General features: G+C 40.1%; 4 protein-coding genes across 5 annotated transcripts; 3 read left to right on the forward strand and 1 right to left on the reverse strand.

Moving 5' to 3' along the window:
- Positions 1–15,909: 15,909 nt before the first annotated feature.
- LOC133111829 (galanin receptor type 1-like) lies at positions 15,910–29,726 on the reverse strand. 2 transcript variants are annotated; one of them, XM_061222442.1, is made up of 3 exons: positions 29,019–29,726; positions 27,204–27,269; positions 15,910–17,142 (listed from the first exon to the last, which is right to left on the reverse strand). In XM_061222442.1, exons 1-3 carry the CDS (start codon positions 29,499–29,501, stop codon positions 16,825–16,827), a joined length of 867 nt encoding a protein of 288 aa, XP_061078426.1. In that variant the 5' UTR covers positions 29,502–29,726; the 3' UTR covers positions 15,910–16,824. The 2 variants fall into 2 exon arrangements, with proteins under 2 accessions (XP_061078426.1, XP_061078425.1); XM_061222441.1 differs by having other exon boundaries at positions 28,815–29,726.
- Positions 29,727–40,989: 11,263 nt separating this feature from the next.
- LOC133111150 (chymotrypsin A-like) lies at positions 40,990–42,920 on the forward strand. The gene is made up of 7 exons (XM_061221298.1): positions 40,990–41,041; positions 41,290–41,393; positions 41,489–41,568; positions 41,694–41,772; positions 41,884–42,064; positions 42,190–42,323; positions 42,759–42,920. The coding sequence occupies exons 1-7, from the start codon at positions 40,990–40,992 to the stop codon at positions 42,918–42,920; spliced, it is 792 nt and encodes a 263-aa protein (XP_061077282.1).
- Positions 42,921–46,183: 3,263 nt separating this feature from the next.
- On the forward strand, positions 46,184–49,196 carry LOC133111149 (chymotrypsin A-like). The gene is made up of 7 exons (XM_061221297.1): positions 46,184–46,244; positions 47,095–47,198; positions 47,294–47,373; positions 48,026–48,104; positions 48,227–48,407; positions 48,533–48,666; positions 48,984–49,196. The coding sequence occupies exons 1-7, from the start codon at positions 46,193–46,195 to the stop codon at positions 49,143–49,145; spliced, it is 792 nt and encodes a 263-aa protein (XP_061077281.1). The 5' UTR covers positions 46,184–46,192; the 3' UTR covers positions 49,146–49,196.
- Positions 49,197–57,601: 8,405 nt separating this feature from the next.
- On the forward strand, positions 57,602–62,195 carry LOC133111564 (V-type proton ATPase subunit d 1). The gene is made up of 8 exons (XM_061222028.1): positions 57,602–57,865; positions 58,729–58,900; positions 59,189–59,367; positions 59,520–59,599; positions 59,728–59,805; positions 59,944–60,120; positions 60,400–60,477; positions 60,840–62,195. The coding sequence occupies exons 1-8, from the start codon at positions 57,736–57,738 to the stop codon at positions 60,999–61,001; spliced, it is 1,056 nt and encodes a 351-aa protein (XP_061078012.1). The 5' UTR covers positions 57,602–57,735; the 3' UTR covers positions 61,002–62,195.
- The last annotated feature ends 9,894 nt before the right edge of the window (positions 62,196–72,089 follow it).

Consider the following 72,089-nt stretch of genomic DNA (forward strand, 5'->3'; position numbering starts at 1 on the left):
TAGTGAATGATATATTTCATACAACATTAAAACTGTAGTATTCTTCTTAACTTGGCCTGCACTTTTATAACATTCACTATTAAATAAGAACTTGCATCTTGCATGTAAATCAACCGATGAAGTGTGAGGTTCAGAGTTTGAAAGCGAATGCTGACCTTTTTACCTCTTCAGGACCCCCTTGTTGATGCTCTTCCTTTTAGATTAGAATTCAAACACAAAAATTATGACCTGAGCAGCCTGTGGCATTCAGCAAATGCCAGCCATTTCCAAGTTTCTTAAGCTTGATTTAATTGTCAACGACGAAGATGGGAATAAATAAATACAAAATATTAAATCTAATAAAACCTCTATTTACAATTTCCCACAGTCCTCAAATATCCCAAATGCGACAACTTTACCCCTCAGCCATTAAATACCATGCAAAACTGCTGAAGCTCTTTATGCAAAAAGGCAATAAAATATTGACTCTTGAAAGAAATCTGTTGCTCTGCATCTGTTCAACTATGAAAACTAGCAGCTCACGGTTCAGTTATTGATTCATTCTAGTATGTGCTGCCCTCTTCTGGCCTCTTCTGTTTTCTCTTGAAACAGCGTCAAGTGACTTTAACAAATTGCACAAACAAAAAATGGAATCAAAGCCACAAAAAGGTATGCTATTAAAAGTAACACGTCAAAATAAATTTTACATTTGTGAAAGAATGTATATCCTGCAGAAGGGTGATGATAATCATCAATGCAACTAATGTTTTGATGTCAATGAAATATCCCAGCATTGTATGTTTTTTTTAACAGTTCCGTTGGCCAATTCTCTATATTTTTTTCCAATATGCAAACTACTAATACAAATATGCAATGTCAAATAATTTATAACAACTTACTTAACATGACATGTTATCAGTACACGTTAAGTTCACAAGCAAAGTTTTGCTTACAGATTATAAAATGAAATACTTAATAAATTGATAGTGATAATGTGATGTGACATTTCTGCAACATGCAGTATTGTTAGATGGAATTAATACAATTTAATGGCATTGTGTTTTTTTTCGGCTTTCTATTTTCTATCATGTTTTTAATATTTAAAAAATACTTCAAATCCAGAGCAAGTTATTGAGGAGAAGAGCTTGTATCTCCCAAGCACAATAGCAGAGACTGCTTCAAGGAACACTAGTGACAGGCCATAATTGACATTGGAAATTAGGAGGGAAAGGGTGGAAAATATTACAAAGATGAGAATGTCTTGCGATGATCAGATTGACATGTTAGGAGTTATTCGTGTAAATATATCAGAGGAAACCTTCAGACAGTGCAGCGTGTACAAACACAGAGGGGGACCCGGATGACAGTGCCAAAGAATTGCATTCTGTCTTCGCCACAACCGCAAGCAGTATACCATACTTACCTCAAGAGGGCAGTCACATGCCTGAAGAGATTGCAACATCAACGAAAAGTACCCCCCCCCCGTAGAAACGTTTGACTCACATTTGCACAGAGAAGTAGTCAAATTGTTCTGATTTGTCCTTGTACATTCTGTACATGTACAGTATATTTCCTTGTCGGGTTTTAGACACCTTTCTAAAAATAAGTTTTCAAAAATCAGAAAAAAATACAAGAAATGTTGTTGTATTAATGTGTGTATTAATGAGTCATTTATTTTCTCAGAACATCAATCAAAGTTTAGATCCACTGAACATGCAACAGCTGTATCATTTAAACTGCAGGACAGCATTGCCTAGCTCAGAGAAGTGATGCATTATTTTAACACCAAAGGGTGGTCACAGAAAATATTGATTTGATTCAGTTTTGAACTATTCTGCCAAAATTACTCAAATGTAATGTAAAATGTATAGTATGTTTATTTAGGACCTTTCATTAAATTATTTTTGAAAGAATCTTATCTATACAGAATGTTATACAGGTGCCTAAGAGTTTTGCACAGTAATGTATATAAGCAAATTCTGTTTAGCACACTGTACCCAACTCTGAGATTCAATGATAACATTGCAAAATATACATTTTTATACTGTTTATCAATACACAATCAATGCCCTCAGGTATATTGTTGTTACATTTGCACTTGCATTGACTATTAGAGCATTTGCAATGGCAAGAATGATTGGGCATGCACCATTTACTATTTGACAAAAGTCCACAGACTTGCCTGAGAGTCATTATTTTAGAAAGGAATTAATTTCACTGAAAATAAATCAGCCATAATAACATAATTATAATTCAAGTGGAAAATTGAATAAAGCTTTTATTTAGCAAGATAGGACTACACAAATACAATTCTGTGAAAGGCATAGTGTCTAGGGTAAGCATCATGGGCATTCTCCTAATACAGATATCAGTTGGCTTATGTATTATAAGACATCCAAGGTATGAATACTTGCCAGACTGCCAGCTGTATGACTGAATCCAGGCACAGCTATGGTAGAACATGTAGTTTGTTGTTTTGCTGCATGTTTTCCTGCGTGGGTTACATATGGAATAGATTGAGACAAGGACACGCAGTGTGGAGGATCAACAGAGCTGTTCTGTCTTTCATGTTGTGACGAGGTCAGTATGGGAGTGAGGTAGAGTCGTTCTCTTTTACCCTTTCATCTGCAGTTCAGAAGCTTCTTGAAAAGCAATTCAGAGGTGAACAATGAAAGGTGTATTAATGGTTGAAGCTCTGGAGGGATACAGAGTATAAATGTCAAGAATACTCAAGTGAACTGCAGTATGCATAAAATATTTGCGGTTCCCTACTGGGACACATTTCTTGGCCATTTCTCTCTCTCTGTACCTCTCTACTTCACTATTTCGGGAAAACCCATAGTTTTTTTTTGTTATATGACTACTCTGGTCTCAGCCCCCGTTTTCAGCCCTGCCAAACTTGCATTACGATTCTAATCTCTCCCCAGCTCTACAGCTGACAGGACACCTGGTGTGCAGTCTGAAACAGACGGATCCTTGACTGGGTCTGCCGCCTCAGCTTTCATCACAGACTGCTGTTGCATAGCTGACAGCCCAAAAGCTGTTTCATGCTGTATTTTAACAAGTTCCATTTTCATGTAATACCAAAAGTCATTCTAAAGAATAGAGGTTATAACATCTCAAGGAGATTCCAATGACATCTTGACTTAATGATATGGACAAAAATGTACAGTTGGTCTACCTCTCAGCACAGCTGTAGAGACTCAGCAGGACTCTTGACAGTACCCACACAATCTCTGGAGAAAAATAAATAGACCATGACTGAAGAAAAGATTCTTCAAAAGACAAACTGAACGGGCTAAACAGTCACCACTGTCCTGTGTGGTAGAAGTAGGCAGGTCCCAATGGGGAGGAAGTTGGAGCTGGATCAGTCACACACTCCCAGTGCCCCAGGCAGACCTTGGTGGCTGAGCTCTGGCCTGGAACTCCTGAGGGAAAAGCAGGAGCCCCTGGCAGCATGAGCCTGAGGTGCAGGCAGGGAAGACTGGTTCCACATGGACGAGGAGGAGGACTGCCCAAGCGAGGACTGAATGCGATAGAGGGCAGTGTTCAATGGCCTGTGTGAGTATGTGTTTACTGACCAAAAATGAAATGGTGGACAGGTTGGTGCTTTGGGTTTTCTTGCTGAGACTGGAAGTGTCATTTGAAATACATGCATTTTTATTTAGTTTTGTTGATACCAAAAACAAAAAAAACCCTATAAATTACAGCAACTGGAGAGTCACTGAAGTTTAAAGTTATAAAATACAACCAAACTTCATCAACTTAAAAAGCAAGTAAAATTCTATGCCATTAATTTAAGGACAAGCTGGTGTTGCCTGTTAAATAGTCTACTGTTTCTGATAAATACTATTGCATGTAATTTATCTCAAATAGCATTGCTTTAATAATTAATAATCATTCGTCACAAATGGGTAGAAAGGGTTTTGATTTATCTGCCTAATATATTATTAAAATAATGAAAAATGATATATTTAAAAAAACAAATCTTGAAAAAAATTAATTACTTTGTGAATGTAGAGCTTGATAATTGATGGTTTCAAAACATACTACGCTCATCTGTGGTAGGATGTGAGAGACAATACAGTATATCCCTGCTATTGACCTGCTATTGGCTATTGACCCAACTGTTACTGATAGTTGCAATGTGCACATGTCACTGTGACTCCACTTTGGAGTTTCCAGAGTTTTCTAGCCAGCACAGAGTAACCGTCAAGGAACATGACTGAGACCTGCAAGGTTGATGTTCGATTGCCAGTGTAGCGATAAGATCCGCACAGCTTTTGGGCCCTTGAACAAGACCCTTAACCCGACATTGCTCCGGGGGGGATTGTGTCCTGCTTAGTCGAATCAACTATTAGTCACTTTGGATAAAAACGTCAGCTAAATGACATGTAATTATAATGTAATGAGATGCTACGAACAAGAAGAAATCAAGCTCCCCACTCAGCGTAATAAGACAGGACACAAAGCTGTCTTGACTAGGACTTTAACCTTTGCTTTAAAACTAGACTAGACTTGACTAGAAGGAGGCCCATCTCGGATTCTAGTTGATTGTGGTTCATTTGTGCGGAAAGGTACATAAGACAGAGAACTAACAAGATACTCTCGCAGCATCGCTGACATTATTCACACTCTGCGCATCTATATTGCCATGTATCCAGCTTTATTTTAATTTCCAAAGAGAAAGTAGATGAACTATTCTCTTTATAATGCACTCCTCCCACATGGAAGTTGAATGTTATGACTCCCAAAATAGCAGCTATATCTGAAAGTTTGTTGAAACAGGAATAATAGATAAAAAACATTCAGAAAGTGGCTTTCAAATTTAATGTATCTGTTGACACAAAAACTGAGAATAGTAATGCAACCATTTCCAGCTTGTTTGCACTGACCATTTGTTGTACAATCCACATTCTCTGATGTTGTACGCTGTTTTAGCTGTGGCCTCTCCAACTGAAAAGACAGACTGTATTGATTGACTCTTAATGACCAATCGCGGAATGTTCTGTGAAAAGGGGCTGTTGCACTCAACCATTAAAAATAAATCTTTGATTGGGCCGCGATGGCGCAACAGGCTAAGACACAGCGGACATGCAGTTCACTGTAGCTGCACACCGGGGACCGGGGCTCGATTCCCGGTCCTGCCAAAAGCCAAGCTTGGCCGACACAAGTGGAGCAGCATAATTGGCTTGCTGCTCCAGAGGGAGGGACTTGGCAGGGTTAGTAGATCGCCGCACAACAAAAAGCACCTCGGGCGCCTTGGAATCACGGAAGACGAGCATGAGATGAGACGGCTTGAAGAAGGGACGGAGTGTGAGCGGTGCATCTAATACTAGCTCTAATTGAATCAGACAGGGTACAATTGGCTACCAAAAAGGAAAAACATTCGGAAAAAATATATATATCTTTGTTTCTGTCAGATAATTCATCATAACAGTCATACTGTACAGAAAATGTATTGGACATTTTATAAATACGTACATTCGAGTCTAACATTCGTCAATTTTCTGTGAAAACAAATGGCCTAGGTTGTACACATATTACAGATGTAGATTTACAAATATAATAGAATCACTGTGACAAATGTTTTGTGCATAATAGGAAACAAATGTGTTTGCCGTTAGTACTCATTTCTAAAATGTAAGTAGTTACTTAGTAGCGGATGCACCAGTAATGCAAGCAATGTTAATACAGGAGTTTGCACACACACACACACACACACACACACACACACACACACACACACACACACACTAATACAGTATGTATGAAAAAGCAGAGCCAGACGAATTGGTTCCAAAGGCAGCAAAATGACACCGCTAATGTATTCCTTGAAAGAGCTATTGATTTTGACAAAAATATGGATGTGATTTACCAACATAAATTGTCTGAGTAAGGAGTTGGGCCACCAGAGCAATCTTGGCATAGATTTGAGTCTCTGCAACTATACTGCAGGGATGAAACACCATTCTTCCCTCTGTTGGTGTGCTGCTAATGGAGGAGGAGAGCGCTATCTTACACGTCAGTTCACTGGACCTCCTCAGTGGAGGGGACCTCCTCACATCCAGGCCTGTACCTTTCCCTTGGTGTACACCACACATCCAATCTGCCATCGTTATGTTTCTCCACTCATTCATTCAGCTTTTCCTCAAATCCGTCACCCGTCTGTATGTGCCAAGATCATCATTGCTATGATACGGATGCCAGATTTACAGATTACAGTGGCATTAGAATCTTTTCAATTCCATTTCCATGCTTAATCATGTCAGGGCACTCTCACATGCCTCTCTTTTAGGATGAAAAGAATCATCAATAATAATATTACCAATTTAGGCATTGGGGATTGTTAATGGCAGGCTTACAAGACAGTACAGTCTTGTCTGTGAGTACCATAAACTAGCATCATGCGCTCCTTCCATGCTTGCAGAAGCCTCATCTGCAGGCTCCTTTGAGCAGGGCTTGACAAATTGCGTAATTGCATATTGAAACATATCATTCAGCTGCATCGATGTAAGTACAACGCTGAGCCTTTCAAAGTAAAGCTTACTGCATGGTATACAAATCATCGCATGTGTATGGGAGTTAGATGTGGAAATGTGACATAATTGTATATATATTAAATTACACTTAAACAAGCAATGCATCAAGATGTGAAATCATACTTAATTTTTTCAGCAATTTGCAAGATCTTCACAAAATAAAGAAAGGAAAATCCATACAAAAGCTGAAAAACTGAGTAAAAGCTTCAGTATTTCGCCTTTCATTGCTCATTTTGGTCTTTTTTCACAAGGAATCACAGGCTCATATAAGACTGATTATGGTAATATTCTTTTGAATGACACTAAAGAGCTGGACTCTAAAAATGTTAATGAGACCCTGATCTCTTGTTCCCTTCCACCGGTTCTGTAAACAAACTTGAATGAGCGACCAACAGGGCCTCCATAAGATTTAATGCAGAATTTAAACAGTGATTTAGAGATACTTTTGTTAAGTGTCAAAATAGCAAGTCTCAGTTGCAGCTACATGATTTAATTTGCTTGAAAAAACACATTACACGCACATCTATCCCAGCGTTTTGCATAACATGTATTGCAGCAGAATTTATCATGTGAATACAAACATGAAACGATTTATAATTTAGAGCTGAGATATTGAGATTTTACTATGTAAAAAAAGAATATCAATTAAGAATGGGAATTAAAAGTTGAACACCTCGACAAATTCTGTTCTTGGCTCACAGTCTTGCCTGTAGACATGATTACAAAGATGTTTCACTTCTGCGCAAATCAGAGCAACATGGTTGTCTGTTCTCCGACAAATGGAGATTTCTCCCTTACACATCCTGGGGTTTAGGACTACGGTGAAATGCCAGAAGGGAAATGACACGCTGTATAATGAAATAGCCTCCATTAACAGGCCAGGTCATTATTTGATTTAAATGACAGAGATATGTTATGATGATTTTGCATATCCGCATGAAAAATAAAAAGATGTAGAACTGGCACGTTTGTGGAGAACAGCGGGTAGGCCTCAGCGACTCACACTGCAGGTTGCTGAATGTTTTACATTCCTGCTCTGTTAAGTTTGATCCTTCCTCCTTTTTTAATAATGCATTAAAAAGAAAATGCATACCCCATATTTTTCCCACTGCATACAAAAATCTATTTCATGTCATTATTTATGAGGGAAGGTATTTTTTATTTATTATTTTTTTTATTTCATTTTTTTAATATCCCTCCACACACTTCAGGGGAACAGCTTTTTACATAAATACTGATTTATACAAACATTTCACATACATTAAACAATATTTGTTTGGAAAAGAAAGTCAGAGGCATACAAGCAATTTGAACGAAAGTGAACAGAAAATAATGCCAAAAAATAATAATAACAAAATAACAATAATGATATCATTAAGAATACTAGGCTTTCCAACAATATTCACATTTTTTAGTGCTTTTTTAATGCAATTAATGAGGGAAGATATTTGTGCTGATATCTGAAAGCATCATTTTGGAGATGTTTTATGATAGACAGAGAATGGTGCTGTGAATGCTTCCTCATATCATAAGTGAATGCTATCCCACATAAAAAGGGATTATATATGAGGAGCTCTCCAACATCAGTGGAATTCCAATGATATCCAGCCACAAACTCCATAGCGTAGCAATTTGTTACAGTGCTCTTATACCACAGCACTGGAAAATAACCAACCACTTAGAGAAAGTACGGCATTCTGATTGGCCAAGACGTGTCATGGGGGAGTGAATTATTTTTGTAAAACCTTGCTAACGATAACAGATTGAACAGGTGGATGCAGTACATCATATGTAGAATATATAAATATTAATAGAAAAAGAGCACATCAAACAGAATGTGAATATTGCTTTAATCTGATCACAGATATGTTCTTTGTATAAATGTTTGTTTTCAATGCTGTATAAATAAGGATGAAACAAGCTAATAGAAACAGTGAAGGAAAACGGAGAAAGCTGAAGAGAAACAGAGGAGGAAGTGAATTACCATTTAGATAGTTGCCATCTCATACTATCTTCAACCGTTTGTCTACTTTCGGCCTTAAAGAAGCACTAATCTCAGAGCTTCTAGATACTGAATGTACTGTAAATAACATCGAACACATCTACAGTACTTGAAAAGCATGAGCCATCAGCCTGGGACCAGTAGACCAGTAGACATAGTCCTACCATTGCATGCTGGATAACAGACCTGTAGATACATTTCAACTGCAAAAAGTTTTCCTAAAACATGCCAAAGGGCACTGTTAATCATGAATACATTTGGCAAGCCAATCTTGTTTGTAATTTCAGGTGGCCACGAAAGCCTTACTTTGTTAATTTATCCCTCAACATAAGGCAGCCCTGCCAAAACACATGCACAAAAGAATAATCCATGTCAAACTTGTTGTACCACTGCAAGAGGCATTACTGTGTGCCTGCATATTGAATCCATCCATCATCCCTAGCCTGTTTTCCAGTCATGTGGTTGTTTTGAAGTCTTCTGTTTCTGTTTCTTCTGACATAAACAGGTCAGTTGTCCATCAGCCAGAGGTAGCTAGTGACACGCTTTCCTGACAGAAGTCGCATCTAATGGCATTGAACTGTTCATTATTCGATAAGACGACAGCTGCTATGTTAAAAAGGTAACAAGGGATAGCGAAAAGGGACTCAAATGGCATTTAACTGAACAAGAGCAGCGTTGGTATACAGAGGACAACTCAAAGTAAGCTTCAGAAAAGTTGGAAGAGTGAGATAAAGTGAAACAGACCATCTGGAAGCATGGCAGCTCCCAACAGTTCAAGTAGCCAGACTTACCCAAATTGCACTCCTGATGTTAAAATACATGCTGCATAGGAATGAGTCTTAATCCATGTTTTCCAAAGGCACTTAAAGTAATGAGTAATGGGATCTCCAGCACCTGGCTCAGGGCTTACGTAGCGGAGTGTAGACAGGAAAACCTGGAAGACATCAAACAATAACATCCTCCCACAGTACGCTGTCACACTGTGTTGACAAGTGCGAGAACATTTTTCTAATAAAACGGTTATATATTAGAGTGTAAAACCTGAGAGGACCTGGGAGGAGAAGGACCACACAGGCGGAAACTACGGTGGTGAGAAGGATGTCTCTGTCATGCTGTCACCTGTACCGAGAGCCTGGCTTTACCTGGTTCTGTCATGATCCACACCCAGTGAAGTTATGACCTTGGTGCCTTGGTCCCTTTCCCAATCTTTTGATCTCAGTCTGGCACATTGTATGGTATTATTTAAAATCTGGGAAAATCTGGGAATGGCAGATTTCACGTATATTCTTTCACGTATATTACAGGTCGTGTTGATATCAATCAATTTCAGGCATCGTTACCTTCCACCATGTGTGGGCTCCTCTTCTGTCCTCCCCTCTTGCCACTTTTGGGGGCATATTTCCCCACTGGGGGACATGTTTTTAACCTCATGTGCTTGCTGCTATTTGGGAGTTTTGGCCTGGTTATTGCCCTCTTTTGTCCTTCTGTTTGTGGCAGTTTTCTGTGAAAAACTACAAATAAACTTGACTGGAGTTAACCATACTTCAATATTTTGAAGCATCAGTGATTTGGATATATTCCTGAAGGCATCCATTCTGAAGGACTGGTCACGTTAGTGTATTTCTTCCTTTACTTTATTTTGCTCAGGAGAATACATGACTCTCCGTTTGTGAGAGAAGTGACGGATTGATTTACTGTCTGACAGGCAGAAACACAGCAATACTATTCAGACGAGGGGGTCTGAATCTGACGAGGGAGTCCTACCTCCTGATTTCCCCCACCCCCCTTTCTGATATCCCTATCCCTCTTGTCTAACCCCCCCCAAATGGATTATGGATGTGATGCTTTTACTTGTGGAAGAACCTATGCACTTGTAAATCGCTTTGGATTAAAAGCGTCTGCCAAATGACTAAAATGTAAATGTAAAAATGGGGTGGTGTTCACTGCCACAAACACAAAGCAGCCCCTTCAACAGGCCATCAACTCAATGTAAATGCTTATAAAAAGTGAGGGATATAGAATTAATGAATTATTATTGCCCTGAATTGTTTTGCAAAACCTGAATAGTAACATGAAAACAAGGCTGTCCTTTCAACTTTCCATATCGAGGTCTAAAAACAGCTATAGGAATATTAAATTGTTTCTTAAAGGAATAACTTGATTAAATATTGAAGACTATTTAAACCATCAAAATTGCTAACTGTCGTGTATTTTAAATGCTACACCATGCCTGTGGATTGCTCTAACTTTCCACGACCTGACACATCTGCCCATTTTTAGATTACTTTGTGAGTTCAGGTGAATAAACCAGGCAGTGATTCATACTGTACGCCTGAAATCACAAAATAATCTGTTGTTTCGGCCAATTTTTGCCACTGAAGAGGTAAAGAGAAAGAACCCCATTGATGGAACAATATTCTCTAGTACAGCCATCTCATTTCAACCTTACATTTCTCTCCAGTGGAGAGAAAACACAAATTTACAGATCAAGCCAGAAGCCACAATGCTGTATTTTTCAGAGTAAGTATAAATTCTATGCCGTTTCTACAGCTGGAAGCAATTTCAAATCCTCCCTAAAACAGAAGTTCCTTCTGTAAAGGAAACCTCCCAGTGCAGACATAAAACTGACAAAAAGAAAGAACACTTAATAAATATTTAAACCAGTTCATAATGAGCTGTTTTTTTCAATTAAAAAAATACATGACAGCCTTTCTGAGGTCATGAAAAACATACCAACAATCACCACAAATCAGGTGATGTTGGTATTGGACAAAAACTACTGTAAGTATGTCAGTGGGTTGGTTTTAACAGGTACAGGGGTCTGTATATTTGCGGCACTGTGTAAACTATTCCAGTTTCTCAGTCTTGCCGCACATCTGCTCCACAGTTCACAATGCCCAGTGCTGCTCACTCAGCCACACTCACTGCCATGGGCTGAACTCTGAAGTGTGCGATATCGCATCGCAGTGCGTAAACTCGGACTCGTGCGGCCTTCACGTGCGGCCCAGCAGATCAACTCATGGGCATCCCATCAACCGACAGTGGTGCATGATGGGATGCTTTTCATCCTGACTGCAGAAAACAGCACCCTCCAGAGTGACCCCAGAACCAATCACGTTGCAGGGCCGCTGACCACAATCAGCATTGGGGAACAATAGAGACCGTAAATACTCTGCAAGAGCGGATTTAACACTGAACATTTTACTGTGCAAAATCACAACAACAGCAGCTGTAACGGGATATAGCCAACAGCACAGGAATAACAATAATAGGAAGCCCCCTAAATAGGTATCCATATTGATTAGCTATTAGCCAAAGAGGGAAATCCGCTGCTTTCCTAATTAATAACTACAGTCCTCCACAGACTCCTCATTGCACTGTGGAAGTCCAGAAATACAAGGAAGGACAAAACAATTGTCTTCAGCCTGAGAGTACCCATAGCATACCCACCCTTTACCAGGACGCAGCAGTCAGGAGGGACTGGGTGGATTGAGGGAAAACATCCTGATTGAACTACATTGAACATGATGTTGGTGGATCACTATTCCTTCTGGACCGAGCACTGTAAAAAGCCAAAGTCAGACGTTGACGGGAGGAGACAACATCTTTCATATGAGGCCGCAAACCAAGATTCTGAATTGCGGAGGTCAATTAAACTCCAATGGCATTTACAGAACGGGGAGTGTTAACCGTGGTGAGTCTAGTTCCCTCATGGTCACATTCCCACGAGTTCTCTCAATCCACTTGCCAAATAATCCCCCTCACAGTTTTATTAACTTATTAACTTATTTTATGAATTTATGACCTACCTTGGTAAACACTATAAATGAGAAATTACATAGCTGACCTTCCTGATGAAATAAAATGGACTGAGGAGTATAGTTTTTAATGTTGTACTAAGGTGTAGTTAACCAGATGAATTCATAGGCAGGGAAATGATGTGCCAAATTACTTCAATGTGTATCGTGTTTTACTGTATAGAGTAAATAGACAGTATATAAACTATATTTCAACATTGAACAAAAGAAAACCAAGGTTTGCAGTTTAATCCATAAGACCAGGGTTTGTTAAATTTCTTTGACAAAGTTCAAGTTTTTAATGAATATTTTATTCTTGAGTTTCGAAAGATAATAGGATAATTGCACAATACAATATGTCACTTTCTGACAGTGTACATAAAGCTTCTGTCTTGATCTCCACTCCTAGAACATTCTTTCCACCCTTGTTATGTGTTTTCCTTTTCCAATGACTCTTTAACACAAACTTTTTTTGCAGGTGATTAACAGTCCTCTTTTCTTATTAAAATCCAATGTAGTCTCTTACTGCATGTTGCAAACATTGGATGCAAAATTGTCAACTTTTTTTTTTGAATGTACTGTACAAGTGAATCTCTCATATACCTCTGACCTGTTCACTGATCATTTCCATCTGTGACCACTAGGAGTAGTGCCTTGTCATGATATTTGAAGGACTGAATTAAGGGATAGGAAAGGTATGCATCTCTATAGAAATCAAGTGCAACAGCACACACATGTGCACAAATCATCTTAAGGTTTAATACAACTTTTACAGCGCTGATATTGTTTGCATTTTACATTGCAAGTGACATAAAATCAAACAGCTCATAACCGCATTTGAAGATGTAACAAGTTATACATTCAAGTTCAGAGTGTCACAATCATTAGTTAACTCTCATTTAGTGTTAATAAGACAGCGGAACCTTTTAAGCTCATTCTGTAAAAACCTTTGCATTGGCTGTGTGTTTCTGCCCATTGAAAATGTGGCTTTATATTTAGTTTCAGTGTGATTTTCTGAATTTGTCTAAAATGGCAAGAGGTGATTAATGCACACTTTATTTTTTTATCCAGTTCTAGAGCAGAAGGGCCGGGCGGGGGTACTAGCCGGTTGGACTAATGTGTATTGCAGAGATGGTGACTCCTGGCTCTGGTGTGCCACAAATTTCCAGAGTTTCACAGCTCCTCTAAATAAGTAGCTTGAGAACTGGAAAATCAGCCTAAAACGTAGCTTACAGACCCAAGGGACGTGGTAAAAACCAGCAGCACCTCTTGCACTCCAGACCTATATTTGTACACCATTAACATGACGATGAATCCATCGTCATGTTAAGCAATCGTCCTGTATAAGCATTAACACACTGAAGCACAAAAGCGGTGAACACTGACAAGAGCTTAGTTTGACAAAGTACAGTTTCAAACTACAAGATACACTTCAGGCAAAATGTAAACAGCAAACCCCCTTAGTGGGAGAAGTTATGTACACACATCACATTTGAATTCGGAGTCATGGTTCATTTTGAAGTTCACTTCACTTACTGGTTGTCATGCCCTGCACCACTGAAGTATTCAAGAAGTGCACTGGATATCTTTAGTCAGTTCTCACACCTCATTCATGTGCTAGCTTACTCTTCTGCTCTCAACTGACCTGAAGAGAAGTTTCACAGAAGCCTGAAAACAGTCATGAGGAAAGCAATCCTAATTTGCGGTGACCAGCCAACCTACACATCGAATTCACCTCACTAATTACAGCATCTAACGGATGCTAGCCCACTTCTACTCAGTACACAAGAAGAAATACTTAAACCTGGATCTGCAGACACTGGTTGACATTTTATACAAATGACACTGCTTTAGGGCAGGGATCATCAAATACAGCCCTGGTTTTCTTTTCTCTTGGGGAATTAACTGAACACTGGTCTGCCAGACTGCATTCACGCCTGACTCACAGGTAAAGGGAGAGCGAAAAACCATCAGTTCTTGACCCTCAGGGACTGTGATTTGATTATCCCTGGCTTAGGCTTCCATAAAGCACCCGCCCCCCCCACCATATTTCCTTTACAGCCAGGCCCATAAATATTTGGACATTGACAAAGTTATTTTAGCAGTCTACCACAGGGTATTGGAGTTGGAACTAAATAATGAATATGGACCCTTTAAGACTTAAAGCCATTTAGCCAACAAATGTGTTCTATACCGTATCTGCATAATTTACAGTAGAGTCCAGCCCCACTCCCCAATTCCCAGAGAGATCAATTCAAATGCAAAGAGTTTTACATTTTACATTTTAGTCATTTGGCAGACGCTTTTAATCCAAAGCGATTTACAAGTGCATAGGTTCTACCATAAGTCAAAGCATCACATCCAGAAACTAGCAAATCTAGTATCTAGTATCACTTGTAGGGCAACCTGAAAATAAGATATCCGGACGATGTTGATATGCCATGGCATGCAAAGGATATGCAACCAAGTATAAAAAAAATGACAATATAATCTATGATTATGTTAATTTGTCCAATTATTTTTCAGCCTCCAAAAAAAGGGCTGTATGTATACCGTTCACCTGATTTAGATGTAAATACCCTCAAATTAAAATTGAAAGTGTGCCCTTTGAGCTCACATTCAGACAACTCCAATATCCTGTGGTAGCTTCTTTAATAAGTCAGAATAGGAAAGGTTGTTGATAGTAGATAAAATGGTAAGAGATAAACTTTAAATATTGAACTACGTCATTGCCCCACACACTTTTTCTCCATAAAACATGTAAAATTCCATGGAATAATCACAGAAGCAGGTTAGTAAATAATACATTCAAGATCTCTCTACTGTTCATTCTCATTTTATATATTTCCTTATACTGATTCTCTGTTTGGTGTAACTTTGAAATGAAGGGCTGTTTTTTGTCTCATTATTGCCAGAGACTTGATTATATATAATAATTTACACATAACAGTAATGTGTAGTAATGAAAATATGGAAACAAATATTTTCTATAAGAAATGGAAAATCCTATCCTGACCTTGTACACAGTATATAGTGCAGTCAGTAGACATTTGGACAGTGATAGTTTTTGTTGTTTTGGTTCTGTACTCAGAAAGGCTGTCATGTATACTCATGAAACAGCGAATATAATGTTCAATAAAGTTCACACTATCAGCTTGTATTTGAGAATATTTACATCCATATGGGGGATCCAGGGAGGAATTACAGGCCTTAATACTGCACTGTATAAATATATCCTCTCAAGTTAGAACTAGGGGACTGCTGGGTAGGCCATCCTGTTAAAATGCTGCGTAGAAAATGCAGTCTGGATGGTAAGGTTGCAGTGTGATAACTGTTCCCATGGTGTGATCATGGTGAAATTGCACAGAATGTAGATTAGGCCCCAATCTGCTGTTTGGGGGTACACAGAATGTGTAACAGATCTATCACCATTAAATCTATCCTGAAGGAATATGATTACGTAATAAGATTACGGTAAGATTAGGGCTCTAGGCTTTTCATGTTGAAAGTTGAAAAAACCCAATTAGTAAATAGCAGAAATTTAGCACACATACATATTCATACATATTCAGGAGTAAATGCTCCTAAAATGGGAGTACTATAAAGCCCAAGTAAGACACAAATCAAAAATTATTTGTTGCAGCCTCTAAACCACACACTTGGAAAAAAATGAAGAAAAAGACTTCATCGCTGCATTTGAAGCTGAGTTTAATGACGAACTCAGAGGCCTGCCCTTCATCAAGTTCATTTCAATCAGGTTCAAGGAGTTGAAATGTTATTAACGACACTAATGTGATATTTCTCAGTTATCAAGAGTTCCAGAGCAGAGAATTTTCGCTTAATATAAATTATTTTGAGCTTTGATTAAAAGGGATATGTTTGAAACTGATGATCACTGTAAAATATTTTTTCCCCACAGAAATAAGTAGAACCATTGATTGATGGATATATAAGTTTCCATAATTCATACTCTGAACTGAAATGTGTTATATATTAACTCTCATGCATCTGTTTATTGATGCTGCCAGTCTCTCATGAATGTGCTGGTGTCCAGTAGATGCAGTCATCAGACACTACCAAGTTGGCTTTTTGTATTTGACTTCTCAAATGTGGCTTACATAACTGAAAAAGCAAGTTCCGAGGGAATAACCAGACAGTATCAGGGTAATTGGTTTGGCTCAGGAGTTCCAAGCACTATGTCTGGCACCTGTTCTATTGTCTGGAAAGTACTAAGATCAAACCTTTTTTTACATGGACCTTTTGATGTAGAAGTAAACTTGGGCAATTTGGTGCAGCTGGGAATTTGAGAGAATTCTTAGTTGATATCTCAATAAAATAACATGGCAAAAAGGCTTTAAAACATATAAAGCAACACAATCATTCGTTAATTTGGCAAACAAAGAACAACAGTGTACATTTTCCCAATGTCTTGGGGAAATTTAACATATACAGTAAATTAATCTCTTCACTAGTCCTCACCAGGAGTCCCGGACTAGCCACCGTTTCACAAGTTGGTGGTGGAGTGAGTGGTGGAGAAGTTCTCCATGCGGATGCGAACCACCTTCTCCACGGGCGGGGGCGGGAAGAAGAGGCGACAGGTGAATACCTGCTGGCAGGCCTTGCGGAAGTTCTCGGAGAGGAAGGCGTACAGGATGGGGTTGACGCAGGAGTTTCCGTAGGCCAGGCAGTGGGAGACGATGCGGAAGGCGAAGGAGGCGTCGTTGAGGGGGAAGCGGCCGAACTCCACCCACATGGCGATGATGTGGTGGGGCATCCAGCAGATGAGGAAGGCGGTGACCACCAGCAGGACCGTCTGGGCCGTCTGCGGGACCCAGGGAAAGGCGCACACACACACACACACACACACACACACACACACACACAGCAGCGTTACTCGCCTGTCCAGCTTCTGTCACAATTTAATTTCCTTTCAACATCCTCCAGCATTGGTCCCGAACGTCCACGTCTGATTTACACTGCGTAAAACAAACACCTCCATCCCCACCGAATGTGCTCACAATTCAGTCATTTCACACACGTCCTCCTCCTCCTCACACTTGAGCGGCTAGCTGCTGCAGCCCCGGCGGAGCCTGAAGGCACGGCGTTAGCCGAGAGCAGAGTGAATGGGACAGCTCAGCCATTATGTCTGACTAATGCACTCATTACTCCTATGATTATTGGAGAAGCTGCAGGGCTAAGCCCGGTATCCGCTCTCCAGGAGGTTAACAAAAGCCACTCTTTTCTAATTAATCTCATTGCTCAAAACTGTAATAGAGTTTGTGCGATAATTGTGTGTCTGTCCAACTTAAACTGATTGTTTGGGGGGTCCTTACCCCTTACAGATTATGAACAATCTTTAGAACTTAACTTTATAACAGACAGTTGTGGAAGCAATTAAAATTTGCATTCACCAATGAAAACGCAATAAAAAATAAAAAAAACATAGATGCAGCAAGCATGCCAGTTCTGGGAGAGACAGTGATGGATCAAATTAATTGTTCCTTTCACATTATGAACTCAGAGAAACAGCCACTGGCATAAGCTGTTCACATCACCTTTTCCCAAGGTCATATAACGAAACAACACATCCAAGTGCAATTAAGCTCAATAACATTGTTGGGAATTTGTATCACAGTGCGTACAATATATAATGTATCAAAAATAAATAATAAAGTTATAAGTTATGTTATAAGGCTTTATTATGCCTGCTTTATGTAACTCAAAAAACTTTAAATGTGAGGGAGAACACGTTTTTCAACCATCAAAGAAACTGTTTGTTTGTATAAATCACATTTACTGTGAAAGGCTCATTACATCCATCATCTGTCCCCCTAGAAACTGACTTAGATCAAAGGCAACAGCCTATATTTACTCAGTCCCTCAGCTCACCATTCAATGCAAGCAAAGTTTAGTTTACATCATTCATGAGGGGAAAATAAAGACTTGAATATATTTGGGAGTATAAGTTGAGGATAAATCTTGATTAAATCCAGTCCAGGGTTTTGGCTTCCTGTCAAAAAGCTCTCAGAAAAGTATGATCCATTTCAGGCCTTAAAAGTTGGCCAGTGATGTATTCCCACGGAGGGAAATGTATTGATGTACTCACAATTATTAGCAGGTCATTTCAACAGAACCTGTTACTCTTCCAGCTTTAGGTCATCAAAATCCACAATACATTTGTTATAAAGACACCTTCCAATGAGATTTTGTTTATGGAGGCTTGATTGATTATAAATGGCAGAATCACTTCAGCAAAGTTTATAACAGCTTCTGCAAGTTTGAAAGGCCAGGCATTAATCACCAATAGGATGAAATGCAGATGCTTATGTTTTGCTTGTGTTGTTCATCACCATGCAATGCATGCTCTCTCTTTGATGGTGACAGCACTTGACAAATTCTCACAGCCAACCCCTGACGCACTCAGAGAACACATTTACCACCGATAAATAAATGGACTTAACAGCAGGAAAAATTTACATTTCAAAAGGCCTTCAGCATCACCACGGGTCAGATATGTCCAGTTAAGAATGTGAGCCATCACACATTTTTGTAAGTTTTGTCTGAAAAGCTTTTTGTTTTAGCATAAATGACTAAATGAAGTCACATGGAATGAGAATGTGTTATATCATAAATATTAGCACATCAAGGATGTTGCCAACACAGCTTCACAGCATGCCACACAACACCCCCAGATTTTCCGATAGTCATGACACAGGACTCAGGCTTTTAATCTTTTACAGTATTCATGGACATCACAAAAGTGTGCCATTTAAACATACGACTTTATGGACTATGTTCCCTTCCAGTCACTGCTCAATTGTGCATCTACTATAACTGTATTCCAATATTGACATTACAATGAAGGTCATATGAGTAACTCCTAATTCTTAGCAATATATCAAACGCTAGTCACCTTCCCATATTGTGTTCTTGACATTAAAATGCACAGTGCGAATATATAAGTATATTTTTTAACATTTAACATTTTTTAATATAGTTTAACTGCATGCATACAATTTACAAATCATATGAAGTACTGTAAGAAGCAGGAAAAGATTGGCATACTATGAGATCAACAGCGATAGCTTCCCTAGCTACAGAAATCAACATCATGCTTGTACAGTACAGCTCAATTGCTGCATTGATGCCACCTGCCAAACTGCCTTCCTCTCCATCTCTTCTTCTCTTGGTCTATCTTTCTCTCTGTCTTTATTCTCTGCCCCTCAGATGCAGACACAACTGTTTCCTATAATGAAAAAGAGACTGTCATTCCCGAAATGTTCCCCTTTGTTCAGTGTCTTCAAAGACCAGGGTTTTCCCTTGATAGCATGTCCTGGTTTTCAGACAGACAATGGACACAATGTTACAGGCTTCTAAGAAATTGTACAGCCTTTCATCTATCTACAGAGAGGGACAATGTTAATGCTAACTTCGGGAAACTGCCAGGAAGAAGTATCTGAAACATAAAATTAATTTGACAGCATGTATTTTATTTGATTGTTACTAGACAGAAATAGGCTTAAAACAAGTAATGCTCATCCCATGAGAACATTATGCAAAGCATAGTGTGTAGCTAATGGCAATAACAAAGGTATATACCTAGTGGAAAAATATAAAAACACAAGACATAAACTTCACAATATGCTGCAGAAACTGTTGTAGTGTTCCTCTCGACATTACTAACATCGATTCAAACTGAACCCAATACACTACTACAGAGAGTAGAACCAATTCCTTTAAGCTATTATTGTGGATCAGCCACCTTAAGTATTGACAGGATAAAAATAAGATTAATACTTGTTCCTCTGCTCCTCGGGCTCTGTGCATTAAAGGTATAATTTACGCCAGAAAATTGTGAATACAGCATATAAAACAAAACATTATATTTTGAGCTACAACTACAACATCACTTTGAAACTGCAGGTAACCACAAGGTGGGACAGGAAACTTTGTTCAGAGACTTAAAATGCTTGACTTATTGATGACAGGATTGCTGATAGAACCATGATAATGAATTCTGAGTATAGAAGCATTACCTTTGCTTACGTTTAAGCTAATTCCTTCATCCCACAGCAAGACCATGATCCCAAACACACTGCTAAAGCAACCAAGATGTTTTTCAAAGCCAAAAACTGGAAAATTCCTGACTGGTCAAGTCATTCCCACTATCTGAACTGAAGACACTTAAAGCAAGTGGGGGCTATGGAGGACTTGTCCTGAGCAGATGCTAAATGCCATGGCAAACATTTGCTCACCTGTACAGGATTACTCTATCTAAGGTTCCTTTTCTACAGCATATCATTCGGTCCATAGCTGATTGAGCCATATCAACATAAACTGAGTGAGCACTTTATTAGATATTTATTAGACCATCTTTTTAGATGTATTAAGAGTTATTAAGTCTCCTGCTGCTCTTGCCTATCCACTCAGAGGTTTGACACATTGTGTGCTCAGAGAAGCTCTTCTGCATACCACTGTTGTAATGTGTGGTTATTTGCCTTAGTGTCACCTTCGTGTCAGCTTCGACCAGTCTGGCCCTTCTCCTCTGACCTCTCTCATTAACAATTTTGTTTTCGCCCACAGAACTTCTGCTCACTGGATGTTTTTTGCACAATGTGCAGATGTTTTTAGCCCCTCCCAGGCAAAACATCAGCCACCAGCAACCTGCACTAACTGACTGGAAGCCCACAAGCTGCTGAGTGGCACACATGCTGAGCCGCACATTAAATGTCTTCCTCTCACCCACGTCTGTGCGTGCGAGCCCAACTTTCAATTGCGTAGTGAAAAAAGTATAAAAAGTGGTGGCTGATATTACGTGCTTAGTAGGAGTGGACATGCATGTCTGTGCTCTCTTGAATCAACAGTGTGTGACGGTGTGAACTTGATTGTGCATTCCAAATAAGGGAGAAAGAGGACAAAGCTTTTCAAAATTAAGCAACGCTGTCAAAAGTTAGGAGGCAGAAAATGGCAAACAAGAAAAACAGACTCAATGAAAATAAGCAAGCTAACTTAGAGAGTGAACAGGCAGTGTGTGTCCACTCAAATAGATTGCATAAAATGAAGAAATGACTTAATATAATACGCGAAAATTATCACACACCCAAACAAATAAAATAATACATAACAGATTTGCATGTAAAAGACAAAAGGATGACTCATCTCTCAGACGGCAGTGAGGAGTCATTTTAGAAGTGCGTGTGATGGCCCGCTTATTACAGAAAGTAGCCGTCTCCTCTTATGCACAGTGGTTCGGCACAGCGAGTGCTTGACACTTCTTTGAGAGGGGCCCTCCGCAGAGGAAGCAGAGAAATGTGTCTGCTGAAGTGGATTGAGTCTGCGTTTGACCTCGCCAGCTGCACAGGATCAGTTGTTTTGTAGCCCGCACTCGACAGATCTAATTTAGGAACCATCAAAACACACAAGTACAGCAGTCGTTTTAAATCTGGCATTTAATTGGGACAATCTGCAGCAGTTCCCTGAACTGGGGGAGAAAAAAAAAAACCTTTCCAAGGTCCAACGTCATTGCCGTCAGTATAAACTAAACCTGTGATGTAATGTGCTTACTGTGTCACGATCGAGCAAGGAGTTTGTGGTCACAAAATGTTCTTGTCTGATTCATTCAAAATAACTCATATTTGTGGGATTTGTTTCTGCTTTTGTCTGCAAGTTGTGTAACCCTTCCAGTGAGTTACAGGTTCACAAAAACATGTGCGAGCAACCAAGTTCTGATTACAAAAAGAAACTGGCCATGACCGTTAGCCAATAGAGAAGCAGGTGTTAATGTTCAGGGCTCTCTCTGAACAGAGGTCATAAGGTTCCTGCACAACCCATAACACAACAGGCCAGTTTCACAGACAAAGATTGAGCCTAGTCCAAGACTAAATTCAATTTTGATTGGAGAATACAGGCACCAACAGAAAAGAGTTTATACTGTATCTCCATGCCGTATTTAATAATATAAAATTAGCCTTTTTCTCATAAATTATATACCACATCTGTACAGCTGATTGGAAGCACCATTATAAACTGATCCACTAATTAGTACCTGGGGTGATTCTATGAATCCCAGGGAAATTATTATTTTTAAGTCAGTCCACTCTCACAAGAGCTACAGATTTGATGGGTACTTGGTAAGCCAGATATTTCCCCTGGTGTCAAGCTCTAAAGTTTAAGATTGCCTCTATATGGTGAATGCCCTTTACAAGGAAAAGTTATTTCCTGAGACACTGAGATTAATTTAATTTGAAGGACAGCATTTTAATAATTTGAATGTCACATGCATAATACATATTTTGTGCCCATCAGCATAAAGCTACTATTATTATACTTGTCATATTTGTATTAGAAATACAAATAATTTGAAATTATAATTAGAAATTCTTTAGATGTCTTATTTACTGTATATTAGAAAAAGGGAATATGATGCAATGTTTTCCTTGAAGCTCATAACCATTTACAGCTCAAAATCAATTGTCATTATGATTCTTTTCTGAATATTTTTCTGGACCCAATATCGTTTTTTGTTTACTATTATTATTTTTGGGTTCACTATTGTGTCACATAAAATGAGACCAACAGTGGCATTACCAATTTAACTGTAAGAGGAGTCTCCCTCCCCTGGGCTATTAGCAGTGAAAATGGGGTAATCAGCGTTTGTCTCTGGCAATGTGACGGTCTGGACAGGATCAGTGTGCTGAGGCCACGGACTGGTGAGAATCTGGACGATTCCAGGCAGAAATCCGGAGTCATGGGCCTTATCCGGGCTTAGCTGTCTTTTCTGTGTACCGATAACAGCGCACTGAACCCTCCATTCACAAACCATGACTCTTTTTCTATAAATTTTATCTAGAAAAAGAGACTTCTGCTGCTTCTGCGGTTTACATATTTTCCTTTTGAGCTACTGGAATTCTAGCCTGAAAAATTAAGCTCGTGTGAATAGGCGGAAAGGTTCTCCACCTTCTTCCACTCCTGTTGTGTCCGGGTAATCAGTGGCCTCTCGAGGCACGGTTGTGAAATAGACTGCACTCCTCCAGTGCACTCTGCTCAGGGGCTACTTTGCACAATGAAAGGCCACAGCTCTGGAGAGCAAGACGCACCAACACACGTGGGTTTGCTGCACCGAGCCGAACGGGTTATCAATCCACAGAAGCAGAAAACAGGTAGGTAGGGATGCGAGGAGAAAAATGAACAGTCCTACGACAGGAACCCAAAGAGTGTTTTATCCTCACTCTGAGGGCCACTCACAATGGTCTGTACTTTTAACTGAAGGGTCATTTCAAAAAAAGATATAGGTTGGCACACAAATAAGGGGGGGGGGGGGGGGGGGGGACTCCTGCTTTAATATCCCATGATGAACATGATGTCTATGTTGGTGTGATAAAATGATATATGATTATGTCCTTGCCGCTGAAGCGTAGGGGACTCTCCAAACCCTGGGAAATGGCAGCTCAAATGAGCCCAACTAAGAATGTACTGCACATACGCTTGTCTGCATGTCTTGTTGCTATAAAAGGAAGCCTGACACAATGACTTTGTGCTCGTCAGGAATGTCAAATGTATAAAACTTTCTGAGGATGGGAAACAGACCAGAACCCACTGCATTGTTTTTGAGATTTAATGAGATTGCAGCCCATGCATACTAATGACAGAGTGCATCCTGTTATTTTCTAGGTGGGCTTCACGGAATCTAGAGATGCACTTTGATACAGGATGATTAAGAAATAAATCAAAGTCACAATAACATTCTAATAATCATCCCAACTACCAAAAAGCTTGAGATATGACAGAAAAGTAGATAAAAATACCACAAAGTACAAAATAATTAATCTTATACCTGAACTATTAGAAAATGTAACTATTCTGACAGCAACTTCCAGAATGAAGGAAACACAATAGTATCTCTGCCTTCTCAGTGGATTGTTCTTGATGAAACTGGCAATCCACGTCCTAAATTGACATTTTTTGTATTAAATTGATTTTGTAACCAATTGAGTTTGTAATCTGTTTAGCCTTGTGTCTGGAACCAATGCACAGACATCACGGTTGGGGAGTATGTGCTTTAAATCTCAGCTGACCCTAGCTGGTTTCATGCCAGCCTTGCTTTAGCCGCTGTTCCAAGTGAAACATCAGCAGCCAGCAGTCATCAGTGAAGCTCCTGATGAACAGGTCTACCACACCTCTTTCAGAATCAGAATAACGGTGAGCTGGGCCTGCCCAGCATTTTAATACACCATCACGAGGGCGCTGTTCATTTTTATAAGTAACGCAAGAACCCCACATACATTATTTTGCAGTTACCAGTAGATGTAGACTTCCTTCTTTTAAATTTACACAGAATCCAATGTGGGGAATTTTTATTCCACAGTACCAAAGCACTCTCGGGGACTAATAAATTAAATTTCAAACCTTATACCACACATTCTTTATCTAATATACAATAGACACTCACAAAAAATCCCCTCTGTGTCCTTTAAAAAAGCATTAGAAGATTTTCAGTATAAGAATGCATTGTTAATTGGAAACAGCGCTCGACAAAATTATTAGCTGCCACATTGGTTTAAGTTCCCAATGGATTTGCAACATTTCTAATAAATGCAATGTCATGCCTGGTTAAACCTTTGTATAAGCCCCCTAGTGGCCAAGGTACTTAATACGGAGTTTCTAAGTGCTGCCATTGTCACATAGTTAATAAGCACCCCATGCTCAGTATCAACCGCAACTAATGTGACAAATTGAAAAATAGCATCTACCTGGAAGTTCATAAAAATATTCCTTCACCACCAAAAATGTGTATTATGTCATAGCTGCAAGATAACATCAGCAATAGACTGAAGGTATTTTAATACAGTGCTGAAAACACTGCTCACTGAAAAACTAAATAAACAAGAGATTTGCTATCAGTGAAAAAGAATGAACCCTATGAAGTTTCAACATGTCAGTGTAAAACAATTATTTTTAACATACATTTTCATATTTTAAATAAAACTCAAGATCCATGCTTTGGATAACATAAATTCCCAAAGTAGATCCCAAAGGTATTTAATCATTGAGCAGGTTAATTTGTCTTTGATAAAACTGTCAAAGCCTCAAGCAATGGGATCAGGAATACTTTATCCTGTATCCCTATACATGACAGTGTTTACATATATGAAATTTATCACAGAGTCTGGAATTTAAAGACACTGTGGAAGAAAATCAGAACATGCACTCTTGACACTGAACATCACGGAAAAACCCCAGGTAAATTAATTAATGCAAGTTAAAAAACGATTTTATTATTTAAAACCAACATTCATTCTAAGGTCTGGATAGATTTTCCAATTTTGCATGCATTGTCATTTGCTAGACTGACTAAACAGACTCCTATATACTGTACGACACAGATAATTCACAAAAACTGCTACTACTAGGAACACAAATGCTGCTCCAGCAATTATTACTACAACTGCTACCACAAATTAGTAGCAACTGGTGTAATGTCAGAATTTCAATGCCTCATAATTAGCTGCATGATACAGCTGGGAACTCAGATGAGACTTTGGGTAGCACTCTGGACTGACATGTTTTCTATTCCCAATGTGATCTGTTTTTTCAAGGCCCTCATCCCGGTGCATCAACAGATAACTGCAAGGTCATCTCTCAACTCAGCTCACATCACCATGAAAATATTTATGTTTCAAACATGGCTTGACATTGTTTTTCTCATTTTACCAGCTCTGACTGTGCACTCAAATGTGAATGTATTACTGTAGATATGGTTAATGCAGGAAAACTGAGACACTGAGTACAGGGCACTGAGGGTGTGCAAGGGTGGATGGTAATCATAATGGTAACACATACAATAAACTTAATACAGACTGTGCACTGTCACACTATTATTGTATGATCACTGATACAAAGAATAGACATTAAGACATGTTCACGAAGGCAGTAGAGCATGATTGCCAAAGGGTGCTCGTGCACATACCATTCAGTGAGAGATCTGACCCTGATTACCTATACTGCCATTAAATCCTGTTCAGGGAGCAATTTTAATGCACAATTTCAAATGAACTGTAAAACAAACCCATTACATTCAGTACATATTATAATGGGTCTGAAATATAGTGTAAATATGCATTTGTGCTCATGTTAAAGTCCATGTCTTTTCCATTTTCAGTGAATATTTCCTCACAGTAAAGCCTTTGAATTGAGGATTTAAGTCTGAAGGTTAGCGCTAGTTTGTTGCTATAGCTACAGATGTCTGCCTTGACATTATGCTGTAAAAGCAACTTCTTTTGAGGACATTAGGAGCAATTTCACCTCATTATTATAATTACCAAACATTTTAAAGTAGGGTATTATTCCCTTCCCTGAGGTTATGGACATGTTACTTTTGCAGTCTGGTAAAAGCATCATTATTTCTGCCATTTTTGACACCAACTGTAAACAAGCTACCTCTGTAGTCATAGGTAACAGCCACTCTCCCATCATCTCCATCTCCCTGAATAAGACAGGGAATCGTATGCACTGCTGGGTGCCTCTTTTAAATGTAAGGCTCAAATGAATTAAAATGGCAGGGTTTTTGTTTATGTTATGCGGTTTCCATTTGTATATTAAAAGGTACTTCAGGCTGAGAGCAGTGAGGACCCCCTCTGTGGATAGGCCTATTCTATTGGTTTAGAGTGGTAGAGTATAGTAGAGCTAGCAGTGCTCCACTTCATTTTTAGCAAAAAGGTTGATAATCATTCACGTAAAACAGGATTATGACAAAGCAATACCGAGGTGAATAACTAAGAAAGATTAAGACTTTTCCTTTTAAACCAATTTCAGGGTACAATTAGGTATGGCTATTTCAGAGTAGCATTTTCAGGGGTACAATGAAGCCTCAGGTCAGGGTCCTACCTTTCTCTTTGAGCGTTCAGATTTCTTGGACATGTTCTTGATTTTCTTATGGAGATGGAACAACACCTTAAAGTAAAATAATACATTATAACACTTACAAATATACAGCACATCCTGCAATGGAGGACTATGCAATGTAATCTAAAATTACAAAAACATAAGCTACCACAGCAGTGCAGGAATACAAAAGCGTGTTATTTTCGTGCAATTCCTCATGTACAAGACTGTGATTCAAATAAACATCATTAGAATACTTTGCTTTCATACACAACCCTCAATGTGCCAGGTTAGCACAGTACATCGTAAACAGGCATGATCACATTTACCACAGCCTGTCATAGGAAGAAATATCACTTCTCTACCTCCCTGCATGTTAAACACAGAAGACTATAAAAAAAAACTTAAAAACTAATAAAATGTAAAAAGCACTTTATTTGGCCTTTTAAAGGTTGGTGTGAGGTAACAGACTAACTAGACAAAAACAGAACGTTAATACAATGCACCAAGTATGGTGAAGAGGCATTTTGCATAGTATTATTATTATAGTAAACATACCGTATGTGTCACACTGAATAATATAGCATAATATAGTAAACATACGTGTGTATCTGTATCTTTAAAATAAGTTTACACGAAATTATCCTCCACAAATGCACCTTGACTTCTGGTGTCCCACTAATGCTAATACAAGATGATTTGGGTGGAATTTATTTACACTCTAAATCGAAGTTGCAGCAAATTACAATTTAGCAAATGTTCTTGACAAGAGAACTGATTGAACATTTGAGCAAATTTGGATTCTAATTTATATTATCTATATACTTGTCATCGACTATCGATAATGGGCTTCTGCGCATATTTCTTGCTATTTTTATGGAATATTACTGCCTTCGTTGGCCTGTAGAAGGAGGTGGCCTTAAATTCAAGTTTCTTGCATAAAAATGTACAGTATCAGATTTAACATATTTTATTATTTATTATTTACTATTTTATTTTTTTTATTTCCCGATCGTGGCATTTTAAAATAGCAGGACACCTACGTATTAAGCATCGTATTGTTACCTACCTCTTATTAGTTAAGTTCAACACCCACATAAATTAATTGAGGCGGTGTTCATCTGTACCTTGGGTCGGCAAACCTCTCACTTTTCAGTACAGCTTAATCGACGTCTTTTTTTATACATTATTTTTTTTTTTGCCATTTCACATCTTGTCGGTTTCACGTTGTGCGTAATTGACACCATAAAGCGCAAGGGTTATGTACAAATTCTTATCAGTAGTTCGCCACTTTTGTACTTTGATCGTGCTGTGTAATTGTGCTTTGTTGTGCTTGTTTGCGACGCTGTAAGGACACCAATCACCATGCTTTCAATGGCAACTCGTCGTATATGTCGAAGAAATAATCTATTCTGAAGGCGTCACTGTTTAAATAACTAGACTGCTCATATTTATCAGCATTCGATAGGAATTAGAGATGCAAGTGACAATGCTGAACACACCTAAAGCTCAGTGTGTTGTTTACCCTTTAAGCAACGGAGAACCAGGATCAAAGCATCCCACAGACATAATTCCACCAACTGAAGAATACAGATAAACGAAAAGTTTCCTTACCTTTGCATAGCAGCATGTAATTAAAACCAAAGGTAATAAATACCCAATTACCAAAATAGTCACTTTGTAGGTGTGTTTGGGAACTTTATCGGACCAATCCTCCCAGCAAAAAGAGCTGTTAGGAGCGTCTGGGTGGCTGATTAATGTCTGGTGTTGAGCCACAGGAATTGCAAAGACAAATGACAGAACCCAAATAATACAAACCCCAATGATCGCGTTCTTCTTATTACGAATGCAGGGGGACTTCTTTGCGTGCACTACCGCAATATACCGGTCCACGGACATGGCCACAAGTGTGAAGATGCTCACAAGCATGCATACCATGACGAAGTAGTGCACAGATTTACATAGAAAGGCGCCGAACACCCAGTCGGGCAGAGAATAAATTGTTGCTTGGAAAGGGACACACAAAAGGAGAAATGACAAGTCCGCTATACTGAGGTTTAGTATAAAAGTGTTGGTTGTACTTCTGGAGCGCCTGGACTTGATCCTGCCAATTACAATCATCACCAATGTGTTGCCTATGACACCCAGGAGAAATATAAATCCAAAAATGACAGGGACGATTACAACCTCCGGACCCACAGAAGTCTCGTTTCTCGTCTGATTCATTTCCTGCAGGCTGTCAGCCCAAATAAATGTATCGTTTCCAGACGCATGCCGCATGCTTTCACTCGGCGTTACCATCCGTCAAGCGTCAGCAAATCCTAGCACTTTTATTTCTGTCCGAATAAAAAAAGTAGCCATTTATTCCAGAATCTCGCATGTTTCTTGTGTCGTGTTGTAATCCGGGTCTTTTCCCAATGTCGACAACTCAACAAGCTCTTTCCGCCAGGTTTGAGCGAATAAGATTCTCAATGGGCTCGAAAAGTTAGCTCACATGTAAGCCTCACTGCGCGGCTCCAAAAGACTCAGACCGTTCTGCCTCACAATTCACAAACCCCAGTTGTTCTTAAAGCGGTATCTGCGCAGTAGCACGATCATATTGTCCCTGAATGTAATAAGGGTGGTTCAAAGACTACACTGAAGCAACGAGCAACGTGCCGTTGACCTTTGCCATCATAAAGGGTTCTGCACATCAGAGGTTGAAGCGTGGGTGGAATGTATTAATCCCTGCTGTATTTTTCCCCAATGGAGATCAACGCCAAAATGTTTGTGTGTCCTGAATGATGACCTGCCATTTGTGTCACGATGACAGCCGACTGATTTACACTAAAAGCTAGTACATTGTCGTTTTCATTACCCATGAGCACTGCCACTATTCCGTTCCTGTTTGAATAGACACGCAAATATTTAAAGCAGCATTCAATTACTGTTTGACATTATTCCACTGCCGCAGATTGTGTTTGCAGGTCATTTCCGACTCAGAAGCATGGTCAGTTTCAGAAGCATGACGATTAATTGATTGGATGTTGTGATGAAGGGAAGGATTGATTGATCAAACGTTTAATTAAAAGGTCGTATGAAAGGCGAAGAAGGCGCATGTACATTTACCGGTTCTCTCTATTCATTGCCGTTTATAAAATCATCACAAGTCTATTGTCAACACCCAACCCCCCTTCCCAGTCTCACTTAACGTGTTTAATTGGAAATATGTGTAATCTCCCTTCGATTCGGGAGCTACAACTGTCCAATCATACCATAGATTTTATCCTCACAATTACATGGTATCCATTTATAAGTGGACAATTGAGGCAAAACGCAGAGCCATTGAAATGCCCTGCTAAACCTGAAACTGACTGTCTGTTCACCTAAAAGCTTACCCAGGTCTACCGAAAATGCACATTGTTCAAGGACAATAGGAGTCAATCAAACCTTTCACTTTTTGTAGACTTCACTCACCTTTTCTCATGGTCAGTCTAAATGCTAAACATGCTTTGACTAAATTGAGATTTGAATGCAAGTTTAAAAAATACTTTCACCAATGTTACTGTGTGTGCAGTGCTTCTACCAAGTCTAATGAAAATTTAATTTAGAATGCAGAAGAAAACATTTGACCGATTTTGATACCTTTGAAATAATATGCACCACTGAATTCATTAAGTGATAAGAACACTGCATAATTTAACATTGCCTGAGTTAGACCTTTGAAATATCAATTTCAGTATTTTATCAAGCATTTTCCCTGCATGGTAGAATCACCAACTAATAACCAGTATTGTCTTAGAGAGAACCCATCCACTTTGGAAAGCATAATATATGAACCCATAATTTTACAACAAGCTGTACGTACTGTACTGGTCTAGACTCAATTTAGCATTTATACATTTTAACCAAAGACAAAAGACCATTAGATATCAACTCTGACAGAAAAAGGTCAATATCATGTGGAACTCTTGAGCTTTTTCTTTAGCCATATCTTACTTCTGTCAGGTAGAGAAAATCAAATTTAAATCAAATTTAAAATCAATAAAATACCCCTGGTTCTTCCTGTTTTTTCTGGTTGTGGTCCGTAAACATCTGTATACATCTAATTCTTCAAAATTGTTTCCAAAGAACCCCCCTAAAAAAATCAATAACACTGAAAAGAAACAGAGCCAGGAAAGTGACAGTCATGTGCACAGGACCTGACTGCACCATGGCCTACAGCCACCACTTGACAAGCATCACCAAAAGGTTTAAAAGCAACCGACAAAACAGAGGTGTGTCTCTCCCTCTCCTTTCACTTTTTATTTTAAACATGTACTACTTACCAGAGAGAGAGAGCTAGTGTGTGTGTGTGTGTGTGTGTGTGTGTGTGTGTGTGTGTGTGTGTGTGTGTGTGTGTCAACAGACAGCATATTTTCAGCCCAACGAAAGTGACAACATGATGATAATGTGAGCTCAGGGTTCAGATAGCAGGCAAGATTTAGAGATTCAAAGAAGCACAGGAGTCCTTTGCTCTTTAAGTGACACAGTGTGAGCCACAAATGGTAAAAATAGTTTCCACCAAGCTGTTTTTCAGCAGCCCTATTTCAAAATCACTTCTGCTCCAATGACAAAGCAAATGCTGCTTCAACCAAAAAAACAATTTCAATTATGAAGCAGTTAAACATTAGCAAACTCAAGAGGGGAGTTCTGATCTCCTAAATTATTCATCAAACCTTTATTTAAGCAGCGTTATTTAACCACGGCCTCTTTTGCAGTGGAGCCCTGCAGAACATATAAATTCATACAAGCATTGTACAAAGACCTTAGACATACAGCGCCTGAACAACGCATACCTGTCTGAGAATTATCCTCCAATCACATACATTTAGAATATACAAAGTTTAAGTGCCTGCTGAAATGTATTCCACATGTGGGGTGCAAATACTTCAAAAGCAGCTCTGGTTTTAGTAGTAAAACATGGTGTATCTAGCATAATCCAATCACGTGATCTTGTGCAGTAGTATATCTAAAAGAAAAAAGGGCCATTTTTTGAAGGATAAAAAGGCATATTAGCAAGGAGGGCTTTGTATATAAATAAAATACATTGCTGCTTCCTTCTTAGTGCAAGTGCATTGCCAACATGCCTATGAATAGCAATGCATATTTATAGGCATCAAAGACCAAGTAGGGGCAGTTCCCAATTAGCCCGGGTGTAGGTGTATTCAGCAATAAATAAACAATAAATACATTTCCTTTTCTCACAATGTTGGATGTGCAACTGTATTTCTAGGCTGCCCTCATCTCAGAAAGTCCCTTTGGCATTTCAGAAAAGAAGATGAGCATAATCTTTGAAGAGCAGTCCTTCAGATATTACTGAGCTCTGTTGTCATTGTGTTAGAAGAGTACAAGTACTATAGTCGAGCACAACTGCCAAAATTAACTCTCCTAATTGTGATGGTGAAGAAAAACACTTCCACATACACTTGCATGTAATTGGGAGTTAAAGTTCAAGATGAATGCGTATTGGCTCCAGGCCTTTATTTCTCCAAATAAACATGACGTCAAAGAAATCTTCAACGTGAGCCATATCTGCACCTTCTCCTGCTACTGGGTTATAGGTGTTATAGCCCAAATGACTCTGTGGAAGCCAACCTTGCATTACACATAACATAGACAGCATTTGAAATATTTGAATAGATACAGATAGAAAGTGCTACAATTACTTGTCTGATGTTTTTATCCGAAGTGACTTACAGTTGATTAGCCTACTGTAAGTGGCTACACCGCTACTAAATCAATTCAAGCCAGCAACCTTGCAGATCCCAAGTCTTTACTTTTTTACATTACATTATTGGCATTTGGCAGACGCTCTTATCCAGAGCGATGTACAGTTGATTAGACTAAGCAGGAGACAGTCCTCCCCTGGAGCACTGCAGGGTTAAGGGCCTTGCTCAAGGGCCCAACGGCTGTGCGGATGTTATTATGGCTACACCGGCATTAGAACCACTGACCTTGCGTGTCCCAGTCATTTACCTTCACCACTACGCTACAGGCCACCCCCACTTTTAAAGAACATTGGGCTGCAAGAACCAGCCATAAAAATGTTTCTTAGGTAGGAAGAATATTGCATGTGGTCCCTACTTGTTGTATGAGTCATGTAAACACATATTCCATTCATTTCCTATGGAGAGCCTTGCAGTGGAGAATCTCAGATCAAACTTTCAAACTGCAGATCAAATATGAAGATTCAGCAGCTGCATTGCTTGTATCTTGCCTCAAAAGTTTTCAGAATAATTTTTTAGTGGACTGTTTAGGAGGAATAAGAGATGTGGTCTACCATATTATGTTTAGCAAAAAAACAAAAAAAAACAATGAACCACAGTCTATCCAATCAGGTACCAACTATGTGAGACGTCCCTTGTTCTTGTACATCCCGTTGGCCATCCATCTGATGGAACCCACTTACTATTTTATAATGATCATCCTCATTTAGGAAAGTTTTCTGAAGTTAGAAACTTTTGTTGAATCTGACATGGCACACTCATATGAGCAATTATAGAAAGCACTGATGGGAATAGACCCAGGAATAGACCAAAGGGAAACTCAAGAGCCTGCATGTGTTTTGCTTTGATTTCGCTGTCACAGGCATAGTTTCAATACAGTTATCACAGCAGGTTGTGCCTCATCATGCTGGTGATTCAGAGTGATATAATGACAGGGAGGCACAATGAACAAACAGTTTAAAGAGAGAAAGTGCAGCCTTGCTCACAAACTTCTAATAATCAACCACTCAATCATCAACTAATTGAATGGCAAAAACGGGGCTTTCGAGTTTAGTCATCTTCATTTAAATAGATAATAGCACAAAATGAATGCTTGCTAGTCACAGTGACTGATTAGCCCTGTTATGTTTACTTATTACCCTGGGTCAAATAATGTATACCCGGGACATTATTTGAAAAAAAAAAAAAAAAAAACTGAAATACATGTATGCAGAAACAGTATATCATATATTAGCTTTATATCGATTTTAAACAGTCTAAACAACATTCCATTACCATGATTACAATTTTTTTAATGTGTTTTAAGAAAAAATCTATTTTAAGGCATGGATGGAATAAATCATGTTCATCTGAAAAATGTTTTCAGGCAGAAGATTATTGATATGTACAGTTTTGAAACCATTTTGCCAAAAAAGCCATTAAGGAAATACAGATGATGAATAACAAGGATTGCAGAAGCACAAGACAAGAACCAAATTTCCAATGGTTTAGTCTCTGGTTTTGAAATCAAAAGTCTCATTCCTCTTTTACTAAAAGCATAAAATGGGATAAAATGGGAGTTGGGATTTGATCCCAACTGAACAGAAGGGTAAATATGATGGATCATGAAGGAAATGGAAAACGGAAAGCATGTGAGGAACATTTGATGTATTTTGACACACTGCCCCCATTTCTGGATTTTAGAAATCTCAAGAAGTCTTTCCTTTTCTGAGCACACATTGTACACCAAGTTCAGGCAAGAGGTTTTCATTATTTTATAAATATGTAACTCCCCTAATATTTCCTGATGAATCGATACCAGTAATGTAAAATGGCAGTTCACCCCAGTCAAAGTTTCCTAGGTCTGATGCTTACAGTATGTGTGGAAAACAGTTTAAGTCATGGGTACAGAAAGAAGTGTTTTAAAGAAGCAAACTTGTGTTGTTTATCATGACCCAGCTTGTATTTTGTGTAGCTATAGCACTACCAACACCATTTCAATTCCCATCATATATAAAGAAAACATATACATGCCGTAGTACTCCTGTGACCAATGTGTGCAGTGCAGTAACATCTCCTGACTGAAATGAAATTGTATTGCTTGAATTATTATATTTTACACAAAAAATGTACATTGCTTCATCTTGTACAAATGAATCTTCTTGCCCAAATCATAACCCACTTGCAACGAATGATCAATTCAAGCCAGGGATATTTTGTTCTATATGGCTGCACTAAATGATGACACTGATGGTTTGTCTGTGATGTTCCTTTCAGGTGGAGACAGAGAAGCCCTGTTACAATGGCTCAGCGATGGGCAGGCAAACAGACAGACTCCTGCATCACTCCTTTATTATCATGAAGCCCAGCGGGTTTCATATACTCCTGCTCAGGTAGCTCTCTAATGTGATAAGGCCCCTGCTATCTCGTTCGCGCAGATAAGACACAGTGTGGCCTCTGCAGGGTAACGTGATTTACCATGATCATAATGTCACATGTCCACAATTTATTGCTTGTGAGTAATGAAAGATGTATTCCTGTTTTTTCCATTCCCATTAAACTAAACAGAAGGTTACCCACTGAAAAGTTCCATTTAGATACCGATCACTAACTTCATATGAACACAAATGATGCCAGTTCCCAAAATGAATTTGCTGTACTTACTTTTATCCTCAGAAGTTGTGAAAGATCTGTTTCTAATTCATTATTTTCAGAACATTTCCTGGTCACATACAGCACGCGCTTCAAAATTAAAAAAAGCTTTAGCTGAAGTGAAATGTAGTGCAGTTTTAGGCACTGTTTTATACAGCCTACCATTGATTTTAATTTCACTGCATGCCCCTATACCCATTCAACTTGAACACATTCACAAACATGAATTACAAATTGATTAGTCCATGTAGCATTGAATCATCTCAGATAACTGAGTGCACCAGCTGTGCTAGGAATGGGAGATGAATCGCATGCCAACAACAGGATCAGACTCCTTATACAGACACAGTCTGAGATGAGACCACCTTGCAGGGTCATGTTTGAATTCTCATCTCAACCTATGCTGTTTTAATCACTGAATTATGGCAACACTGGAGAGGGCATATTTCTCACCTCTAAAGAGCAATAACAATAACGCAAAATCATTGAGCACGGAGCAAGGAAAATAAATACCAGCAAAAGAAACATTCCCAAAACAACAGTGGGAGCCTGGCAGAGAATAACAGAGACTGTAAATACATATAAAGACTTTTATTGAGTTAAGAGTGGCTAATTTAATTCTGCTAAATTTGAAAGTGGTGGTAAGCCCCTAATCGCTGTTCTCCTGTACTTCTCTGAATGTAAACCATTCTGACACATCAAATCATTTTAATGGCTTCCCAGGGAATGTGACAGCAGCTGCAGAAGAACCCGGCAGCCTGGGTCAGAGCCAGATATGAAAATGCATTGCAAACAGGTTGTCTCTTTATTGCAATTCCACAAAGTCAAGTGGGCAATGTAAAAGAGTGCTAACCTCCCAGAACTATCCCACTGTAGTCAATGAGAAAAGGGCTGAGGTGAGGATGGTTTGGGGGCAGGATGCAGAATATCCTGTATTATATGCTGTATAAGGTATATGCGGTAAATTATATCACATTTATTTGCAACTTTCTAGAAACCTTCCAACTGTGTTCAGCCTTGCATGGCCAGGAAACATAAACACACGGATGTGGCTTTTGAATGATCACTTGGCATAATGTGACATTGCTGCTTTCATTTATATGGCTTTGTTTCTGAATTCACCATGTCATATTCTATGTCTTTCCCCCATTTTTTATTTTTATTTTTTATGACTGTATTGTGTATTGTATCCTGTTTTGTTTGGGTTATTCAAAGAAAGCTCATATTTTCAGCATAGACATGTGCCTGTATGAGGAAGCGGAGCCCAATACAACGTCTGCATACAGTGTCTTTGCTCTGCGTTGGTAATCTACACTCTTATTAATTGCTGGATGTAAATACAATAATTCCCTCATGACTAAATTGCAGCACTCATAAAGATAATATCTATGTGCCTTAAATGCTGTTGTCAGTCTCTAACATTCCCTTCTAAATGCTCTTACTCTGATGGGTCCTTCATGGACAATAACCTCGTACAGAGTTTGCATTAATTTCTGCTGTTGAGTGGTTTATATAGGTTATGTTCTTGTTAGGCAGCTCATTTTTAACTGTTGTTTTCCTGGAAGGAGATTTATAAGCTCTCAGATGAAGGTCATCGATAGCATGGAAACAATGTCATCGAAACCTTTCCTTACTACATTTTGTCTTTGAGGAACCACATCCCGTTCCTAAAGCTATCCATGATGTTGGTGACCATGACAAATATTTAGCCATAATGTCTTACATTGTTTTTTGTTGTTGTTTTTTTGTTGTTTTTTTCTTGCTTGCAAAATTATCGTATTGTTCATGTTTTCGCAATTTTACGTCTAAATCAATATGGGCATTTGCAGAGGCAGAATTATTTTCATCCTTATTATTTTCATCAGAAATTATGTTTGAAAGAGAAAGGGCAAGTGACAGGGGGGGATTTCTGTGAAAAGAAATCAATTTTATGAATTAAAGGGACCGTACACTTTACACTTGAATGAAATAAACTGACCTTTATCTCCTTATATAAACATTTTTCACATGAGTGATAAAAATCACAATATTTCAACAATAGTTTGATAACTCACTGTGTACTGTGTCTGAATTATGTTTTCCACTTGTTTTGTTGGATAGGTAACATTATATTTTATTGTTTCAAAAATTATAAGGAAAGGTTATTTCATAGTGCTTTAATTGCACGTCCTTTTTGCTTGTTGCTTCCATTCTTGTAAAAACAATTTTTTTCAAGGGCCTACTCAATGTTGTATTAATTTCTAAATGAATGGGAAAGTTGCTATGGTGACCCATCTTGTCCTCAAAACCACCCTACCATGGATTCCTCTTATTTAGGGCGTTGTATATTAGCTGTGCTAATACATTCCTCAAGAGTATTTGTGATTAACTGCAAACATATATGCATATATGTAGGCTATCATTCCAGAATTCATATTCAAGCCAAGTATTCTTTCTTAAGATGGACATATACTCCCTTGCATCATTGACCCCCCTTTGTATATTTCACGTTTGCTGAATTACATGCTTTTGAAACACTGTGGTCTTGGGTCCTTTTTTTGTAAAATGGAAATTAATTTTGTACTATGTTGAAACAACAATGAACAACAGGTTCCCTCTCCTGGTGGGTTGGAGTGGTAACCTCCATGCAAGTACTGATACAGTAATAATGATGGTGATTCAGCATTAAAGGGATAGTTCACATTTGGGGATTTCAGATATTATTGTACAGTAGCATATGTCTTTGATTGATCCAGACAGTGCAATGAAAAATACACTCACCGAGCACTTTATTAGGAATATTTGTTTATTACACCTATTTATTCATGTGATTATCTAATCAGCCAATTGTGTGGCAGCAGCGCAATGCATACAATCATGTAGATATGGGCCAGGAGCCCACTTGATCTAAGTGACTTGGAATGATTGTTGGTGGCAGACAGGGTGATTTCAGTATCTTATAAACTGCTGATCTCCTGGGATTTTCACACACACTAGTCTCTAGAGTTTGCAAAGAATGGTGCAAAAAACGAAATTATGTGAGAAGCGGTTCTGCAGACAGAAATGTCTTCTTAATGTGGGATGTCAGAGGAGAATGGCCAGACTGGTCAAAGCTGACAGGAAGGTGACAGTAACCCAAATAATCACACATTACAACAGTGGTATGCAGAAGAGCATCTCTGAACACACAACGCATCATAACTCTAAGTGGATAGGCTACAGGAGTAGAAGTCTACTAAAAACAGTCTAATAAATACATAATAAAGTGCTCGGTGAGTTCATTTTAGATATAGAGGCTTCTGATGACCTGTTTTTATAATAGCGGACATAGGGGCATTCAATGGCTGTGGTCTAACGCAAGGAAACACATTGCTTGTACAGCAATAGTATATTTCCAGAGGCTGTACATATGAACAAACTAACCTTATTGCATTTATGAAAGATTGAAGTACACAAAAAAGGCTTTCAATTTAGCTCAATACTACTACTGTGCAGTGATGTTGGATGTGATTTATGGATCATTGAACAGTTAAACGTAAAAGTAATGGTCCAGCATTTAAGTCGTAAATATCTAGTGAAAGCATCTGTAGTTCATGTCCAGTGGTTATTGCAGTTATTGCTGTCAGAAACAACTCCCAGCAGTGTGATTATATTGCACCTTATTTATTTTTTATTTTTTTATTTTTGCTCACCACAGGAGAGGGAGCAGTGGTGGAAAATTCAAAAACCGGATCACCTGCTGACTTTCCACCCCCCCACCCCCCCCCCGTATAGCTCAGTGAATGGGCTGAGGGAACATATGACAACGACCGCCGACAGTAGCATTCATGAGTAAAAATAACTATAAAAATAACACTTCTCAGCACTTTCCCTGATGGTCAGGCCTCATTATTAACCCACCACCTCTGCGCAGGGCTTCATTCACAAAACGCTCTCATCGTGCTCATTTTATCAGAGCATTTATTCTTCTTAATGGCACATCACATCCATTAACCTGCAGGGTTTTCAAGTTACAGATACAATTCTGTGCTATAAAGATGCTCATTTTCATTTGCAGATCTTTCAGAGAAGCTGTTAACATTTGCCATGGAAACATCTTGTGCTTGCAAAGCTACAGTGTGGTTGGTTTAAGACAGCGGGGGTGAATAAATGGGTCAAAATGGTCCTATGAAATATGCATTGGTCCATTCATTTCCACCGAAGACATTGGTTTCCCTGTGTGTCTGCAAGTCAGCGAACGGAATTGCTGAAATATTTCTGGTTAGATTTGAATATATCTGGAGAAAGGAATGCATGGAACCCAATGAAACTGATAAAAAAATATATATAAATAAAAAATATATAGGCCCTGGTCCTTATCTTTGTTGTGCAGGTAGCAGCTGAAATTGTACTTATCCCTGGTTATGGGTATGCACTTTGTTGAACGTCGCTCTGGATAAGAGCGTCTGCCAAATGCTATTAATGTAACGTAATGATAACTTTGAGATTTTCACATACTGAGGGCCTTTCTGGTTAAAGTTGAAGTTACAGTATATGTTCTGACATGTACAGTATGCAGACTGAAATTTCATAAAAACCAATTAACAAATACATATTTAATTGCATTTTGCTGCATGCAAACCTAGTGTAAATTGATCATTTTGTCCTTGTGGGAAACAGCTGTGTTTTCCCTATTTTTCCACACCATGATAAGAATGTTCTTAGTTTTTTGAAAGCTTTTTTACAGACAGTGAACATCCTTTGGCAAAACACCTAAATAAAAAAATATAGCTGTTGCAAAGTTAAAACATGGGGGAGTTCATTTACTGTAGAACAACTTTTGAAATGATTTTTAAAAGTTATTTCTGTATGTTTCGAACACCATTCCATGCTTATTTTACAACAGCCTGATGGGAAATATATCTATCAACTTTTTTATATCTGATATTTGTTTTATCATTTGTGTCGCAAGCACTTCCTATTAAGAGTGAGGGAACATAAAGGAAATTAATTGATATCTCATCTTAACTGTATATGTAAAAGCATTCCTACAATAAAGCAAAAAAGGAATTGTAATATCAGTATCAGTAAGTGTCAGTCTATTATATATTATTTATCTTTTTTATATTTTGAAAAGGTCACATTTACACATTTAAAAGCACTATAATCTTTGACATGGTTATTCTATCATGTCCAATCTAGTTGTTGTTTTTATAGTAATGTTTTCTCCATTGATTCGGCCATGCTTTTCTGTGCCATTTCTAGAAGCTAATTGGCAACACGTGTCACCTTCTCTCAATATCTGAGCAGGATAACAGATACGGTGTGAAAAAGTTTACGTTATCAGAGCAGTAGCAGGTGGACTTCACAAAAATCTCACCACTTATGTAAATGTCATCTCTGGGGATGAATATAAAAGGGCGTAGTTTGACTGAATCCAGCACGCTGAAAACATGGCCTTCCTCTGGATCCTCTCCTGCCTTGCCTTTGTCGGAGCCACCTATGGTGAGAGTCACTAAAATATAAATTAAAAAATAATAAATTTGGTATCTTAACAACAGTGAACAATTACAGTGAATCATGGGTGATTACTCTTAAGTTGTGTGTGGGTATCGACAATGGTGATGTAATCACCAAGGTGATAACAATAACCTCGCTTGGAAAGATCACCCAAATTTACAATATACTGACAGTACAACATTGACTGCCCAAGACCTTAGAGAGGAAGAATGAATTGGACCTGTCTGTTTCAGGCTGTGGTGTTCCTGCCATCTCCCCGGTGGTGACTGGGTATGCCAGGATCGTGAACGGTGAGGAGGCTCTGCCCCATTCCTGGCCCTGGCAGGTGTCCCTGCAGGTAAGATGTTTCCATGTACATGCCCTGCTGTGTCATGAGCTCTGGATGTGGTTGTTGTGAGCAATGTCTCCAATGAATCAGCGGGTGTGTTTCAGGACTACACCGGCTTCCACTTCTGCGGTGGCTCTCTGATCAGCGAGAACTGGGTGGTGACCGCTGCTCATTGTGGTGTGAAGTAAGTCTTCATCTCAGCGTTACATTACTACCTCAGCTAAGGATGAGCATTGTTTGGAAAAATTCTGTCAAAAGAGTTTCTCAGGAATAAAGACCATAAAATGTTGATTTTGTTTTGTGTTCCAGAACCTCTCACCGCGTCATCCTTGGAGAACATGACCGTTCTTCCAATGCTGAGGGCATCCAGACCATGAGAATCGGCAAGGTGAGTGCAGTCTCGTCATTTACCGTTTAATGAAAGTACTTTTCTTTCATTATTCTCAGGCAACACACTACAAGCACTATGGTGAAATATTTGCACCTCTGTCACTCTCAGGTCTTCAAGCACCCCCGCTACAACAGCTGGACCATCAACAACGACATCACCCTGATCAAGCTGGCCAGCCCTGCTCAGCTGAGCCCCAGCGTGTCCCCTGTGTGTCTGGCTGAGGCCGGAGACAACTTCCCCGGAGGCATGAAGTGCGTTACCTCTGGATGGGGTCTGACCAGGCACAATGGTATGTACCTTACCTGCAGCGAGCACCATAAACCACACCATTACATTATCTGGTATGTGGTATTGGGCCTATCACTGTCGTAGAAGCTCTGATTCATACTGAACCTGGTCTTCCTCTTCCTCCAGCTCCTGACACCCCTGCCCTCCTGCAGCAGGCTGCCCTGCCTCTGCTGACCAACACTGACTGCAAACGTTACTGGGGCAACAAGATCTCTGACCTCATGATCTGTGCTGGAGCCTCCGGTGCCTCTTCCTGCATGGTAAGCCTCAACATTTCCTGTTAGCGTCCTTACTCCGTTTCTCAGCTCCTGTTCTAGATTACATCAGACTGGTTTTCTGATGGTTTCAACTTGTCAGTTTTAGCTTTTTCAAATTAACATCTCTTTGCTGACCGACTCAAAAGGGGCAGTGCCTGGTTCAAGTGTTCCTGGCCTTACTCTCCTCAGTCTCTCAGCTCCTGTACTAGATTACATCAGAACGGTTCTCTTTACAGCGAATGATTTAAGAGCAAGTAGAACGCTGGACTGGTTCCATCTCAGCAATGCCTGTGTTAATTAGCACCTCTTCATTGACCCAAGAGGGGCAGTCAAATACTAACCCTTTGCTGCCTCTTGATAAAGAGTGAAGCTGTGTATTGCCTGCTGCTGACCCTCTGTGTGTGTGTGTGTGTGTGTGTGTGTGTTTGTGTGTTCCAGGGTGACTCTGGTGGCCCCCTGGTCTGTGAGAAGTCTGGTGCCTGGACCCTGGTTGGTATTGTGTCTTGGGGAAGTGGCACCTGTTCTCCTAACTCTCCTGGTGTTTATGCCCGTGTCACCGAGCTCCGTGCTTGGGCCGACCAGATCATCGCTGCCAACTAAAACCTCCACATCTGTGTTCAGTTTCCTCACAATGATCAATAAAAATGGCATAATGTGAAAAATACTTTGCTGTTGTTTCCTTTTTTTAATGCTGCATAAAATACTATGTAGGAACAATGAACCGATATGCAGCTGCTTGCTTCTGATGCTATATCGAGGGGGTTACTGTACATTTAATTTCATGTGTGGACAGTACAATGCAATTGTACAGTGCAACTCTGTAACAAAGACCCATCATTATTTATTGCCTCTGTACTCCCCAATTTGTAATAAAACAAAATCACATGTGGTTCAAGTGCACATTTAATAAAGGGCATTTTGGTTTCACCATGTAGAAATTACAGCAGTCTTTATACAGTACAGTACAGTACAGTACAGAGTCCCCCCCATTTCAGGGCACCACAATGTTATGTAAATGTAAGATGTCATGATTAGTATTTTGTTGTATATCCTTTGCATGCCATGCCTTCCTGATATTTGTGACCTATCAACATCATCAGAGTCTGGATATCTTAATTCCAGGTTGCCCTACAAGTGATACTAAAACTCTCTGCATTTGAATGGATCTCTATGGGAATTGAGGGATGAGACCAGATTCAGTAAACTACAATGATACAGTATGGAACACATTTGTGGGCTGAATGGTTTTAAGTCATCAAGGGTCCTTGGTATGATATATCAAAGTTACATAAGTAGGGTCTCCATCCAACGGTTTTAACGCACATTCTGAGTTTGCAATTTTGTCGACCTGAGTGGAAGCACCTGAAATTACAAAAAATACCATAATATTGCTAAATAAGTTTTTAAGCTTGGCCATGGTTGAAAAGTTAGCAAATCAAGAGAAGATGTGATAACGAGTAATGGAAACAGATGTTTTGATCAATTAAAACTTACATCAAAAAAAGGTTGCATCGATTACATAATCTTGTTACTTGTCAGAATATTAGCATTTATTTTTGAGGAATACAATACAATGATCTGGACACAGACACAATACAATGTTGGGGCGACATTGGCTCAGTTGGGGTTACACTGGCTGTATCAAAGTGTCCCTGAGCAAGACCCCCCATTGGTGTGTGAATGTGTGTGAATGGGTGAATGAGAAGCATCAATTGTACAATGCTTTGGATCAAGGCCCTATATAAATGCTGGCCATTTACTATTTACAATATAAGGTACGCAACAATGTAATTTTGCTGCATTTGGATTGAAACTTAACTGTAGACACTGATGAGGATTTGAAGCAACTGTATCCTCTTTTTGTGTTCATCCTGGTGTGCAGGTTTCTTTGGCTCCATCTGGTGGAGCCACCGTATCACAACATAGAACATACCTTTTACCAGCTGACCTCTAATTTTATCACAATATAAAAAGAGCTTGTTACCCAAGGGCCAATAACATTTAGCATATTCCCAATGTTGCTATCTTAAAAAACCCAAATAATTGATGGTGCTATATAGCAATAAAATATTGAGAACATTGTTGTAAAATGAGAAATTACTTTTCTAAATGTGCACGGCAGAACTAAAATTTTATCTCTAACTTTGCAAATAACCTTTTATGAGAATATTTGTACTGCCGATATGCCATGGCTTTGCTTTATCAATGGTGACTTAGCAATACTTAGTTGCACAACATTCTATAATGAAATAAAACCTCACAGCTCATTACTAATTTGTAAGGGTTCGTGAGGGTAAGTAATGAAAAACAACAGCACATACATATTCACCTGACAGCTGATTTCATATCTCAATCATAACATTACAGCTATTTTGGGCACTATTGTTTACAAGGCTATATCATTGCACAACCCAAAGAATGCATAGCATTTTCCACGAAATGTACATGAGGTCTATGTCTTTATGAGAATCAATGCATATGTTTCCAGTTAGACCTTGTACATGGTAACACAGAGCAAACAAAGGACCACAACCTATGGAAAATGTGTCACATCACTGATAATGGCAACCTTTTACAAAAAATATTTGTGAATACACTGTACATTTTGAAAAGTACATAATTGATGTATGCCATAACATAATATATTTTATCCTTAACAGAGACAGTTCATTGCATGTTCATATTCAGACACTGTAATGTGTGGATATTAAACTGGTACATTCAGTAGGAAGACATCATTGATTGATTTTTTTTAGAACATGTATTATTATTATTATTATTATTATTATTATTATTATTATTATTATTATTATTATTATGACAAACATTTAAGAAATATTGATAATTAAAATGTAATCATTTAAAGTGAATGCTGGGGTTTGGAGAGGAATCTAGGACTGTGCAAAATATTTTGCTACTTTTTTCATTCTTATTTTATTTAATATTTAGCTAAATGTACATAAAAAGTGTGTGTGTGTGTGTGTGTGTGTGTGTGTGTGTGTGTGCATTTGTGTGTGTGTGTGTGTGTGTGTGTGTGTGTGTGTGTGTGTGTGTGTGCTTCTGTGTCAGGAATAATGAGAATATAGGAGCTATTGTGAAAGTCATTTCAAAACTGTGAATTGTGAATTTTTATTTAGTATTATTTTGAATTATTATGATTAAATTATTATTATTATCATCTTGGGGAAGTATTTGAAGCCAGAAGCTATGTATCTTTATAAACTTTTTGATAATGTTGAAATCCTAAGATTTAAATTGCATAGTATGTATCTAAATGTGGCCAAAGAGATTTGAAAAATAAAAAAGATTGCGCTAATAATCAAAATCATGATACAGGGAACCCCAGAAAATATCTAACAATTTCCCTAATAAGCTATGATAAGGGGAAGGATTTGATATGTGAAGCAAAATCTGAATGCTATTAGCCTAAGAAGTGCATTCTGCTTGATTTTACTCTGCAATGAGAGCTGATGGAGTAGTGTTAACACACAATAAGAGCATTGGCTGAACAGAAATAGCTACGCAACAGAATAAAACGAAAATAAACATTGAATTGGTATTTTTACAGTGTACTCCACGCAACAATGCATGAGAGTAAAATATATCAGAAAGCATATTTGTTTTACACAGCCTGTACGGTTTCCATGAGTTACTGTATCGCTAAGCAGAATTCCTGTGGTCTACGTGAGTGGGTAAAAAATGCATCTTCTACAGCCTATAGTGTTTAAGATGTCTTGTGCAACGTGTGAAAAAATTCACGTTATCACTTAAATTCCAGGTGAATTACACACAGATCTGATAAGATAGCTAATTCTCAGTGTCCTTGTGAGTATAAAAGGGCGCAGTGTGACTGACTCCAGCAAGTTGAAAACATGGCCTTCCTCTGGATCCTCTCCTGCCTCGCCTTCGTTGGAGCCACCTATGGTAAGGGCTTCTGCTTTCACCGTCTTGTGTTGGTGAACCGTGTCTTTATACCGTGTGTTCTTCTCTGATACTTTTAGTGTTGTCTGGAAATATGCACAGAATAACATTGTTGAATACAAAAAGTACAGTTAAAACTGAAAAGGCAAGGCCTTGAAATCATGTTACTGTTACATGGTACTGTGCTTTAAGATCTTAGTAAATGTAACTGTTAATATTGCAATTTAAGTAAACAAGCAATGTAATTTGTTGGTCTAATTTATTTTATTAAATTATAAAGTAGATTTCAGACAAAAGGTATTCCAATAATCATTTTTCAATGCCACTGAATTATTTTCTACAGGTTAACCCCAAGGTTTTACCCGGATATACACTCAGTGAGCAACTTATTAGGTAGACCTGAACAGCTTGTTAATGCAAATATTTAATCAGCCAATCATGTGGCAGCAACTAAATGCATAAAAGCATACAGATGTCATCAAGAGGTTCAGCTGTTGTTCAGACCAAATGTCAGAATGGGGAAGAAATGTGATCTAAGTGACTTTGACCATGGAATGATTGTTGGTGCCAGACAGGGTGGTTTGAGTATCTCAGAAACTGCTGATCTTTTGTGATTTTCATGCATACACTATACACTAGGTCTGACACTGTATGAAGGCTACAAATTCAGATTTATGCTATTCCTACATGCTTTCTGTGAATTTGAGTATGAAGTGACTTAAAAGTTTGTGACTTAAAAAGGTACAGACACCAGAGAGCACCAGAGACACATTTACCCTGTACCCTGTTGTGTGAATGTATGTTTTTCTAATGAAGTTACGTTCACAGCAGACATACTTCACTAACCTTTCAGGCTGTGGTGTTCCTGCCATCTCCCCGGTGGTGACTGGGTATGCCAGGATCGTGAACGGTGAGGAGGCTCTGCCCCATTCCTGGCCCTGGCAGGTGTCCCTGCAGGTAAGATGTTTCCATGTACATGCCCTGCTGTGTCATGAGCTCTGGATGTGGTTGTTGTGAGCAATGTCTCCAATGAATCAGCGGGTGTGTTTCAGGACTACACCGGCTTCCACTTCTGCGGTGGCTCTCTGATCAGCGAGAACTGGGTGGTGACTGCTGCTCATTGTGGTGTGAAGTAAGTCTTCATCTCAGCATTACATTACTACCTCAGCTAAGGATGAGCATTATTTTGTGACAAACTAAGAAAAAACAGATGTCAGACATTTTACTCCCATGAAACCACACGAGAATAAGCAATCAGAAGATTATGAATAAGAAGGGCAGAAGTCAGAAGACTCAACATCATATTCACACAAATGTACATGCGTTATCCAAATATTCTGTGTGTGTGTGGGCAATGTGCTTACTATATAATCACAAAAAAAACTATTTGTTCCATGGTCCAATAAGAAAGTAAAACATAACAAGCCAAGTAGTTCATAACCATGATATTAATGTCTACATATACATTTGTAATTCCAGTCATTTCACTGACCAAAGAAACATTACAGTATATTAATCTAGAAAAAATAAGGAGTCCTTACAGATGCTGTTTTCTTCAGAATAACTTTGAAGCTGAAACTGAAGTAACCAAAAAACACTTTGAGACTTTTGTAAACATTATTGTCACTTGAGCCTAGACAAACATACCTCAGTTTAGCTGCATCAAAGGATGTTCATTATGTGTGAAAACCTTCCTGTCAAAAGAGTTCCTTATTAGAAACTAGTTAATGCAATTCTCTTGGGGAATGATGACAATACATTTTAGATTTTGTTTTGTGTTCCAGAACCTCTCACCGTGTCATCCTTGGAGAGCATGACCGTTCTTCCAATGCTGAGGGCATTCAGACCATGAGAATCGGCAAGGTGAGTGCAGTCTCATCATTTACTCTTTAATGCAAATACTACCTAATAACGTTTTTATTATTATTCTCAGGGAACACACTTCAAGAACTAAGGTGAAATACTTGCACCTCTGTCACTCTCAGGTCTTCAAGCACCCCCGCTACAACAGCTGGACCATCAACAACGACATCACCCTGATCAAGCTGGCCAGCCCTGCTCAGCTGAGCCCCAGCGTGTCCCCTGTGTGTCTGGCTGAGGCCGGAGACAACTTCCCCGGAGGCATGAAGTGCGTTACCTCTGGATGGGGTCTGACCAGGCACAATGGTATGTACTTTACCTGCAGCGAGCACCATAAACCACACCATTACATTATCTGGTATGTGGTATTGGGCCTATCACTGTCGTAGAAGCTCTGATTCATACTGAACCTGGTCTTCCTCTTCCTCCAGCTCCTGACACCCCTGCCCTCCTGCAGCAGGCTGCCCTGCCTCTGCTGACCAACACTGACTGCAAGCGTTACTGGGGCAACAAGATCTCTGACCTCATGATCTGCGCTGGAGCCTCCGGTGCCTCTTCCTGCATGGTAAGCCTCAGCCTCAATCACAGGCTTGCATATGCTGGAGGCAGAGGATTTCCTTTCCTTACTCTGGCTTTACTCTCCTCTTGAGCTAAGTCTCTCAGCTCCTGTACTAGATTACATCAGAACGGTTCTCTTGATTTAAGAGCAAGTAGAACGCTGGACTAGTTCCATCTCAGCAATGCCTGTGTTAATTAGCACCTCTTCATTGACCCAAGAGGGGCAGTCAAATACTAACCCTTTGTTGCCTCTTGATAAAGAGTGAAGCTGTGTATTGCCTGCTGCTGACCCTCTGTGTGTGTGTGTGTGTGTGTGTGTTCCAGGGTGACTCTGGTGGCCCCCTGGTCTGTGAGAAGTCTGGTGCCTGGACCCTGGTTGGTATTGTGTCTTGGGGAAGTGGCACCTGTTCTCCTAACTCTCCTGGTGTTTATGCCCGTGTCACCGAGCTCCGTGCTTGGGCCGACCAGATCATCGCTGCCAACTAATTCACCATTTTTGTGGTTTCCTTTCAAAATCATAAATAAATATGTGCAAAATGCTACTTTGAATTTGTATTTCTTCAAACCGTTGTTAAAGCACATTTTTAGGCTGAAAGTTGAAAAAGCTTTCAGTTGAAAAAAAATGATTTTGTGAAAGATGTAATGTCACCATCAGGACAGTTATATAAAGTTTTGCCTTATTGTCTTATGGTAGATTACTTTGATTTAAAATTATGAGATTTATTCATTGACACCTGAACCACCGACATAGACATACTGTATATAACATAGCAATGTGAAGATTAGTTGCAAGATTGAAATATTTACAATGAAGACGCATTTATTTTGCCTTCACTTTATTACTAAACAACCAAAACAGAACATTAAGAATAATATAACATCTAAATCTAAATAAGGTAAATATATATATGATGTCTCAGATGATGTATGATTTTAGAAACAAAAATGCACAGTTAGGAACATTTATCAAGTGAAAAGGAAAGTGAGGGACAAAGGGGAATTGTTTCTGTGTTGCATATTCTATTTCAATCTGGCTTTATTGAAAATAACTCAACAACAAACAACCTCAATTGACTTGATTTTCCAAAAGTCACACTCATTATTTGACCACATCAATCAGGCCCTAATGTGTAACATTCTAAAAGTTTTAAAATGCTTTTTATACTTGTGTTGACTCTGAGACCTTGCTGTGACCACAGGCCTGAGCAGAGAGCAGTGGGGTGGGAGGGAGGCTTGTGGTGTGTGAGCAGGCCTGAGCTGGAGGCTGTGGGGTGGGAGGGAGGCTAGTGGTGTGTGAGTAGGGGCTGTGGGGTGGGAGGGAGCCTATGGGTGTGTGAGTAGGGGTTGTGGGCGGGAGGGAGGCTAGTGGTGTGTTAGCAGGCCTGAGCTGGGGGCTGTGGGGTGGGAGGGAGGCTTGTGGTGTGTGAGCAGGCCTGAGCTGGGGGCTGTGGGGTGGGAGGGAGGCTAGTGGTGTGTGAGCAGGCCTGAGCTGGAGGCTGTGGGGTGGGAGGGAGGCTATGGGTGTGTGAGTAGGGGTTGTGGGCGGGAGGGAGGCTAGTGGTGTGTTAGCAGGCCTGAGCTGGGGGCTGTGGGGTGGGAGGGAGGCTTGTGGTGTGTGAGCAGGCCTGAGCTGGGGGCTGTGGGGTGGGAGGGAGGCTTGTGGTGTGTGAGCAGGCCTGAGCAGAGAGCAGTGGGGTGGGAGGGAGGCTTGTGGTGTGTGAGCAGGCCTGAGCTGGAGGCTGTGGGGTGGGAGGGAGGCTAGTGGTGTGTGAGTAGGGGCTGTGGGGTGGGAGGGAGCCTATGGGTGTGTGAGTAGGGGTTGTGGGCGGGAGGGAGGCTAGTGGTGTGTGAGCAGGCCTGAGCTGGGGGCTGTGGGGTGGGTGGGAGGCTTGTGGTGTGTGAGCAGGCCTGAGCTGGGGGCTGTGGGGTGGGAGGGAGGCTAGTGGTGTGTGAGTAGGGGCTGTGGGGTGGGAGGGAGGCTAGTGGTGTGTGAGTAGGGGGTTGTGGGTGGGAGGGAGGCTAGTGGTGTGTGAGTAGGGGCTGTAGGGTCGGAGGGAGGCTAGTGGTGTGTGAGTAGGGGGTTGTGGGTGGGAGGGAGGCTAGTGGTGTGTGAGTAGGGGCTGTGGGGTGGGAGGGAGGCTAGTGGTGTGTGAGTAGGGGGTTGTGGGCGGGAGGGATTCTAGTGGTGTGTGAGTAGGGGCTGTAGGGTCGGAGGGAGGCTAGCGGTGTGTGAGTAGGGGCCTGTAGGGTCAGAGGGAGGCTAGCGGTGTGTGAGTAGGGGCCTGTAGGGTCAGAGGGAGGCTAGTGGTGTGTGAGTAGGGGCTGTAGGGTCAGAGGGAGGCTTGTGGTGTGTGAGTAGGGGCCTGTAGGGTCAGAGGGAGGCTTGTGGTGTGTGAGTAGGGGCCTGTAGGGTCAGAGGGAGGCTAGCGGTGCCCGTGTGAGCAGGCCTGTCCGATGCCGCGGCAGTAGCAGATGGCGTTGAAGAAGCGGCAGTAGCAGGTGTCGCAGGGGTCGCAGCAGGGGAGCTGGTGGCCCAGGCAGGACTCCCCGTGACGGAAACATCGCCGTGGCGACCGCACCGCCCGCTGCTGCAGCTGCACGGACTCAGACATGCCCTGCAGGTACGGCAGAAAACACTGCTTTACTGCAGCTGCACGGACTCAGACACGCCCTGCAGGTACGGCAGAAAACACTGCTTTACTGCAGCTGCACGGACTCAGACACGCCCTGCAGGTACGGCAGAAAACACTGCTTTACTGCAGCTGCACTGACTCAGACACGCCCTGCAGGTACGGCAGAAAACACTGCTTTACTGCAGCTGCACTGACTCAGACACGCCCTGCAGGTACAGCAGAAAACACTGCTTTACTGCAGCTGCCTGCTACACAGGGTCACTCAACTGACAAAGCAAAGATTTAGAAAAAAGAAAGAGCTGGGCTGACTTTTCCAAGGAAATTCGCAATCAAATTAACTTGTCAACGATTAAAGAACTCAGAGTACCGCAGATGTTAGATTTTGGTTTTTAAAACACACATTAACTGACTGCATTGACTGTCTTCCAAAGACATCTGCTGTCAGAACATTACCAGGACTCCATTTCAAAGCCTCACTAATTTACCAATGAAAAGCTCCAAGATCTGCTGTTATACTGACTGGTTTATATCTTGAGCTTTTTAAACATCCAAGAAAGAGCTGGAATGTAAAGCAGTCAGCCTTTCCATAGAGATCTGATAAACCCCATACAGCATTATACCTCCGCTTCATTGTACAATCCAGTGTCCTCCATCAACCTCTCCTCTGAATCAATGACAAACCGCTCCGGACCAAGTCTGGGATATGTCCTTCCCCCTGGTAAGAGTACATACATCTTGTCATCTGTATTGACACATAGATTAATTAAATATGGGGTTCATTTTACAGCTAGAGTAATTACAAACTGTGGATGTGGTTCTGCATCAATCTTTACACTGGAGATGTGACACACTACGCATCGAATGCTGATCTATGGTTTGAGCTATCAGTTTATTGTCAAAAAACTTTCACTGCTCACAAACTGTTGAAGAATGAATTGTAACTGATTAATTATCTATACAAATTTTTAATATTTATCTCATTCCCAACTGTAGTGTAAGTTACTTTTTAAAACTTGTTTAAGCTATACACACAATGAAAACCTATATTTTTCAATATAGAAAAAGTATTTCATCAAAATTGTGGGCAAAAGCCTCAAGGAATTCGATTACTTTTAATACTAAAGCTTGGAATGAATGTTTATGAATTTTGTGAATTATAACCAATACAAGTTTTTACCACCAATTTATTTGGTATCCTTCATGTCAATAGGCGCCATTACAACAGAAAATAACAGAGGCAGTCCCACAACAACAACAACACCAACAATAATAATATGTATGTACATTGCCCTTTTTTAACCATATAAGTGCGTTATCTGTATTCTGTCGGGTTACTAACCCGTATTGGACAGGAACGGCGGTTCTTTGAGTGACAGCAGCAGTCTGGAGTGTGTCTCGTCTGAGTTCCCACCGTCATGCCCTGCTCCTGCGGTCGCCTGCACACCACACAGCACCCACCAGCCCAGCACCAGGGAGCTCCGCATGCTGATGTGAACCCGCTCCAGCTGGGGGTGACGACGACAATAAATAACAGTGCTCTGCTTCAATCTCACTTCACATGATGGGATCATAATGAGCCCCGTGTGGTACTCGTCGTAGATGAATGATTTTTATGTTTTCTGTATGTTCCTCTTACACATTATATTCACAGGCTATACGCACAATACCGCTCGTGCTGTTTTAATTGTGTCTGTTTGTGCTTCATCTTGCTTCATTATGTTTTCAATTATATTTGTGAAATTACATGGACATCAACTGACAAAAGTTATATTTACACTCCAGCCATCCAGCTATATTTCAAATGCAAATTGTGTAAAAAATATGTGCATAATATAAAACATAATTGTACAGCATTGTTGTTAAGAATCCTGTTTGGTTGAGTTTTAAAGGGTTTATTCTCATATCAAAGCAGCACCTGTATATTTACACTGTACTTGCATATAAACGTACGGTACTTGTACTTGTATTTGCATAATTTATTCACATCAGACAAAAACAAATAACACGATGGAATGATATCGACAGAGACAATGGCATATAAAATAAAAATGGAAAACTCACATTTCAAAGGCTTGTGTCTCAATTGTAGTTCCTTAGGTTTGAAGGTCTGAAGACAATATAAAAAAACATTAACACAGTATTTAGAATTATCACAACTTAAGCTCTATGTTTATGGAAATATAAGGGACAAATATAACATTTTCAGTTTCAAATACACTATTCTATACAGTCAGTGAAATGAGTAGAGTGGATGGACATTTGATGTAAGTTTTTTAGGGAAGATGGGATGGAAGACGAATGAAACGTACCTGTGATTGTCGGTTGGGTGTCTCTTCCATAGGGGGACTTGATTGCCTTTTTAAGGCTTCACTGAAGGGGCAAGGCAATGGACGCATGGTCGTCTAAATGAGAGGGAGGGAAGTGTGGTCATGACGTCTCTTCATTCACAGGAGTGGATGGCCTTATCACAGTAATCCAGGAAAGAGCCAACCATATTCACAATAAATCTTCCCTATAAATAACAGAATAAGTAAGGATAATTTCTCATTACCGTTTTCAGGAAACTTTGTTAGTAATTTCCATTATGAATTTAGTTAAATTTGCATTCCTTCACACAGCAAAAATGTTCAATGTTAACTCTCACAGAGTACATATGGTCCCAAGCCAACTCGAGTGTTGATGTGTATTTTTAAATTGTGATTGTATTTAACTATTTAACTTTGAAAGATGTTTCAGGAAGCCCATCCACGTGCCTCATTCTGTGGTTGAGTTAATGAAATATATGGTCTGGTGGCCAATGTAGAGTCTGACTTCAGCTGAGTATTCAGAACCTGGAGGGGTGCAGCATGGAGAGGACTCGGGAACCTGTTAGTTCTGATTGGTCTGTTTGAGGAGCATCAGAAATTTAGATTCCTTTTACTTCCTAATGAACACACTCACATAAAACAAATGGCAATTGCATGCTTTTTAAAATTGATTGCTAGGTATTCAGCCTTCGCTCTACGAATAGAAAAGATCATCAAAGTTGTTCTCATGGCCCTTTGTATGTACATGTACATGCATTATGAATACAGTCTGAACAACAAACCCCTTAATCACCAGCCCCTTTTCTCAACATGAGCTTGAAAATGATATACCCAATATAAAATGGTTACTATTTTTGACCCAATATAAAATGGTTACTATTCTTGAACCCTTTTGGGTACTTGAGTATCGTATAATCCTGGTATTTTCTGAAAGGTAACCCTGACATAGAATTATTCTAAATATTACGAATACAAAATTACAGGAGCTCAAACATAGTCCTCACTGAAAAGAGTATCTGTTTTTGAGTGGATGCAGTTTATTGTAGCTTTTTTGAATTGTAGCTTTTTAGAATTAGAGACAATTATGCAATTGGTTTGCTGGACCCTTTTCATGAAAAGGATACTGACATTACCTTATTTCTGTGGATTTACAAAATACAGAGAAGGTGAGGTCCCCCCATTCGTGTCTTGTTACACATGTTACAAATAAGGAATTGTTGTTGCTAAAGCAAGGACATCTTAATATAGGTTATATAGATAAAATCATGAGTTTCAATGCTTTAACATATATCCTGCTACCATAATGATTGAAAATTGCATCATGAAAAAAGGAATGAATGCAAAAAAAACCACACCGGCCCAGCCCTATGAGACTTACGGGGTTAAGCAATGTTAAATTTGTTGTTCATAGTAGGTAATGGAATACTTTTAAAAGGAGTATTAGTGAATCACTTTGCCAGGAAAAAGATAATATTGATGTATTTTGCTAATAGAGTAGCAGAATCAGTCTAACCAGATATGTTGTACTTACAACTTTATTTTTGACTCAAATCAACAAAAAAATTACCTTTATGGATTTCACTAATATTACAGGCTTTCATCCTGTCTTTCTCATGACAGCAGTACATTTTCATGCTAGCTTTCCCAGAATGCATAATTGACTACCAGGGATTGCCAGCAATTCCATATGGGAACCATGGGAACAAGATGTTTATCATCCATATAGAGCAAAGTCGGAATGCTGAAATCTCTCCAGGCAAATGTGAATGATTACAAAAACAAAACCAGGAATATCAAGGCCTATCCACAGTTATATATGCTACATACATGCCTTACAATATCAAGAGGTCCAGTCCACACTCAGTCACCACTTTATTAGGTAGACCTACCTGGTAACAGGTAGGACCAACTTTTGCCTCCTGAATTCTTAACATTGCGGATTTAACAAGGTGATGGCAACATTTCCATTCCTCATGCTACAAAGCTGTTCCACCTCATCCCAAAAGTGCCCTATTGGATTGAGATCTGGGGACTGTGCAGGCCAGTTTTTTTTTTCATTTTTAAATGTCCAATCTCTTTCGAAGTCAAACATCTTTTTGTCAAACGCTTAATTCTGGGCGTGGAACTTCCTTGTAAAATATTTGCGTTATATACATATCAAAACAATAACAATGGCTGAATGTGCGGTGGGCGGCACGGATGGTGCAGTGGGTAGCACTGCTGCCTCACAGCAAGGAGGTCCTGGGTTTGAATCCCCGTCGGCCGGGGCCTCTCTGTGCGGAGTTTGCATGTTTTCCCCGTGTCTGCGTGGGTTTCCTCCGGGTACTCCGGTTTCCTCCCACAGTCCAAAGACATGCAGGTTAGGCTGATTGGAGAGTCTCAATTGCCCATAGGTATGAGTGTGTGAGTGAATGGTGTGTGTGCCCTGCGATGGACTGGCGACCTGTCCAGGGTGTATTCCTGCCTTTCGCCCAATGTATGCTGGGATAGGCTCCAGCCCCCTGTGACCCTGTTCAGGATAAGCGGGTTCAGATAATGGATGGATGGATGGATGGATGGATGAATGTGTGGTAATTTAAGCATTCGTGTCCTCCCTGCTCACTTGAAAGAGTCTGCCCATTCTCCTCTGACGCTCTCTTTAGCAAAGTGTTTTAGCCCGCAGAACTGCCACTCACTGGATACGTTTTGTTCATCTCACAGTTTCCTGTAAACTCTAAAGACTGTAATGCATGAAGATTCCAGGAGGGCAGCTGTTTCGGAGATGCTTGGACCACCTTGCCTGTCACGACCACAGTCAAAGTCACTTAGATCACACGTCTTTCCCATTCTCCCATGTTTGCAACAGCAAAACTTTACCATGTCTGTACATGATTCACGATTTGAAGGAGCAGTTGTACCTAATAAAGTGACCACTGAGTGTATATTACTGTATATGACCTTGTTTTGGTGAGCTACAAATGCTACATTTAATATTCATATTCAAGAGTCGTAGAGAATACTTTCATTTGCCGAAAAAGTGATCAATTCTGAGAAGTCATCAATGGCTTCAAAATGAAGAAACAGTTGTTCACAGTGAGGATTTTGCATAATGCATAAGTAGTGATGGGCCATAAATTCATAAATTCTTGCGAGTTCCCAAAAAAAATGTGTTTTTTCTGGTGTTTAGAAGAAGACTTCAACCTTGAGAGTTGGTGTTGGCTTTGTGTAAATGGAGCCTTGGTTGCTCTGGATAATTGCATTGGAAGTTATTATATGGTTACTTATGGTTCCCTCACTACGAGCACCTGGCGGTCGAGCTGCACGTTCACGCCTGTTTTCCGTTCTGGTTCCTCAGTGGTGGAATGACTTGCCTACCACTGTCAGGACAGCAGAACCCCTCCCCCTATTTCGATGCAGACTGAAAACACACCTCTTCAAACTCTACCTTAGTCCTCCCTCCTGATTTCCCCCGCCCCCCTTTCTGATATCCCTATCACTCTTGTCTAACCCCCCCCCCTCCAAAAAAAACAAAAAACACTTATGATGACTATATGTTTAAAACAGCACTTCCAATGTATTTTCCTAGTTATGGATGTGATGCTTTGACTTGTGGAAGAACCTATGCACTTGTAAGTTGCTTTGGATTAAAAGCCTCTGCCAAATGACTAAAATGTAAATGTAAATGGAAGTGATTGTAATGTAATGTGACTGAATTAAAAGCAGATGTGAGATCATTTTTGAAGAAGTATTCCTGAGTGGCATTCTGGCCATTTCCTCTTTTCGATAAGTACAATAAAAAGTATTAATTTTAAAATGCTCTGTTATCATAGCTACGTATCTCCACAACGGAAAAATGGTAATACAAATTTATTTTTTAAATGGCAGATTACTGGACTTTGGGCTTTGATGTCTTACAATAATGCTGCTTGAAACGTCTAAAACTTTAAAAAATTAAACCTAAGCGAACGTGGCGTCATCGGGATTTACGTCATAAAACATGTGATTCATTTGGCCGTCACGTGCTTTCGCTTCCTGCTACACTAGCTCCAGCTGGATCTTGTCATCAGTGTCGAACCTTCTGCAGAAACATTACTTTTATTTTTACTAAACGGCCATTATTTTTTATCACCAGACAGAAAAAAAAATTGACATCTCGCTATGCCCATATTCCCGGAGCTGTATTTTAATGTGGATAATGGCTATTTGGAAGGGCTTGTCCGAGGTTTCAAGGCAGGAATCCTGTCGCAGGGCGACTATCTCAATTTAGTGCAATGTGAAACGCTGGAAGGTGAGTGACAGAACGAAGCAAGGCAAAGCAGCTCGACTGAAACACCTCATCATCAGCACCTAAAGCAGTAATATGTTTATATGTTATATCAAGCTTGTTGCTTGCTAGTATAAACATTTTATTTTCATATCTGGTAGCAGAGCCTGGCAGGTGTGTATCCTGCTGTGCCGAAGGTTTCCGGCTACTGTACCTAGCTAGCATAATTACAGTGTGGCTTTTTATGAAAATGTTTATCCCAAGGTCATCTGCTTGCTAACAGAATAACTCTTTGGCGTGCTGCTTTTATCTCAATCAGGGTTCTTTCCAGAATATATGCAATCTACGCTGAACATAATCTATAATTGACCGTTTTGCTAGCTACCGTACAGTAGGTCGCCATGTTAGCTAACGTTAGCTGCTTTAAATGTTCAGTGTGTTGCCAAATGCGTATTATGAGTAGTATACTGTAACGTGGGCCTGTCTTTCGAGAGTCATTGAGGTAAATATTTCAGTCATTCTGATCAAATACTGTATATTTGGCAATATAAATCTAGCAAAACACTCGGTTTGTTTTAACTTTTAATTGTATGCAAAACTACTATATAAATAGGTAGCTACATAATGATTGCGGTCTAGTTGAGGCAACTTAACAGTTAAATAATTATCAACTCTAGGATTAAAACCGGTCATTATTATATGATGGTTTTGTCTGCTGGGACTATGTTGAGTTTAATATTTTAAATACCAAGGAACACATTATGTAAGAGAACATACCCACCCAAGAGCTCATCTGGGGCTGACATTCGTCATAAAACATTGACATTGGTAAGAGAAAAAAGGAGCCAATTAAATTAAATTAAAATTGTTAATTTCATGTTCAACAGACCTGAAGCTTCACCTGCAGAGTACAGACTATGGCAGCTTTTTGGCCAATGAAGCCTCGCCCCTTACGGTCTCTGTCATTGACGACAAGCTGAAGGAGAAGATGGTTGTGGAGTTTCGTCACATGAGGAACCAGTCCTATGAACCGCTTGCCAGTTTCATGGACTTCATCACGTAAGCACAAACGACAAGTACTGATTGAACTGTCATTTTTCTGTTGGACTCAATCAAAGGGTGAACGGAATCTGAAATGCAATCTATATCGTCACTTTGTCAGAGGATATTATGCCTCCATGTGAAATAATTATGTATATGCTTGCCATAAAATGTGTAGTCTTTATCTTAAGTTGTACTGCTCCCACTGTGTGAAGTTCACCACATGAGACATAAGCAAAGTTAGTCCACCATGTAGCATTTCTGTTGATCATGCCATGAAATCATATTCTCCCTTTCTCCATTTAGATACAGCTACATGATTGACAACGTCATTCTCCTGATCACGGGCACGTTACACCAGCGTGCGATTTCAGAGCTGGTGCCCAAGTGCCATCCCCTGGGCTCCTTCGAGCAGATGGAGGCTGTCAACATTGCCCAGACCCCCGCAGAGCTTTACAATGCCATTCTGGTCGACACCCCGCTTGGTAAGGACATTGTATAACATCTGACACAGCAAACTTTACTCTTGATGAAAACATCATGCTTGTCTTTTATTACATTGACAGTACATTTATCTATGTCGTTTGTGTCCTGTACCATTTAGCTGAGCAAATGTACTTTTTATCTTCCTTCACAGCTGCGTTCTTTCAGGACTGTATATCAGAGCAGGACTTGGATGAAATGAACATTGAGATTATAAGGAATACCCTTTACAAGGTGAGAGCTTCAAATCACGCCTCAATAGTGAGGTACATTTCAACTCAAGGTGTACAGTTTTAAGAATAATTCCTTTTTCTGGACCATTTGATTTTATGCATTAAATGATAATCATTTTTATGTGGCAGGCTTATCTCGAGGCTTTCTACAAGTTCTGTTCGTCCTTGGGGGGAACCACAGCCGATACAATGTGCCCCATTCTTGAAGTGAGTACTCTTTCCCCAGAATGAATGAACCTGGCTGTATAAACGTACCGCGTTTCAGTGTTGCGTGTGGCAAAACAGGATAATGTTTTTAAGTGTCCCGCGTATGAAGTGTCCTGATCCGCTGGCGTGACTGTGTAGTTTGAGGCTGACAGGAGAGCGTTCATCATCACCATTAACTCCTTTGGGACGGAGCTGTCGAAAGAGGACCGGGCCAAGCTCTTCCCACACTGCGGCAAGCTGTACCCCGAGGGCCTGGCCCAGCTGGCCCGCGCGGACGACTACGAGCAGGTCAAAGCTGTGGCTGACTTCTACCCTGTGAGTGCCGCACTGCCTTGGGTTTCCTGGGTTCACAAATAATATATGGGGTTGTAGCGATGACACTGTATTATTCCCTTAGTTCAAATGGTTTTTTTTTTTGGTTTTTTTTTTTACAGTAATATTTCTGTTCCAGCCTGTTCTACCAGACTTAAAATATTTTAGAAGATTATTAATTGAAAAATGAATATAAAAAAAACATGTTGATTGACTTCTTAGCTTTTTCAAAATACAAAGATTAAATTTATGTATGTATGACTCATGTTGATGAATTTGTAGGAATATAAACTTCTCTTTGAGGGAGCTGGCAGCAACCCCGGAGATAAAACACTTGAAGACCGGTTCTTTGAGCATGAGGTGAGCAGTTTGACTTACTTCCAAATATGTTTATCTGTAAGCAGTCTTTAAAACCATGGCAGTCGAAGTCAAGTGGCAATTCTCAATTTTTCAGTACGTTTTCTGCTCCAGGTTTATCCAGAGGACATAACTTCTACATAGGGGGAGAATAAAAATGTTCAGTCTTGCTGCACTTGAGTGCAGGTTTTCTTTACAACAAAAATGATGCATGCGTATTAAACATATTTTCTTACCTTTGCTAATACATGACAATGGGCTGTTTTAAGAGCTATGTTGTAATTTTTTGGGGATGAAGAGAACTATAAGGAAAGGAAATCAGATTATCTGGGCTGTTTTGAGTGAGTCCTGTTCCACCTCTGCAGGTAAAACTCAACAAGTTGGCCTTCCTGAACCAGTTTCACTTCAGCGTGTTCTACGCCTACGTCAAGCTGAAGGAGCAGGAGTGCCGGAACATTGTGTGGATCGCTGAGTGCATCGCCCAGAGACACCGCGCCAAGATCGACAACTACATCCCCATCTTCTGAGCTTCTGGAGATAGGCTTAAAAGGAGACGGTCATTGAGAGACCGATAAGGAGAAAAATATACAGTGTAATTGTTTTGGTTGTCTAGTGTGGTGTTGTGTATGAATGCCTGCTGAGTTTGTGAAACATTGAGAAGTGGACCAAAAGTATTTCAGCTGAGCCCCAACTGTAGATGTCTAAATCCCTGCAAGCTTGCAACATTATTGGTTAGTGACCAACAGTTCTTGTGGAAAATCTAAATCCAAGAAATTGAGTATTGCTCTGTGTCATCATGAAGTGTAGGCCAATCAGTGTGTTTGAACTCACACAGCCACGCCTGCTCCAGTAATGAAACTGGAGACATCTCGCACACTAAAGACTTTTCACAGCAGACTGACGGCATGCTGTGGCTCAGCTACGAGGCCTCGCAGTTACCTGTGAAATAAATATTCCTGCAGATTTAAATGCTGGGAAGAGTTAATCAAATTAAACTGGGTCTCCTTTTCGGGTGATAAGTTATACAACTAAAGGCAGTGTGAGGCTTTGTCTAGTGAAACATTTATTTGTAGAAAAACTGCAACACATTCCATATTTCATCCTGTTGTTAAATTCTAGGTATGAATTATTGCAGTGTTATGTATGGCACGGTCAGCATGTTGCGTGTTCATTGAAGCCAGAAGGAACTGTTAAATGTTGTACTTTTAAATGTCTAGAAAATATTCTGCTTATTTAAAAATGGCCGCACTCACTTTCATGTCCATAAAAGGACTTGATTGTATTTTTTTTTTCTTATAAAACCATATATCGCCAAGGTTATTGCAGTTCAAGGTGTCTACAGGTTTAACACTTGCCCTAAACTGAAAAGTGTAGATTTACTGTTGCAGGAATAAGAGCAACTTGTGTTCTGTCAGTCTAGGAAATCCTCTGTACATTCTGAATCGTATGATGTGCTTCCCCAATGTGAACCGATAAACTTGCCTGGAGAATCAGTAACCAAAACATTATTTCTGACGGCATACATTTGTGTAGAGAATATTGATTATCTGGAATATTTGAAATGTGTATAGAGTGAAATGTGTTTTTTCCAGACCTTCTCTCGTGGTGTATATATTCATATACAGTACTAAAGTGAGATGTGATATACCTTTGTTTTGATTTGTTGTGAAAATAATCTCCTAAATGTAATAAAAGTAATTTATTATTCTACTATAAGCAAACTGTTTGTCCCTTGTGCAGCTTTCCACTAGCTGCTGAGAGCCTAAATGAAGCAAAATAAATTATTTTTATTTCATTTTTTTACCATACGATTTTACATTAATCTTTTTTGATATTTCACAATAATCTATTACAGACTCCCACAGAGCACATATTTATCGCACAACAATAATACATCCATCCATCCATCCATTATCTTAACCACCTGAATAGGGTCGCAGGGGGGCTGGAGCCTATCCCAGCATACATTTGGTGAAACCAGGAATACACCCTGGACAGGTCGCCAGTCCATCGCAGGGCACACACACCATTCACTCACACACTCATACCTACGGGCAATTGAGACTCTCCAATCAGCCTAGCCTGCTTGTCTTCGGACTGTGGGAGGAAACCCACGCGAACACGGGGAGAACAGGCAAACTCCATACAGAGAGGCCACAGCTGACCAGGATTCGAACCCAAGACCTCCTTGCTGTGAGGTGGCAGTGCTACCCACTGCACCATCCATGCCGCCCACACAATAATATTGGAAACGATTATATCGCAATTGAAGTCCATGCATGTGCACAACAGTGATAGCATTCTGGCATACTGTGTTCCGTTCTCTCACTGTTTGGGAGTATAGGGGGGAACTGAAGGAAACCCTAGAGGCCACCTGCACCACATGCTTTGGGACACCTGTTGTGGGTAATTTCTGACTGCCTATGGTCTTCAAGACCTGCCATGGGGAAATAGGAAATTTGTTATTTACAGCTAAATGCTGAACACTGAAACACAGTTTGAAATGTATACCTTTCAGAAAATTAGTACAGTAGTTCAGAAAATGAAGATTAAAAGCAGTTATTCTTGTATGCATGCATCAATACATTTTGTCATCAATTTGCTTTGCGGCTGCCTTAATCCAGGACAAATGATGAATGGCTAATTTCTCCAGGTATATTTGTAGAAAGAATATGGGCATCTTGAGAGCTCTGATAGGGGTGTCCTATTTGGGATTTGAATGTGTAACACTCGAGTTACAAGCATTTTCCCGCAACCACTCCAGGGCGTTCAACTCAACCGTTTCGCATTGCAATATTAGAATAAAAAGTGCACGTATTATTTTACACAGGTGTGATGACAGTTTGAATTGATAGGTAGGTAGAGTATTCTCAATGTTGATTTTGGCTACACCTAGATGTTTACAGGTATTTTGAGAACCAAAAACTAATACACCAAGCCTGGAAACAGTGCTCTGCAAGAATTGTGGACATTTTACATGCATCTAGCAGACAGCCAGACCAAGTGAATACCACAGCATGGTAGGCCTACCCTCTCCACGTTCGGGATCTTCCTCTGCTGAATAATGAAATTGGGCTGCTTTGGATTGTGCACCAAGGTAATCTCTTTGTGTCGGTTTTTACACTTTGGGAAGAGACAGCCTCCCGTGAGTCTTGTGACAAATCGGCTATTCAGAGTTGTACCTGCATAAACTGTGCCCCTAGATGGCAGTGTCTGAGTTGCTATTTTCTCATTTGAGGTTGAATCATCTTTCTTTTTCCACTGCGGAATGGCAAATGATTGGATTAATATTCCTCCAAGAAATATTTATACAATCTGGAAGTATTTCACAAACATTAATTTAAAATGATAAAATTGCAAATGCTATTTTCAGTCTCTTGTGATCCAAGGTCTGAATGCGTAGTGAAGGATGTCCAAGTTGAGGGGAGTGTATAGAAACTGGACTGTATGACACATGCTGAAGAAGTTGCTTTTAGAACTGAAACAAATTAAATTATAGTATTCAATAAAAATTAATATTGAAAGGTTCAGAGGACAGACCTCCCACCCTTGTACAAACACTGGGACTGCCAACCCCCTCCCTCCTGCTCCCCCCCCCTTGCAAATGCTCTTCAAAAACTTTCAGGCCAAGGACCCAAGGCATTTTTTGGCAAGCTAGATAGGCACTGATCACTCTGCTACAGGTAGGAGGGAACTAATTCTCTTGCCAATTGGCTCAAGGCTACATCTCTGTCAGACTAGTGAATTACACCCCATAAAAACAACCTTCTTATAAACAGCCAGGCTCATTCTTTTCTCTGATGTGTCAGATTGCAGCGTACTTCTTGACAGTTGGGAGATAGCAAGTGGGTTAAAGGATTGCATTGCTTGAAATCGGTACTGCATCAGTGGAATAAGATGACATACTGACACCTACCCCTCTCTAACTGAACATGTAGCAATGCTCAGATCACTTACAGAAAGCACAGTGTGTTTCATCTAACGTGTCTCCCTATGGGAGCCCATTACAGCCCTTTGGATAGCAGGCTGCACACTCCCAGTGGGAAAGCATACAGTGGCTCTAGTACAACACACAAATACTGTGCAGCACAAACATACGAAAACCATCGTCCCTGAAGTACAGGTGCAACATACAGTCAGGTCCATCGACACAATTCTCCTCTTTTTGGCTCTATACACCACCACAATGGATTTGAAATTAAACGAACAAGATGTGCTTTAACTGCAGACTTTCAGCTTTAATTTGAGGGTATTTACATCCAGATCAGGTGAACGGTGTAGGAATTACAACAGTTTCTATATGTGCCTCCAACTTTTTAAGGGACCAAAAATAATGGCTGCTCAGCTGTTCCATGGCCAGGTGTGTGTTATTCCCTCATTATCTCATTTACAAGGAGCAGATAAAAGGTCTAGAGATCATTTCAAGTGTGCTATTTGCATTTGGAATCTGTTGCTGTCAACTCTCAATATGAGATCCAAAGAGCTGTCACTATCAGTGAAGTAAGCCATCATTAGGCTGAAAAATCAAAACAAACCCATCAGAGAGATAGCAAAAACATTAGGTGTGGCCAAATCAACTGTTTGGAACATTCTTAAAAAGAAAGAAAGCACCGGTGAGCTCAGCAACACCAAAAGACCCGGAAGACCACGGAAAACAACTGTGGTGGATGACAGAAAATTTTTTTCCCTGGTGAAGAAAAACCCCTTCACAACAGTTGGCCAGATCAAGAACACTCTCCAGGAGGTAGGTGTATGTGTGTCAAAGTCAACAATCAAGAGAAGACTTCACCAGGGTGAATACAGAGGGTTCACCACAAGATGTAAACCATTGGTGAGCCTCAAAAACAGGAAGACCAGATTAGAGTTTGCCAAACAACATCTAAAAAAACCTTTACAGTTCTGGAACAACATCCTATGGACAGATGAGATAAAGATCAACTTGTACCGGAATGATGGGAAGAGAAGAGTATGGAGAAGGAAAGGAACTACTCATGATCCAAAACATACCACCTCATCAGTGAAGCATGGTGGTGGTAGTGTCATGGCGTGGGCATGTATGGCTGCCAATGGAACTGGTTCCCTTGTATTTATTGATGATGTGACTGCTGACAAAAGCAGCAGGATGAATTCTGAAGTGTTTCGGGCAATATTATCTGCTCATATTCAGCCAAATGCTTCAGAACTCAAATGCTTCACAGTGCAGATGGACAATGACCCGAAGCATACTGCGAAAGCAACCAAAGAGTTTTTTAAAGCAAAGATGTGGAATGTTATGCAATGGCCAAGTCAATCACCTGACCTGAATCCGATTGAACATGCATTTCACTTGCTGAAGACAAAACTGAAGGGAAAATGCCCCAAGAACAAGCAGGAACTGAAGACAGTTGCAGTAGAGGCCTGGCAGAGATGAAACCCAGCGTCTGGTGATGTCTATGCGTTCCAGACTTCAGGCTGCAAAGGATTTGCAACCAAGTATTAAAAAGTGAAAGTTTGATTTATGATTGTTAGTTTGTCCCATAACTTTTGGTCCCTTAAAAAGTGGGAGGCACATATACAAACTGTTGTAATTCCTACACCGTTCACCTGATTTGGATGTAAATACTCAAATTAAAGCTGAAAGTCTGCAGTTAAAGCACATCATGTTCGTTTCATTTCAAATCCATTGTGGTGGTGTATAGAGACAAAAAGATTAGAATTGTGTCGATGTCCCAATATTTATGGACCTGACTGTATAAAACTAGTTTTCATGGATCTGTGCTGCACTTTCAAGCTTCACATTTTTTTTTCTTAAAATGGGCAGGTAGAGGCTTTGTCAAAGCCAAGGCATCTTATCGGGTCAAAGGTTATCCCAGACTATGCGGGGTTACGCAGCTTATTGTAAAACAGAACATACCTTTTCTCAGGGTACGACTGGAAAGGCTCCAGTCACTTAATCCAATCCAGCTCAGTAATGCCGAAAGCAGAGATGCAGTTGGGGATGCATTCATATGTATTTTTAAAACATTGCTTTTATTTATTATACAGGTGAAGCTGCAATATTTCCACCCTTCATAGTCATCGGCCCCAGCTGGGGACTGAAGCCACAATCATGCTGTGTTACTATGGTGACTTCTATTACAGGATCCCCTACACGGGACTGCTGTTGCCGTCACAAACATAAAGAATGACATGCTAGCTTCTCACCACAAAGCTTCTCACTGAACAGCTTTGTCCAGTCTGCTTGCAAATTGATAAACGACTCATTCAGTCAAAGGAGGTAATATGAAAATAAAATCAGATCAGTTCATTTGGCATGAACTTAATTGCTTGCATCCATGGTCACAGGCTCCACCAAGGGACGCTGGTTTTCTCTCTGGTCTGGAGGAGGTACTTTCCATATGAACTGACTGTGCTCTAGTTACCCCTAGAGAAATAAAGAGCCTCTAGAACAAGTTGTTTAAAAAGCAATGTTGAAACATATCCCAATGGATGGAAAGCCTGAAAACGGTATGGAGCGAAATGTCAGGAGAGAAAGACACAATTTAGACTTCATTTTGCTGAATCCTTCTGCCAAGTTGACTTTCACAAGAAGCAAGAACCAGAGATAGTTATAGTTACAAGCATATGCCCCACCACCAAGGTGCTTGAGGTGTGTGAATTAGAATTTTTTGAAGTTGATGACCAGGTGGGCAGCAGCATTCTGGACCAGCTGCTGTGGCCTGCCGGCACAGGATGGTAAGAAAGATGCCAGGAATACTGTAACCACTTGCAAGGTGTTAGTCCAGACAAAACTACAAGCTGTGCAATCTCTTGGGTGAGGAAATAGGCTGATTCTCCTGATGTTGCGGAGGGAGACTCTGCAGGACTTGGTGGTGACCAGAATGTGCATTGGGTCATCTAAGTTTCAAGTGGGGGAGAGGAAACAACAAAGCTCTGAGCCATAATGGACAGTGGTCAAGAAGTGGTGGGGGAGGAGACCCATCTGGTAGGATTAGTTGCCAAGATATCAAACCATGCAAGGGTAGCGCCGGAGATCTCCGCCACGTATGAGAATCCAGATGGTAAATCGTAAATGGCAGGCATTTATATAGCGCCTTTATCCAAAGCGCTGTACAATTGATGCTTCTCCATTCACCCATTCATACACACACTCACACACCAACGGCGATTGGCTGCCATGCAAGGCCCCGACCAGCTCGTCAGGAGCATTTGGGGGTTAGGTGTCTTGCTCAGGGACACTTCGACACAGCCTGGGCGGGGGATCGGACCGGCAACCCTCCGACTGCCAGACGACTGCTCTTACTGCCTGAGCCATGTCGCCCCCAGATCGAGGAAGATTGAGTCAACCTCAGTGACTGTAAAGAGAGTGGTCTGAGTGGAGAGGCCAGAATGATTGGTTGGGGTCGAGGCCCTTTGGAGTTGCCTGGGTCAGTGCAAGGGCAAAAAAGCACTCAGACGAAACGTGAATAAAACATTTCTTAATGCATTTTTAATCTGAAAATGCTAAGATTCTCCCCGATCCAACAGTGGCATTTGTAAATTTTTTGGCAAATGTCAAGCTGAGACACTAGGATATAAACGGGGTGGGGCATAAATCTACAACTGAAATCTCCTTCTAAACGATGCACTCGTTGCAAAGAGCAATCCAGTCCTTTAAGCCTGTAAATAGGAGTGAGGTTTAACATAAATCTACTAATGCAAATTAAAGCTGCATCAATATATAACTTCAACTGACAACATTGTAGAGCCAAACTGAGAATTCCATTGAATAAATAATCCTGGTAGTTTTCCTTAGATACTCGGTTCTAAACCAATCAGAGCTGGAGATACCCTATCAAGAATGTAGGCAGTCCAGCTGCAAAGGGTCTCCCACTTTGCCTCTGTTAAGAAAGAAGTTTGTTGAGTGAAGCACGGTTTAGCAGTATACATTGATTGTATAGTACTATTGCATGTATAAACATATAGTTATACTAGTTGTACATAGTTTAATAATTTAAAAATGTAACAATTTCTGCTTACAATTATATACAAACTGTATTTTATGCTTTTTGTGATGTGTGATACAGTTTTTGGTTGTTTTCTCACGCCAAGACCTTGGAGTGACAGAAATATGAATAAAAAGCCTTGGAACAAATTATGTGTCGGCTATGTGTTATAAAATAAAAAACATTCACTAACGTTTTTTCTCTTTTTTGGGTCTTTCATTGCAGTTGACGCACATAAAATACAGTGAAACGACTGTTTCACGGTTGGTTCATGTAGGTGAGCCTGTTCTGAAAGAAATGAGCAATGGCTTGTTGGTGAAGGCAAAGGCAGCGAAAGTATGCATAGACGCCTGGAGGTTAAATGAGTGCCAGACCACACTAATAATACTGTATATCCAGACCAGTGAGAGTATTCCTTAAAGGGCTAATGCAAATGCAACATCAAGCACAAACCAAAATAGAAATCCTGAATACACACAACTCACATCCATAAAACTATAAATAACCCTAAACAAACAAAAAGTTTGGATGCTATCTGAAGAGATGGGTCTGAAGATGGATAATAATTCTGCCGTCCTAACCACTGAGGGAAGTTTGTTCCCCTATCGCAGGGCCAGTATAGACAGGCATTTTGACTGGGAGGAGTGCCTCAGGAGGAACAGCTTCGCCAGTCTGAGGAAATGTTTTCTAAGATGACGAATTTAATTTCACACACCCTCGGTGACTCATTCTCAGTGATCAGAGGGCTTTATCATCAACCTCCAAATATGTTATCTGCATCTGTATGTTGCTGTAACTGAAGCCAGTCCCAAAGGTGTTACTCTGCTGGAGATGGAGAGACAGCTGATTATAGACGTACACGTTTCAGGAGTTTTCAATAAAAACGAGAAAGACTGTAATTCTGTGACTCTATGGGCTTCGGAGAGTGTTTCTGGAGAAGATAAATGGTAAATGGTCTGCATTTATATAAGGCGCTGTACACACATGGGGCGACATGGCTCAGGCAGTAAGAGCAGTCGTCTGGCAGTCGGAGGGTTGCCGGTTCGATCCCCCGCCCTGGCTGTGTCGAAGTGTCCCTGAGCAAGACACCTAACCCCCAAAATGCTCCTGATGAGCTGGTTGGTGCCTTGCATGGCAGCCAATCACTGTTGGTGTGTGTATGAATGGGTGAATGAGAAGCATCAATTGTACAGCGGTTTGGATAAAGGTGCTATATAAATACCAACCATTTATGCACGCAATCGCACACCAACAGCGATTGGCTGCAATGCAAGGCACCATCCAGCTCGTCAGGAGCATTTGGCGGTTAGGTGTCTTGCTCCGGGACTCTTCGACACACCCAGGGCGGGATCGCACCGGCAACCCTCCGACTGCCAGAGGACAGCTCTTACCGCCTGAGCCAAGAGCAACACAGGGCCTCTTCAGATCAGCTGAGCAGCATGTCCTTGGAAGTGGGCTGAAGGACGGGAATGGCGGGGTTGTGAGAACAGCAGGTCACGGACTGTGAGGAGATAGAGTGGGGCGAGAAGGCAAATGGGAACATGGGAGGTTTAGCCTGTGAGTAGACATTTAGGGGAGCGTCTGAGGAAGGAGTGTTACAGACGGCATTGACCTTTTTAAAGAGGAACACGGTATCATCTGTGGTTAGAGAGGAGGGCGGAGGAGAGAGCTGAATGCGGAGAACAGTTTGTGTTTGGCTCGGCTGAGGCACATCTCAGCCCAGACAGTGAAAGCTAATAGTGTGGAGTAGTTGTGTGCAGGTGTTGTCATGGCCACCAGATGTGTCCTTCTACACTGGAGAAGAGTGCGCCTCAGGTGACCTCCATACAAAACATTTGGAAAAACAAATTTAACATAACAGAACATAAATATTATACTACACGACACCATAATACTACACAAGACAACTTGAATATAATTGCTGTGAGAGACACTTCACAGCCCTCATAATTCTTAAAAATAAAAATGAGAAAAAATAAATCTCCATTTATGTGCTATCCTAAGGGTATAAAAACCCACAATAAGATCCACACAGCTGTTAGGCCCTTAATCCAGCACCCACCAGGGGGGATTGTCCCCTGCTTAGTCTAATGAACTGTTAGTCACTTTGGATAAAAGCAAAAATTTAATTATATAAATTATTTAAATCAAAAATATTTAAGATTAGTGTTAAACCTGCTTTGAAGACAAGTGTCTTCCCATTCACAATGAGACAAACAGTTTTTGAGGCAAAGAAAAATTGTAAGGCCACAGTTGGAGATCTGCAAAACTCAGTTGCATTTTGGGGACATAGTGCATCCAAATTCACAATCTTACACCACCTCCATCCCAACCAAACTTCTGAAAGGACTGCCAGAAAAAAAGACAAAATTGAGAGCAATCAACAACAATAAGCATCTGGAATTTGTTAAATGGCATGGGGACTTTGATTGTAACCGGGTGTTATCCTTAGATGAGACCCAAATTGAGCATTTTGGCCACGTACAGTGGGTGGGTGTTGGAAGCAGAAGTAAAATCTGGTGGTGGTCCTTTGAGGTTATGGGGCTGTTTCGCAAATCTACTGGTCCTGGGGCTCTTGTTACTGGAATCAATGAACTCTAGCAAGTACAAAGAGATTTTAGCCAAAACACTTGTTGCACAAGTACTGCATGGAGCACAGTGTACTGAATCAGGATGGTGTGAATACCTGGAATGCCCTTTTTATGCAAGTAAAAGTATACAACACTTCTGTCCACAATTGCATTAGTATGAAATAAAATAATTGTGCTCACAGCAGAGCATATGAATAATCCTTTATTTATTTATTTTTTTCTTAAAGAAACTGGTCACTTTCATTTGAGGCTCTGAGAAAAAGTATGTACATTTGAAGCTAAATAGGACATACACTTTTTTTTAAATATGCTGGTTCACTCTTTTTATCACTGGATTTCCAATCCCCATAATTAGTGGTGGAATAACATGCATGGCTGATACAAAACGTTTTTGGTTTCTCTAGCAGATTTTGGAACGCATTCCTCCTGTTTTCCATTCTATTTTTGTATCAGTGTTGACAGTGTGCCATCTCTCAGTGAGTCTATAAAGCTAATATGAACATCCCAAAAAATGTATGATTCATTCACAAAGGGCAGGTGTGACTGGGAGTGAAGGTTCCTCTCAAAGGTCTTGGGTGAGTCATTTGGATTTCTAGGGTGAGGAAATTACATCTAGAACATCCTGTAACCTCTGACATCAGACTCATTATGCTGAACACATGCATCTCTCTCTTCATGTCTCTCTGTCTCTCTCTCCTCACTCTCTCTCCCCTCTCTCATGTAGGCAAAAACTGTCCATAAAAGCTGAAGCCTGTAATTTTACGTAAGTGCTATTGGCCCCTGGAGATCAGGGTGGTATTTACAAAGGGAGCTTTTGAATGTTGACCCTTCTTTCTTATATCCCTTTTCCTTGACAACAGTTCCCTCTTGGATACCAAAAAAAGAAGTTCAAAAATAACTTGCTTGTGTGGGGCCTGAGCATACCCTCCATTAAAAAAAAAAATTTGTTGCAGTTCTGCAAAAAGATGGCTCGGAAACTTATAACTTCAGTGTGCAAAGGTGATGAAAGCAAACTGTCCCCTAAGTCAATAGTAACCCCCCTGAAAAATTACATGTTGAT

This window comes from Conger conger, chromosome 15 (assembly GCF_963514075.1).
Source record: "Conger conger chromosome 15, fConCon1.1, whole genome shotgun sequence".
Lineage (NCBI taxonomy): Eukaryota > Metazoa > Chordata > Actinopteri > Anguilliformes > Congridae > Conger > Conger conger.

Coding starts and splice junctions, on each gene's coding strand:
- LOC133111564 (XM_061222028.1), top strand. CDS start 57,736: ATGCCCATATTCCCGGAGCTGTATTTTAATGTGGATAATGGCTATTTG. Junction 58,901..59,188: donor AGTTTCATGGACTTCATCAC/GTAAGCACAAAC, acceptor TTCTCCATTTAG/ATACAGCTACATGATTGACA. Junction 59,806..59,943: donor CAATGTGCCCCATTCTTGAA/GTGAGTACTCTT, acceptor GTGACTGTGTAG/TTTGAGGCTGACAGGAGAGC.
- LOC133111149 (XM_061221297.1), top strand. CDS start 46,193: ATGGCCTTCCTCTGGATCCTCTCCTGCCTCGCCTTCGTTGGAGCCACC. Junction 46,245..47,094: donor CTTCGTTGGAGCCACCTATG/GTAAGGGCTTCT, acceptor CTAACCTTTCAG/GCTGTGGTGTTCCTGCCATC. Junction 48,105..48,226: donor AGACCATGAGAATCGGCAAG/GTGAGTGCAGTC, acceptor TGTCACTCTCAG/GTCTTCAAGCACCCCCGCTA.
- LOC133111150 (XM_061221298.1), top strand. CDS start 40,990: ATGGCCTTCCTCTGGATCCTCTCCTGCCTTGCCTTTGTCGGAGCCACC. Junction 41,042..41,289: donor CTTTGTCGGAGCCACCTATG/GTGAGAGTCACT, acceptor TGTCTGTTTCAG/GCTGTGGTGTTCCTGCCATC. Junction 41,394..41,488: donor CCTGGCAGGTGTCCCTGCAG/GTAAGATGTTTC, acceptor GGTGTGTTTCAG/GACTACACCGGCTTCCACTT.
- LOC133111829 (XM_061222441.1), bottom strand. CDS start 29,501: ATGGTAACGCCGAGTGAAAGCATGCGGCATGCGTCTGGAAACGATACA. Junction 27,270..28,814: donor TTACATGCTGCTATGCAAAG/GTAAGGAAACTT, acceptor TTTTACTTTAAG/GTGTTGTTCCATCTCCATAA. Junction 17,143..27,203: donor CTGAACGCTCAAAGAGAAAG/GTAGGACCCTGA, acceptor TGGGTCCCGCAG/ACGGCCCAGACGGTCCTGCT.